Consider the following 70515-nt stretch of genomic DNA (forward strand, 5'->3'; position numbering starts at 1 on the left):
AATAAGTTTATTGGGGGTTAAAATGGACACCAGTATGTCTTGGCACAATCATGTCGCTGGAGTTGCAAAGGCTGCTTCTCAAAAGTTTGGAACTCTATTCCGAACCAGAAAACTGTATACACCTCAGCAACTTTTGATGCTTTATTAAAGTCAGATAAGACCTTCTTTGAAGTATTGTTTTTATGTAAGGAGCTCCGTCCCTTAGCAAAACCTGAAGCTGCTGGATTTCATCCAGAAAAGAGCCATTCACCTGATTGGAGACGTGAACATGACTAGCAACCTTGATAGTTTGGAACATCGAAGAAAGGTTGGAGATTTGTCTCTCTTCTATAGACACTTTCACTGGAAGTGCTCAAGTTCCACCAAGAGCGGTACATATCAGAAATACGCGACGGACTGTGGCTGGTCATCGTTTTGATGTTCATCTAAGTACACCTCGAACTTAACTGTTAAAGAAAAAATCTTTCATTTTGGAGAACTGTGAAAAAAAACATGTTTTCACAATATTTTTAAATACATGATTTGCTGCTTACAAGTTTTGATCCACTTTACGTCCTATTTACGATATTTAAGCAAGACTTAAATGACAGACACAGCAATGTGTGTTTCTATAGCAACGCATACAAGTTTAATCAATCCATTCTTGATGAAATGTCGGAATTTGGTGATATTCAGAAACTGGTTGAATTATTCAACCCAACTGTCAATGATAATTCTGATGATTCTGACGACGAAGGCGAAAAACCAAGTAGAATACCAACAAAGTCAGTGAATGGTGAGGCATATAACTAATAATTTGAATTGAAGGGGTTATATTTTTAGGAGTGATTAATTGTTGGGAAAGAAAGTTTTTGGCTTTCTACTACTCCATCTTGATACAAAAAAAAGGATGAGGGGATCTTCTAAAGAAAGGAAGGGAGTAATCAATTTGAAAATAAGTAACTCTATACAGGGATGTGTAGATCATGCAAAGAAGTAACAAACTGAAAGAAAGTCCTCCTGAAACAGCTGCTTTCATATAAACGTTGAATTAAACGAAAGAAAATAAAAATTCTTTCGAAACAAATACTTCTATATGAACACTGAATTATACAGAAGATACTTTTCTCTACTCAGTTTGTTTATATGAAAGTAACTGTTTCAGGAGAACTTTCTTTCAGTTTATATCTGAAAGTTACATCTTTGCATGATCTACACTTCCATGTATAGAGTTAGTTATTTTCAAATTGATTACTTCCTTCCTTTCTTTGGAAGATTCCCTCATCCTTTTTTTTGTATCAAGATAGAGTAGTAAAAAGCCAAAAACTTTCTTTCCCAATAACTACTGTAACTTTTTCGAGATACAATTAGGTAGTGTACTTTGAGGAATTACTAACGAATCCAAATAGATATGAGATATGGGTCTACAGAAAATCGAGAAAGCCAAAGCCAAAAAAACATTTTCATTGGTAATAATGAATACATTTATAAAATTCATTTCAGCAAAAGCTACAGAAAATTCTGAATCATCGGGTCCAAAGAAAGTTAATCCTTACAGTAAAATAACAACAGATGAAAATAAACGAAGGGAAGTGTTAGATCCAGAGGCAGAAGATTTTATCTATGACGAGTTAGAGCATGGAACGGAGTCGGATTGGAAAAAATCTCCGAACTGGGATATAACATATAAGCAGCATGTTACAGCATCTGATGTGTTCCTGAGGGTAAGTAAAAAATCACTGAATGTGCAAGATGAATTCACATTATTCTACACCAATCAGATAACAATTTTTCTATGAAGGTGCATGTGAACAGTTTTTATCAGAGTTACTATACAGGCCGTTTTTTGGCTGATTCCACTATTGCTATCTCAAAAACGCTAAGATCTACAAGGTCGGTAGCATTGGAAAATTTTTACTATTTTGGAGACCTAGAATAATATCTTCTCTGCTGGACAATATCAGTGATTGTTTTTGAAATATCCGCCAAAAACTATAATTGTTGGATTTCGTTTATACCTCCATTTCGAATGATATAAAAAAGGCACATGAACTTTCAATAGATACTCTTCATATTTGTTATAATCTGATATAAAAAAAATTGTAATGCGACGTTTCGTTCATTAGATTTCATCAATATCTTTATTTTTTCAAATACGGACGTCTAGTTTTCTCATCAATTTTTGTAGCCACTATACAATCTTTAAATGAACTCGACAATTGAATACATAATTTATCAATAATCCATGTGTAGACGATAGTAGCCGTCCTATTCAAAACAACTGTTACAGAAATAACTATCAATATACAGGGTGTTCAATAGACGTGTGACATATCAAAGTCATCTTTTCTAAATGAAACTTCCTATTCATTTTCAACAAATTGATTCCAAAATGAAGTTGCCAAAAATATAGTATCGTTTGGATTGGTTCAGAAATTATGTTGTGATTTATACATTTGATACATCGGATTTCAGAAGCTAATTGTTTATGAAAAAGACACTATATTTTTTAGTGATTTGATTCATAGGTGAAGTAAAAAAAAATATTGTTTCGTTTTTCAGATGGGATTCAAGAACCCCACGACTGCAAGTTGCGAAGATATGATAATTGCAATCCTTCTTCCAGGAGAAAGTTATCAAAATATAGATTTGAAAATTTACAAGAAAAATCTCACACTGGTTTCACCTAGTTTTTATTTGGACTTACCTCTGCCTCATCCTGTAGATCCACAGAAAGGCAGTGCCAAATGGGACAGTGCTGCAGAAAAGTTGATTGTTACACTGACCATGGATAGAGAATTGGATCTGGTTAATTTCTGATATAAACGTTTTTAATTTGAATTTTGAAGGTTGTAAACAAGAATTATTGACGAATATTCCTCATTTCTCTCTGTTTGCTATCAGAAATCAATACTTTCGAATATTATTTTTTATAGTTTTCGATTAAGTATTGTAGTTACACAAAGCGCATTAAAAACGTAGAAAACTTGAGGTTTTTAATAAAAAAACTCGACAATTCGAATCAATGCAGTTTTTTTATATCTCAAATATTTCACGTCCTCAATTTGAATAATGTGAGACTTTGGATGAGCTGGGATTTACATTGATTCGAGGCATACATTTCAAAAATATATAATTTCAATCAAACCCAGCTTTCAAAAATGCACCATAAACATTAATATAAAAAGGAAAAATACATAGTTGAAAAATATCGTTTTGATTAGTCTCTGGCTTTTTTAATAAGTGGTACACTTGATATACCAATGAATTTTTTAAGTACCCAAAAGTATAACATGAAAGAATTATGTCACTAGTTCATTGCGTTTTCTACCGCTTCCTTGTCTTCACCCAAACTGATTGATCTTCACAAAACTTCGTATCTCCTTCTTGAGGCGTTTCCATCGATACTTCAAGTTGTTGGCAAAAATTTATGAATACAAGTTAGGGACTTCGGTTCTTATTCCGTTAGAAAGGAATGTCGTAGGTATTTTTTTTAGGTATCTTGATCCGCCACTGGTCATAATAGTCCACTGAATACGATAATAGTTCATTGTTATATTTTTGTATCATCAACTGTCGTGATAAATTTCAGCCATCAATTAATTTCATCAACTATCGTTAAAGTGAATACGGAACATCAGTTTTCTATTTATTCAAATATCAGCGAGTGTTGATTAATTAACCATCTCATGAAACAGTTAGGGGGGCTTGAGTTAAATGAAGCAAGTTCATGACTTCAGTGTCTGAAATCCATAATTTTATTCAATCTTGAAGGCTGGATGTAGGCATATACATGTGTAGTTCAGAGAAAATTTCTGTTCTAGTGTAGAAGTGTAGAAGTATTTGCAACTTGTGTAAAGTGAGTAGTACTGATTTTCACTTTTTTTGTTGTATTTTGAATCCTCATTTGTTTACATTATAGACCGTAGATGAGTTCATTGTCAACTTTTAGGTGATAGATAAGACTTTTGAAATCCACTTCATAGTACACCCAATTAATGAGGATATTTTTTATGAATCATAACAGATTTTTCCTTTTTCTAAATTTTCATTACCTGGGAATCATCAAATACAATTGCCAACGATAATTACTAGGTTTATTGAATATTGAAACACAGAGAGTATATTTCAATGTATATAAGAATCTACATCTCAAGTTTGGTTTCGAGGGAAACAAACTATTACAAGCAACATCAGATTTGACCGAAATTCCTTTCTCAACTGTACGTAAAATAGTCAAAAACCTACCTTATGAACGCAAGACGCGATGTGATACAGGATTACCAAAACATTTAGATGTTCATCTAATAAAATCATTGAAAAAAACAATGTACCACTGTTACAAAAACAATGAGATTCCTACAACTGAAATCGTAAGGAAGAAATTGAATACTTCCGGCCATAACGTGAGCTACTGTGACAAAACTCTTCAGAATTGCATAAAGAAACTAGGATTTAGGTTTAAAATGATAAACAAACGTCAAGCATGTAAGGGTTCAATCTCAGGGTTTTTGGAAAGGGGTTGCTGCTGATCCAATGAGACACAGGATAAGGTGCGAAACAATCTATTTTCAGTTCAAGGGGGAGACAGAGTACCTATTTGGTTGTTGACTTAGTTTTAAAATAATTACAAATGTTTTAATAAAATAGTTAAAAGTAGTTAATAAAAACTTCACACACGTGTTACATCGTTTATAGTAATAAAAATCATTACCCTCCTAAAATAATTACAGGCACGGGACTCGACGGTGAATCTTGTCCTTAAGGACCACAGTAAGGTAATTTAGAACGAAGTTCACTTTAAAGAGCAAACAAGAAGAATCTTCGAACAATCGAGCAAATATGGCGCAACAAAAACCGTTCTCACTCAGGTCTCTAGAGACGAAAAACAATCTCGACAGTCGTTCATTAAAAACCTGACCCTGGAAATACTTTGCCAATGCAAAAAACCCGTCAAAATGAAATATCGGTTGCCTATCCCGGAGGGCATGAGGGCCATCGCTACTTATGATTAAGGACGGTAGAAAACTGTAAACAACTGGAATCGGCCTTCACTGCGGCGGATAAGTTACCGAGAAAATTCACCAGATGGCGAAACGATACTAGTTGAAATGGAAATAAATGAAATAGATGTGATTTATCACAAGCGTAAAAAATACTTAGAACAAATAACCAAATATAGACAAGAACAATGGCAAATTTTCTATTTGAACGAAACTTGGTATGACATTCACGACACAGTTACGAAAGGGTGGACTGGGTTCGAGAATGTGTACACCTAACATGCCTGCAAACAAAGGATCGCGACTAATTATTGTGCATTGCAGATGAAGTGGAGGATGGGTTCCGAATTCTTCGAAATTATGTGGAAAAAAACTTAGGGACTGCAATGTTGACTATCATAAGAACATGGAAGCTCATATTTTCGAGGAGTGGTTTGAGAACACATTAATCCCAAATTTGGATGCGAATAGTGTAATAGTTCTTGACAATACTTCCTATCATTCGCGACAGCTCATCAAAGTACCGAATAAAAATTCGAAGAAAGATGAAATACAAAGTTTTTTAATGAATAACAATTTGTATTTTGAAAATTACTATACCAAAAACCATCTACTTGAAGTTAGCTTGAAATAAGTTAGCTCCCTAATATTATTAAAGGGAGCTGTTGGAAGGTAGGTTGCACTATATCGTTTACTAGAACTATACATGTTCATCTAGTCTATAACTTCCACATAAATGTGCCTATCATAATCTATGTTTTTTTCAAATTCGACTGAGTTAAAATCTGTCAAAATATGTTTTTCCGTTAACATGCAGTCGCCCCCTACCAACGACAACTCTCAAATGTCGAAACTTGTGCGAGCTGAAAAGTAACGAGGTCTTACCTTTTAACGTGTGACTCCTAACCCAAGATAAATACGTTGAAACAAACAAACAAAAGAGCTCAGCAGGTTCATTATATAGTATAGACGACCATGAAGAAGTTGGAATTAATGAAAACTTGAATCGTATGAACTTTTCGATGTATTCAAGAAAAACTCTTCAAAGTGAGATTTCCACTTTTTTCTTTCTTGAAAAAAAATTTGAAAGATAATAACATAATTGCGGGATACTTAATAAGTATTAAAACTTTTTTTCTCATTGAAATATGTTCTTTATTTTTTTCTCATTGAAATAATTTGTTCACCTTTTCACATTCTACTTAAATTTTCTGAGTACGCTCGTGATAATCACCATATACCGTTTTGTTGGTAGTAATCTCACCAGCTGTACAACATTTTACAATTGAAATTATGCCCATCAGAAGTGATTTATGAATCATTGTGACTGAGTTATACGATGCATTTGTTTTTTGAAACATATGACAGACCGCTTAGCGTAGGTATTTCAATAAATTATGGGATGCCTCGAAATATATTAATATTACTGGAGTTTTATCCCAACACCAAACCGTTATTTCAACACCTCGACACGTGTTTCGATCACCAAGTGATCATCTTCAAGAGGAAGATTAATCTTCCTCTTGTTTTATAAAATGACATCAATGTTGACATAAAGGAACTGATATTATGAGGCGTCTCAAATATCTTTACATTTAATACCTACTTCAAAAACGTTTATATTTTGCCATACTGAAAATGTTTCATTGTATAACGAAATCATTAAAAAAAGTAATATTTCACTACGAGAGTATAATATGTGTATTATAAATCTGTATCAACTGATCCCATCTGCTGAATATTTTCGTTCCAGGATTACCATGACTTTGAGAAAATTCTCAACCGCATTCGTCATATTAGTTGCAGTAAATACAACATCAGAATACGGAAACTGGAATCCACAGAGAAGTGAGTAAGTTATTTAATTCTCTTTACTATTCACATGGTAACGAAGTGTGCTTCAAGACGAAAGTTCCTCACTTTTTTCAACCCAACTTCAAAATTGAATGAAGCATCAGCAAAACATCTGAAAAGCATCTCATTAGCATCAGGAACAATAGCATTAGCAAAACATCTGCCAGAAAAACATCTCAACTATAATATTGTCTTTAGTAACAGAAGAAAGGAGTTGAACAAAATAGTTTCAACCTAAACCTATATTCGGTTGAAGGGCCCCAGATTCGTTCCGGAAATCATATGAGAAATCATTTGATGAAACTGCTCAATCATTAGTCCCGGACTGTATGTGACCTGGGAGTATGCATGTAATCGGTGTTTTGATTCAATTCACTTTTGCGTTCAGTTTGCTTTTTCGTGTGTTTGAAACTCAAAGCTTCATTTATCGTTGACTTTCGTGTCTTTGAATCTTCTGTCGATTCCTAAGATGTCCATACTCATTTACTTCGTGTATAGTAGCCTGTCCTACATATAGACTTTGCTGGCATGAGAATTTCAACCTCAGAGTCGGGTGTTTGTGGCCCACATTGGGCGCCAATACCTTTGAAATTAAATAGATATTGGCTGTATTCAAGCATTACGAGTCTGGTGGCATTAGGCAGTGGTATTCACCATACCTTGCTTATTGGCTGATTTCTCACCGTACAAGGTTATTTGTATACAAAAATAATAGTTACGTGATATACATTATATAACGAAGATGAAATAACCTTAAATCGACAAGTCAGTCTCAAGTCTTCCTCACATTGACTTGCAATTTATCAAAACCCAACAGAATATCACCAACCAACAAGTGCAATTTCCCATTCAAATAAATATCTCAAGTATTTCAATTTTAACAGTATTATCTGTTATCAGAAAGTAAAAACAACAAAATAGAAATAAGTCTATTAAAAGTGCTCATTTTCACCATTTTATTCGAATGTATTTACATTTTCAGGACCTAAATTGATGGGAGACCGGATACCAATGATTTCTATCAATCCAGTGCAAGCGAGAGTTCAACGTAACATTGTTCTTTACCACAATTTTTTCAGATCCAACGTCCGACCGAGTGCTAGAAATATGCTGAGAATGGTTTGTCAAATTCTGTATATCTGCCTATAGAAATTTAACATGCATCTAGACTTCAAAGGTATCACAATTCGGTTTTTCTAGAAATGGCATAAAGGAGCAGCTGCTGCCGCGCAAAGATGGGCAGATGCTTGTGTACTCCTAACACATGACAATGTTACCGGAAGACATATAGATTTTTACGGACCATGTGGCCAGAATATTTTTATTGCATCTCATAAAGTTCCCTGGTGAGTACAGTAGACTAATTGTTGAGTTAGAATGTCATCCCGCTATTGTGTAAAAAATCATATTTTTCTGCCTTCTGCAATATAAAATATAACTTGAAGCAACAGTTACTGTTACCAAAGATGCTCGAATTACAAATATGAATGAAACAAAGATCAACAGGCGACCTTCTATCGTATATCACCCATTTTTGGAATATCGCAATCAAGAAACATGAAGAGTCAAGAGCTGTTACGCTTGATATTTCTAATGTGTGGCATGAGGGTTTGCTGGCCAAACTTCGACGCCATGGCTTGAAGCATCATTTTTGTGCATGACTCTCCAGCTTCCTGAAAGAACATTCCCTGCAAGTGGCCGCCAATGGATATATCTCGAATACTTTACCACCAACGCTGGTGTTCCTCAGGGATACATATTGTCTCTAACCCTTTTTTTTAATGTATACCAACGAATTATTGGAAGATACCAAGAATCCAAAATATTGCTTTGCTGACGACAGCACACTTGTCTCGACATTCCAGTTGGATTCTAGGACATCGGCTGCGGATGCACATCTTCGCCAGCTGCAGGAGGTTGCATATCTTAATGAGAATCTAGAAGTGATTTCGAATTGAGGTGAAAATAACCAGGTTCAATTCAATGCCACAGAAACCCAGACGTCGGTTTTCTCCAAAAAGATAAATGTCTTCGAATCGGATGTCAGAACAGACAATTCCGCTTTCTGCTTTAATAAGTTTATTGGGGGTTAAAATGGTCACCAATATGTCTTGGCACAATCATGTTGCTGGAATTGCAAAAGCTGCTTCTCAATTGCTTGGAACATCTGTTCCGAACCGAGAAATTGTACACACCTCAGCAACTTTTGACGCTTCTATGGAGTTTCGCCCCTAACCATACCCTGAAGCTGCTGGATTCCATCCAGAAAGAGCCATCCGCCTGATTGGAGACACGAACATCACTTGCAACTTTGATAATCTGGAACATCGAATAAAGGTTGGAGATTTATTTCTCTTTTATAAATACTTTCACGGAAGGTGTTCAAGTGGCTTGGCATACTTGACTCCACCAAGAGCGGTACATATCAGAAATACGCGACGGAGTGTGGCTGCTCATCGTTTCAAGATTCAACTCAGTACACATCGAACTTCACTGTTTAAGAACTGCGTTTATGTGGAATGAACTTTTCCTAAGAACGTTTTTCCAAATGAATTTAATCTCCAGCGATTCAAATCCAACGTGAGTCCCTACTTTCGCACAGGCACCGCTCTTATAACGCCTCAAAGATTATCTCGTGGTGCTTGTGTTCTTTTCTGTTATTGGTTCATTTCAGTTGAAATGTTTACAATCTCAGACAAAGGTTTCGATTATGCGGTGAAGCAATGAGTAATACTCCGAAACCGTTCTGTAGATGATAACTGGATTGATATATAATTAATTGCCCGTCCCGGTATTAGCCGTATAAGTAGTTATATTCTGGCAAACGTTCGTCAAATCTTATCGTATAGACTGATTTGATTCCTGTTAGAGTTGTGGTACCCGGCATGATTTTTCCTCGCTTGTCAATTTGTTCACAAAAGGTATCCACAGGTAGGTACTACTTCACTGTAGTTAAAATGGCTGCAATCTCAGAAAAAAAAACGTTGTAATGTCCTGCAATGATAGGAGGAAAGACTTTCCGATTGGTTTCAGACAGTTCCTGCTGCCGGACAAACAAGAAGCATCTGCAAGAATGTTTTCTGTTTGATAACTTACAAATGTCTGTCGTATATGATTCCATGTCCGTTGTGGTATTAGCTAGGGAAGTTGTTATTTTCTGTCAATTTGCAAGATCCTATCGTGTTACCGTGTCTAGGGTCTTAATTTTCACGTTGAAGATCAGGGGACAATTGATCGGTCCCTTCAGAGGATATTCCTAGAATTTTCTCTGAATCTTCCATCATATCACCATTCAAAAAATTCAATTTGCCACTGCTTCATCCTACTAAGTCTCAAGATTGTATGATACGTGATGACCATCATGTGGGATGATGATGGATTATTAAAATGGATTTTACCGTTATCCAGCTATCATCTTCATATAAACGGCAACCCTTTGAAGTCAAAATTTGTTCAAGCTAAGGATTAACGAAGTCTTACCTTTCAAGATGCGATTCCATGCACAGCTCAATAGCGGTGGTTTCCTGAGTAGGACTCATTAACCAATCGGCTATCGCCTGTTCGGGAGTGACGATGCATACAGTGGTTCGAAAATGAACGAAGGACCAAAAAATTCTGGAGGCAATGATGAATCATTTTTTCATGAAACTCTTCGAGGTCGTTGCAAAGAGAGTTTAGTTTGATTCGAGCCGAAGCAGAGGGGGCAAGAGCGATATAAACTAAACAGGTCAAAAAAGTGATATTGAAGTTTTTAATGTTGTATTCTGGAGACTTTCGAGTTATTATTATACAAGTGTGCCACTTATTAAAGAACCAAGCGATGTACAAAATGTAATGCTGCTGATTTTTCTGACCGAGGCAACAATTTCTCATGTGTTCAAAGAGCCAGGTACTTACACAAAATTCCAAATATTAACATGTTTGAGCATTCACCGCAATCCTCACAATAATAAGAATTGTTTCAGGTTCTTTGCTGTACAGACGTGGTGGTTGGAAAAAAAATCAGTTTACCTACGGCCGACCAAATAATATAACTATTATCGGCCACTACACGCAAATGGTTTGGGCCGCCAGCCATGAAGTTGGGTGTGGAATCGCTAAGTGTTATCACTATGGGAACTACAAGCACACAAAAGCCAAGTTGTATTACAACTACGTTTGTAACTATTGTCCAATGTAAGTTATACCATACCTCAAGAGTAAAAAGTCAGTTTCAAGTGATTCTATAGGCATTATTTCCACTCATATCATACACCAGTTATTGAAATAGTTTTAAAAAAAAGCATAGGTAATTTGGCTACTCACTAGGCTGTTCGCCAAGTTTTTTTCAAGTTGCTCCCAAGTTTGCATGTAAGAGTATTCCATCATCAATATGTTCGACTAAAACACATAATGAAAGTGTATCTACTTGCTGTCAAATATTCCAGTTGAAAAATGTTAAGGTGTTTCAAGAATATTGTGAGTCTACTTTGAACTGTAATATCTCAGTGAATATTTATTCAATTCAATCGAAATAAACGCCATTTGAATCAGTGCATTTTTCCAACTTAACAAAAGTCGATTAGTTCAGTCAACATAAAATTTGTGTGCTCGAGATTCGAAGAAGTCGACAAAGTCGGTTTTTGCCTGGGCCTGATCAGCGGAGGTAATACTGGTGAGAAACTTATCGAAGTGCTTGAAAAGATGGAAGTCGATTGGCGAGAGGTCTGAGAAGTATCGTGGATGAGGCAGAACTGCGACGCTCAATTCGTTTTATTTTCGGACGGTGATTTGTGAAACGTGCGGACGGGTGTTAGGTTAGGTCCAAAGGGAGTGGGTCTATTCGACCCTCCGTAACCCGCAAGGGTTTATTGTGGCTCAAACCTATTCTCACTCGGCCAAACAAACCCAGCTTCTTAATGAAACCAATTAGTTTGTATGGTGAGTGGTCTTTCAGATCAGATGGTAAGAGTACGGCTCTGCCGTACAAGACCTGATTCGGTCCCCAGCGGGGAAGGCACAAAGTATATGCTCTGTTAATGAGGTAGTCGGAGAGTCAAGTTGCAAGATTCCCATCTTGATACCCACCACAACCTTCCCATATGAGGGTTTTTGCACGTCAGCTACACCTGACGATGCCTTAGATTCAGCCGTGCAGGGCTTTTTATCCTGTGGTTTTGGTGAAACCTCACTTGAGCGCAAGCGTTTGCTAACCTGCTAAGAGGGGGTTAGTTACCCCACCTGAGACAGATTTTGCGTACGCCGCAGCTCTCGCTCACGAACTAAATTTACAAAGAGGTCAGTTGGAGTCGTAAATCCAACAATCATCTCCTCTGTAGACTCGCTCCTGAACTAAATTTACATTGAGGTCCTTATGCGTCGTAAACTCGACATCCATCTCCTCTGTAGACTCGCTCCTGAACTAAATTTACAGAGAATCACCCTAGGCGACCCTGGGAAGCTGGCACCGAAGAAATATCTGGTGATGATCAGGAAAAACCTACGCCTAACAGTAGGATTTCTGACTGGCCACTGTCAACTAAGGAAACACCTCCATGTGGGGCTAGTAGACACACCTCTATGCAGGATGTGTGAACAGGAAGATGAAACTCAGGCAAGTCCTATGCGAGTGTCCGGAGTTATCGTCAATAAGGGTGTGTGTGTTCGATAAGTCTTGGCCTACATCTGCCGATATAAAGGAGATATAATTAAACTTGCAGGCCTAGGTTTCCCAAATAATCTATTGAACTGGGTGAAATCATATGTGGAAAACCGTAGTCTAATAGTTAGCTGCAATGGAATTTTATCAAGTCCCAAAGATGTAAAACTAGGAGTGCCTCAAGGTTCTGTCCTGGGACCATTGTTGTTCCTTAATTTCATAAATGACCTGTCTGAATTCTTTTCTGAGTGTCACATAACCATGTTTGCGGATGACACTGCAATTACTGTGGCCGACAAAAACGAAGTTGAGTTGTCAGACAAAATAAATAAAATAATAGATAAATTCAGTGCTTGGTGTCAACGTAACAAACTTATTCTGAATAAATCTAAATCTGTTTCAATGAAATCATTTATTAGGAAAAATTTCAGCAGTGACTCTTCCACAATAAATGGTATTCGATCTTCCGGCGAAGTCTTGTTTTTAGAAACGTCTTTAGACGAAAATTTGACCTGAAGCGGTCATATTCAGAAGGTCTGCAACAAACTCAATTCCGCATATTACTCAATCAAACAATTGAAAAACACTCTAGATAATTTTGGATTGATGAATATCTATGTTTCTATGGCTTATTCTCCCATCAGCTTTAATATCATTTCTTGGGGATGTGCAAGGGAATTTCCACGAGTTTTTGTTGCTCAGAAAAGATTGCTGAGACTAATTTTTAATATAGATTTTCAAGATAGTTGTAGACCAATTTTCTTAAGAGAGGGCCTATTGACGGCACCTTCTTTATTTATTTTGAAGTGTGTCACTTTTGCCCGTAACAATATAACTGAATTTGTCACAAATGCGGATATACATGGTAGAGACACCCGTCATGGGAAACTGTTAAGAACCCCCTCACACAAAAAGGCTCACTTTAGATGCTCCCCACTATTTAATACAACAAACTGTTATAATAACTTGCCGGCATCTATTAGGAAAATCGAGTCAGATAAACTTTTGAAAATTGAGGTGAAGAAACTTCTCTTACAGAAGTGTTACTACAGTCTTGAGGAATTCTTGCACGACACTTTTTCATGACATTTTGAGAGTATTTACTAGAGCTTCTCCGATTTTTATATAATACTTCTATGTTGTGAAAGTTTGTGGACGTGAACCATATTTATTTTTTTTGTTTTGTTCAACTTCTGTAGTTTTATTTTTGTTTCTTAATTATGACTTAGCACATGTACTCAATGTACCAAAGTGTCAAATAAATAAATAAATAAATAAATATCTCGTAGTGACCTGTCCACCTTCCTGCAAAGGATAGGATGGACGATGACCTTGGAGGACAACTCCTTGGGAAGATGTACAATGGGTCACATGTGGCAAGTACTGTGGGCCTACACTCACTCTCCCTACTCTACAGACAGACAGACAGGAGCGGACCTCTTATGTTGACGAGTGCCGGCTGCTGCTGACGCAATTTTCGGTACGTTTCCTCGATATCCTCACAACAGAACTCTGTTATGATGGTTTGGTTCGGTTGCAGAAAGTTATAGTGAATCACACTATCACGCTGTCCATCACAGAGTAACTATGGTAATTTTTTGGTTTGTTTTCACCTTTGGGAAGTGCCTGGGTGTATCATTGGTGTTCAACCACTAGCCTTCATTTATGTTTGAAGGTTTGAAGGCCTTCACGTCTCCTGTTATCATAGAGGATTCAAAAATTGGACGGAAATGGCTTAACGACATCATATAGTAATGGGCTGAAAAGTGGCAAACAATTAAAATTTGGAAAAAAAATTAACAGCATCAATGTACCTATAGAGTAAAAAATTCTCTTCCAGTCAGTATACATCACGACCCTGTAGAGTAAATATTTATTGAGATATGGAACTACAAAAACACATGAAATTGAAACGGGTAAAACTTTCAAAAAATCCTGATATATTCATAGTAAAAAAAAAATTCTCATGAATCGATGATAGGCAAATACATGAGAACTTTTTGCTGTTATAAAATTGCACTCCATGCGTTGGAAGACCTGGGCTACAGCTAGTATTGAATAAAACTGTTTCAAAATACTGATACTTTTACAACCAATTATTCCAACATGAAATTGTTTTTGTTTCAAGTGGAAACCGACCAGGTCACTTGGGAAGGCCTTACAAAAAAGGAAAATCATGTGGCGCATGCAAGAAACACTGTAAAGGAAGGCTCTGTTTGAATTCCTGCAAATCAGCTGACCAGTGGTCAAACTGTAAGCAGCTCTACAAAATACACCCACTGTGGCTGTGCCACACCAGGACACCTCAAGGAAGAGAAAGATCGCTGAACTGTATGGCAACTTGTACTTGTAAGCATAAAATTCATGACAGATAAAACATGTTTCATTTAATCGAATCAAAGCAGACCGTCGAAATATAACCCAATGTGATTGTGATTAGAAATGAATTTGGGGTTGCTTGTCTTCATGACTCGATAGTTTTTTTTCTTAATCGTCTCTGGATATCACATGTGGAAGACTCTTGCCCTCCTTGTCTCTTTAAACTTTCACGGAGGCTTCTGAGAGATGTTCATAGAGAAACTGATTAGTAGTAATGAAATCCATTTGTTAATTTATTCTGTTGTAACAAAAAAAAGGCAACTACACACATCGGAAAAGTCTAGGGATATTTTTAAAAATGGCAATATTTTTTTTTTAGATCGCTTTAGGAAAAAAAAAGTTGACGGGTGATTATTAAACGAATGTAACTTACAACAAAATTTATTAAATGGTCAAAAATACTGAGTGCGCATATAAGCAAAACTAAAAAAAAGATGGCTCTTCTTTGGCACCCTGAAAAAAAATCATAATACAAAAAAAATTGGAATCAGTACAAAGTATGGCCTCCACGCTGGTTTATTACGGCCCTACATCTATCGTGCATCGACAAAATGAGATTGTCAATGTCTTGTTGAGGTACATTTGCCCATTCAGCGATTAAAAACTCTCTCAATTGAAACGTTGTGTGAATGTTTCCCATATGCGGAGTAATTCTTCGTTGAAGCATGTCCCACACATGCTCGATGGGATTCAAGTCCGGTGATTGTGCTAGCCATGGCAATACATCAACTCCTTCGTTGGTGAGCCAGTCAGTCACTAGACGCGCGACATGTGGACGAGCATTATCGTGCATTAGGTGGAAGTTTTCACCAACACCACCAGCAAACGGACGGACGATAGGTAGAAGAATGGTGTCGAGGTACTGTCGAGCTGTGAGGGAACGATTTGGAAAAACGAGATCGGTTCTGCCGCCGATCATGATTCCGCCCCATAGCATTACTGTACCACCTCTGTATGTGTGGACATCCTGGACGTGTCTCAAACGTTCATTATTTCCAGGTCGTCTCCACAGTCTTACTCGACGAGAATCTGGATGAAATCCAAATCTGGATTCGTCTGTAAACAAAACTGTGGCCCAATCATTTACATCCCACTTTTGATGTTCTTGACACCACTCTAATCTTCTACCGCGATTGCCTCTCGACAAAGGTGGACATCTAAGTGGCCTTCTGTTGTGGAGATCTGCTTCATGCAGTCGATTTCTGACAGTATCACGACCAATGGTTACCTGGTGCGTCTGCTGCAACACGTTAACCAACTCAGGTGCTGTGATTGTCGGTTGTCTTCTTGCGGTTAAGACCAAAAATCGGTCTTGAACTGCAGTTGTAACGCGTCCTCGCCCTGGATCTTGTTCGGCTGGACTGCCAGTTTCACGGAAACGCCGCCACAATCGACTGATAACACTTTGGGAGACCCCCAAACGAAGAGCTACATCATTTTGTCGCATGCCACCTTGAAGAAGCCCTACAGCTCTATTCATTTCAGGCAATGGTAAGTGATGGCGTTCCATGTTAAAGCACAATATTTCCAGTTTAATTGCTGAGCAAGAACTGCATAGAATATACAAACTCGACACTTTCAGATTATTCATTTTAGCCGAAAACCTACAGTTTGTAAAAAACTTGATAAAAGATTAGTTACCGTTTTTGCAGGCTTTGTTCCACCCATAGAAATCTACAGGGTGGTCGAGTGTACCAATTTAATCGAAATTAAACGACCTCATGCATTTATTTTATGATATTTAGTATGTTATAAAAATATCCCTAGACTTTTCCGATGTGTGTATATTTTAATAGGAATATAGGCTGATTGAATTACTCCAAAGTAATAAAAATATATTTCATTGGTCATTCATCATCACAATATATAAAAAAATATTTTGAATAAAAAACTATCACAATAACAAATTTGCCAAGTGAGACTTAACAATTCATAAATGTTCGTCAATTTCAATACTATTTTCATAGACTTAATCATTAATCTAAACATTAATTTTTGGTTTCCATACTTTTATCACACGATCTTGACTTCCACTAACAATAAATTCCCTCTGAGGCGATATGTCTATGGTTTTGACAGAACCTGAAAAGTAAAGAAGTTGGTAATCTGTAACATCTTAATCTCAAGTAGAGGCTGGAGGAAGAAAGAAGAAGAAGTGTGGAAAAAGTGCTTTCATTAAATTGGTATTTTAATTTAATAAGTGAAACGCTTCGAAATTTGAAAATTCGTGACAAAAAATGATTGTTAAAGATCTATTCATTTGAAATTATTTCAATTTAGCCTCAGTTGCCAATTTTTTTCATATCAGACGGATCACCCTGTTAATTTTTTAGTTACTTCTTCAATTCTGACAAGTTTATCCAGGCCGTTTTGTGTCTATTATGCACTATTTCAAAATGAAAAGTTACTACTGATCTGTTCAATGACAATAAGCAACTTGTGAATATTAATAGCTATGTTCAAAAATTAAATCACTACGACGGTAGCCAGGGTCCCGTTTCTTAATCACCTCCTGATGATGATAGCTTGGTAAAAGGGTTTCCGATAGACTGCAAAGGACGTTATATGTTCATGTGAAAAATGAGCTATAAAAAAAATCTCTATAGAATATGTTTTAAACAATATCATGTATTTAACAATTTCTAAAGTGGAAACATTTTTTTGTTGACGTCAATACCTACAATATGGCGTCAAACTTTGAAGGCTTATTGAAAACCGTTCATGTATTGGGTGTGTCTCAATAAAAAGAAATTGTTCAAGAAATAGAAAAATAGTTTTAATCAACTTTTGTTTATATGTGGACTATAATCAAAAACAAAGAGTAAACAAAATCATTACCTGAGTGAGCTTTTATTTCCAATAGCAGCCGAACTTCAAAAATATCCCATACTTGTAGCGTGCCGTCATCACAACCAATCACTAATAGGAAGTCGTTCCATTTCAAAGAAGAAACATTGGAAAGTAATACTGTATTGAATACTGTCATTCCTGAATTAACATCTAATATTTGAAAAACTTTATCCCTACTTCCTATACCTAACTTGGTTCCATCAGGACTATAGCTAATAGTGTTAATAGCTGATGACTGGAGAGTCAACTTTTTTATGAGGGTAAAACTGTTCATCTCCCATATGTAAACATCACCATCTTCTGTGCCAACAGCCAAATGGTCATTTTCACTGAAATAACACAAATATTCACAATTATTTCCTAAAAGTGTCCACTGGAAAATTAAATGATTAATATTCACACAGAACAAATGCTCACAAATACTTTTATCTAATTATTAGAGAGGGTGTAAAATATTGCATTCCACAATTGGACACAAGTCATCGAACCAATAGGAACTAATGATACATAAAAGAAGAATAAAAAGAAGAAGAAGAATAAAAAGAAGACAACAGAGAAGGAGAATAAAAAGAAGTAGAATAAAAAGAAGAATAATAGGAATAAAAAATATATATTTATTCATCTGTTGAAGCAGTACAAAATATGCTATATTTATCTACTTTTTTAGACCACTCGTACATACAAATCCAAATGAGTAATAGATACATTTTCAAACGAATACTTTTACAAATGAATATTTGTTTGAAAATGTCCCTTATAAGACGAAACTGCAGTATCGTTAGTTACTGGTAAAAAACAGGAAGTTTATTTCTCAATTTTTATCCATTTTAAATATTTGCTCTCTCTCTCTCTCTCTATTTATGAAAATCACGCAAAAGGACATTAAAATTCTCATCGCAAGAAATACAGTCCACTTCAGGAGCTACTAAAGGCTGCAATAGGTATGATCCTGCTTAAAAAGTCATCTGTTACACTGTGTGATGGTTCTGAATACAGTTTACTGTTTACTATGGTCTTATTGTATATCAAATATATGCATATTAAAATGAGTACATTCTTATTAAACAAACTTACACATTAAAAGTCAAGCAGTTGACCTGGGAATTATGGTCAATTTGTTTATGGAGACATTGTATTGGTTTAATCACCCCATCGCTATTCAAACCTTTCCAAATTTTCACAGTACAATCCCCACTACCAGAAACAAGAAGATTATTTTTGTAACCGAAGGACATACAGGTGATTGCGTCTTCATGGGCTAACACATTCTCAGTTACTCTACCATAATCCAAATCATACAAGGATCTGTAAAAGATAAAAGCAACATTATCTATAATCCGAGAGGCTACTGATTTTATTATAAGTTAGCTGTAATACAAGATGAAAGTTTTGGAGAGAAAAATTCTTCACCGAATTTCAAATTATTAATCGTAATACTTCATTTTTTGTTTGACATCATTTATGTGTTGAAAAGATGCAGATTTTTTTTGCTTCTTGGGATTCGTCTCATACTTTAGCTTCACAGGTCTCATTGTTTTTCCTTATTTAATTCAGTAAATTTCTTCAAATAAATATACTTCTTATAAACTAGCCCCTGACAAAAATAACGCCGGCCGCCGCTGGTGTTAGTCAATCGATTATGACTTGGCCGAGGTCGCGCTTTACTCTCATGCACTTCCTATCGGCTTCCGAGACTTCCATTGAGATATATAAGCTTTACCAACAGACAAATGATGAAATACTAGTTGAAAGTGCGGTAAGAAGTGAACTAATAAGGCAATATACATTTGAGTATCAGTCTGAAGTTTTTGTGTTGTACTGGCAGTGTAGTAGTGGAATAAAGTTGAATTCAATTGTACAGTGTGGTCAATTTTTGTCGAACGCACAATTATAATGTTACGTTATTGTATAGTAATAGATCAAAAAACTTTCATTGGTTCATCTTTGAATTTTAATCGGACACGAACACTCACATTTCATTATCCCAGCTGGCAACCACAAGTTTGTTGATATTTGGCAGCTGAATGCAACTAGAGAGTGGCATATTTCCAATACTGGCACTTCTTATTTGTTTGTTCTGAGACAAAGAAAAGATTTTAAGTTTAGAATCGTGTCCTACTGATGTAATTTGAGTACCATTTTCATTTATGAATAAATGGCTCACGGTGTTTTTATGAGATTTGAAGCTGGTATGTAAATCCAAACTCTCCGCATTCTTCCACTGATCTGAAATGTCACGTTATTATATACGTCGTGAAAGACAAATGTACCGACTGACCGTCTAAAATGATTTTGTTCTGATGAATCTGGTAGGGTTCAACTGGAATGGAGTCTCCTAATTTTCGTCTAGGGTGTGGAACTTTGAAGACTTGCTTCGGTATCTGTCCAAACTCCATGATTTGAACTTCCAAGGCGTGCCTTTCATTCAGATCCGGAATTGAATCCAAATCAACAGCTCCTTCATAACAAAGGTGATAAAATACTAAAAGCAAAAATTAATAAAATGTTTATTAAGTTGAATACGCTTATAGGTTGTTTCAAAATGTCATGTGTTTGTAGCTCCATATCTCAGTAAATAATTATTTAACTGCGTCGTGATATATACTAATTGATAAAGGCCTTTGTACTCTACAAATTGATGCTTTTCATTTCTTCCAAATTTCCATCTTTTGCCTTTTTTCAGCCTATAACGTCGTTGAACGATTTTCGGAAAATTTACTCTATGAATTCAAATCAAACCAAAACGCTGCTGAAACAGCCCAAAAAATAAACCGGGCAGTTGGCATTGACAGTGTTATGAACGCACTGTTCGACGTTGGTTTGCAAAATTTCGTTCCAGGGATTTTAGCTTCGAAGATGAGCCGCGAAGTGGCATTCACTGAGAAATTACAGTTAAAGTAGACTCATAAGAAGGGACAAAACTTTTGAAACAACCTAATACTTTGTCAACTCACAATTGTTTGCTTTGACGGCCTCCTCTCCTTTCTGTTTATATCCAAAAATCAGATCAATCCAGTTGTGCAAATTTTTCGATACAATGTCACTTTCCAGAGCCTCCCGCAAAATGTTTACGAAGTCCGAAGGACTTTGTGCCCAAGGAGGTAATTGAACGTCGCCAACTTTAACATTATTATGTCGATATCCAAAATTGATGCCCATATTATTCAGTAAAAATTTGCCGCCTTCTGCGACATCATAAAACTCCGGTATCAATTCCTTGAAATCGGACATATTACTTAAGCAGTTTTTATATGCATCTGCAACAGCATTGAACATTCTGTCGGGATGATCAAACCTGCCACTTTGTAAACATAAAACATAGTGCGGGTAGAGTCTGGCTAAATAATAAAGAACAAATCCCGGTGTTGAATAATGTGAACCGTACAAAAACTTCGGATCAGGCATCTCGTTATATCTTTCTAATAAACGTAATAAACGGGTACTGTTCAAGGCTCCTACTGGTTTTGATAGATCACGATAGTTTGCACAATCATCTAAATCCAATTCTCTCGAAGTATAATTTGAAATGATCCATGGAAAAACAGGGTACTGTGTCAAATCATTGACAGTTCGATCACCTAAACTGAAAGAAAATAATACATTCAAGATATTTACATACATCTAGTGTAATGTGTCACATTACTCTATAACATGTGTTCGCTATAAAATAGATTCTTCAAGTGTATCTATACTAATGTGCCTATACTTCACACGTGTATTCATATGCCTGAAGAAGGTCTTGTATAGCAAAACATGTGTTGCGTTTTAATAAAACTCAATATGTATGTCTTTATGGCGCGTGTGTCTGTGTGGCGTGTGTGTCTGTGGCGTATGTCTGTGTGGCGTGTGTGGCCTGAGTGTCGTGTGTGGCCTGAGTGTCATGTGTGTCTGTTTATCCTGTGTGTCTGTGTGTCTTTGTGGCGTGTGTGTCTGTATGACATGCCTGTGTAGCCTCTTTGTATATGTGTCGCCTCTTTGTGTCTGTGTAGTATGTGTGGCCTGTGTTTCTGTCTGTGGCGAGTGTGTCTGTGGCATGTGCCTGTATGTCAAAGGCCACGTTACTGTGTGGCCTTTGTGTCTGTGTGGCCTTTGTATATGTGAAGTATGTGTCTGTGTACCCTGTGTGTCTGTGTGGCGTGTGTGTCTGTGTGTTATTGTGGCGTGTGTGTCTGTGTGTTATTGTGGCGTGTGTTGCGTTTGTGTGTGTGTTATTGTGGCGTGTGTGTGTTATTGTGGAGTTATTGTGTATATCTATGTGGCATATGTGTCTGTGACTGTATGGAGTGTATATCTGTGTGTGTGTGTGTTTCATCATTGCTTAATAGACATGGCAGAACCTGACCAAAAAGAAACATGAAATATCTCACCTGTTAATATACAAAAGGTAGTCATAGTTTGATATCACACCGTTCTGCCACTGTAAAGTCATCACATCTTGCTGTATGTCATTAAGTTTCAATTCTGGATGTTGTAATAATTGTTCGTACAATGTATCTCTCAAACTTTGATTTCGAAGGGAAAAGTATGTATGGTTTGTGGAGTTAGCGTTGGAATATATTTCTAAACCCTAAAAATATATCTTATTATGGCAATATTGTAGGAAGTGTATCTACTCACAATGTGTCTTAATAGGAACCTTCTTTTCACAATTTGTTTGATGCTTCTGAGATCAATTTTCAATGGATACTGAAACAATAATAATGATAATAATAAATCTTTATTTTTCATTATTAGAGCATAAATGTATAAATACATCCAAGCAGTCTGACAAAAACGTGATGAAGAGTACTAAATGGGCTGAAAAGTTCATAGGCTAACAACAAATGGCGCTACTAGTAGTAAATCCACATAATTTTCAACTATAACCTACAAAAACAAAAGACAGGTGTACAAATTTCACAAATACTTCAGATGGTAAAAGCTCCTGTCCTAAATAATTCAAAACAAGTACTGTTCCCAAACACATCTCAGGGGGGATACTCTGAAGGGAACAACATAGAAGTTGATGAATAAATCAAAATTTTTTGAGAAAAAAAGAGTTGAAATTTTTTGTTGTGAAAAATATTACCTCTCCCATTTGGTTATAAGGTTGAAAGTACAATTTAGTGCTTGTTAGCACTATTCTTCCTGGATTCACAACAAGTGGGGTGATTTTATCAGCTTGAAAATCCATTATTATTTTTTCATACAAATCCATCCACCTTGGGTCAAAATTGTCTCTACATTGTCTTGAGTGCACAATAGTTGCTATCTGAAAAAATATTTTGTCACAACCTGTTGAACAGAAAATGTATTTGATATCCTTTCAAAGATCAAAGTGGCTAGTGAAAAATACAAATACCTCACAAAAGATCATATATGGAAATAATGTCTAACTAACCATATCTGATTGTTCGGCAGCCGGAAGACTACTAGCTCTATGTAACTGTGAAATCTGTGGTAAACAGTTCGTTATATTTGCATAGTTCAATAGAAATAGAAAATTTGCAGATCCTTTGAACTGATAGGGTGCAATAACATTTTTCTCCAATAATTCTACGTACTCCCTGCAATTGACACTGAGCACGTTGTTACTATTTAGAAATTTGGCACTTCCCTTCCACTGCTCAATAACCACACAGTCTTTGAAAGGTATTTTGACAATAGGCTTATTAATGTCCTTGGGATCAAATATCAGAGACTTGGAACACATTTTTAGTCTTCCGTCTTGTTTTTTAGTTTCATATGTTTTTGGAGTTGTATCAGGTGGAATGAAAATTGCACTGAAATCTTCAAAATAAATTTCTCCTGGATCCAATTGCAGAAGTGAGAACCTGAAAATATAGTGAAGTAAAAAAACAACTACACATGATTTTCTCGAAGTCAAGTAATCTAATCCACAAATTTTGAATAAATGCAATGTTCCCATTTTATAATCTATTTTCTTGGGCAGCAGTAGTAATTTTAAAAATTCAATTTGTATGATTTGATATAACAAAGACTTTTTGTAACAATACTATGGAACACTCCCATTGATGAATATAAGATTTTTTTAAATTAAACACCAAAATTGTTTTTACTTTTGGTTTGGTTAGGTTTACATTTAGCAGATTGTTTTCAATGGTATCCAAAGAACTTTTATATAGGTCGATTTTTTTATGATGGCATATGATTTGCTGAAGTTCTTTGGGAATACTCAAGTACTCCGATGGGGTAAGCACTTTTTTTCCATTATTAAATATTTCTAGATATGATTTGTACATATGGGTTTTACCAAACAACTTCAAAAAGTAAACTGAAATAATTTTTATCCGAATATCTCAGACATTTCTAGAACAAAACTGTGAATTTTCTAAGTCAGCCTACCTTTCCTTTTCCATCTTTTTATCTATTTTTACTAGAGGAAATCAAATTATATTCTATGTAGCAAAATATAAATACAGCAAAATTTTCATTTGATATGTCAGTTGTCAGTATTGTAAGTGTCACAGTTGTCAGTGTCAATATGGCAGTTATGCCATTAGGTTAAAAAATTCCCCTAAGCCTATTTCAAATTCCCTAAATTCAAACTAAGGTACCCTAAATTTTTGTGATATTTTTTGCTTAATTTTATTACGGCAGTTGATGAAAAATATGACAAAATATTTTCAATCATAATGAAATTCATAAAATTTCAAATAATGAGGTTCAATTAAATTATTACAGAAGATTTATAGATATGCTTCAATAGGGCTTTTGAGTCTCATAACACTTCATTGCGAGATTTTCACTACACCGTTTTTTTAAAACGCAACACGTGTTTCGCTTTAAAATAGCTTTTTCAGGCGTGTCTTTATAGGCCTGAACACGCCTTTACTGTGTTTCGGGTCGTTCAATACCTGCGATGGGTACATTTGAATATTTAATCAAACACAATGGTAACTATTCAAGAAACACTTTATTGTGAGATTATCATTATAATTTTACAAAAAAGCAACTTGTGTTCTGCTATAAAATAGATTCTTCATCTGTGTCCTTAATAACCAAAACCTTCATATTCATTGCTTCATATGTTTTTACAATTTTAAAAAGCCGAATTTCAAGTATCTGAATTTGAGAATAAATTGATCAACATCATCATAAGAAAATATTAAAAAGTGTACAAATTCATTTGAATAAACATGTAATGAATGAAAATCCATGAGCCTATTTATCAGTTATTAACCAGTTTCCACATTTGAAAAAAATTCAGTAACTTTGAGTTATTCAATTCTATTTGGTCATTCAGTAGATAAGTTTCAAACTTTTCTTTCTAAATGTAACACGTCATAGTCATGATTGAACTCATGTCCTGATAAAGGATGGTTGATCTATCCGACACTGAAGTTTTGTCTTTATTGTTTTCAATAAATCTTCTTTCATCGAGGCCAAGTCAATGATTAGTACTTCATTTTCTGCTAGAATATTAACTTTGAAACCTTTACAACCAAACCAAACTTTCCAACATCAAGTATCTAAAACAACTGTAATTTGATGCAGTAACTCTAATGGTTTAACATCAGTATCAATAAAATATTTCAAACTATTGACTTCTTCCAAATTAATAAATAGTTCCAAAACAGTTTTAACAGATTTCAAATCGAATAAAATGTGATTAGGACCTATCTTGTGCCCAATGAATGAAGTTTTGGGTGATGTTCCTTTCTTCATATCAATTCGTGAAGAGGCAATGAATTTCAAAAATTCATAGAATTTATGAAAGTCCATTCCAAACGATGAATTTAACATCAGTTGGCAATGTTCTTCAAAATCTTCCATTTCCCTGCAGTCTTCAATTTCTTTCTGAACAGCAATGAAGTTTGTTATCAATGAATCGTACATCATTTTTATGTTACACCCATTAATCCAGTTGTGATTGATTGAGATGGTATCTTCAATATTCCAGACTTGGTGATGCCATCCAGATGGCACAAAAATTGCATCTCCTTTTTCTTGGATAACTTCAAAAAATTTCTGGGAATGATTTTCATTCTCGATGTCATACGGTAGATTTCCAAATACATCTCTCAAGTAAATTTCCTCGCCTGGTGGAAAAATGAGCCATCTCTTTCTTCCACAAACATTGGCGGACCAACTATAAGACATGAAGACATCTGCGTGGAATGGTGTCCTAAACAAATCCATTTCAATTTGGAATGTGGGATACGAGCCTTGTACTTACCAAGTGCCCTTCGGGCCCATATATACAAATCGATAGTCATCGTCTGAACAGTGTGTGTAATACTCATTCAACCAATCTGATGCGAAGAAAATTGGAACTTCGTAAAAATCATCTTCTTGATATTTCAGTTTTAGATGCCAATTTTTCAAATATTCCAATTTCGAGGGATTGGAATCTTGGGATGTGCATTCTTGGAAATATTCTAAATAATCAGTCAAAGTAGTTTTATATGATTTTTGACAATTGTAATATCTTTCAGAACATTTGTGAACAGTTACATTGTTGTTTCCATACTTTTCACTTAAATATTGGAAATTCGGTGCATCATCTTTTACCCAAAGTTGTGACGACTTCCACTTACTTGTAACTCCTTTGATTACACAAGGAATGTTTGGTAACATGTAATTTTCAAAAAAGTTGTCATACATCAGTTTGCTGCCTTCCAATACCTCTATACCATTTAAAGAATTGTAATTATAGTATCCTTCAAAATCTGGATGGCTGGATTCGATTTCAAACATTTCTTGTTCGATCCCGAATAGGCATATTACCAGAGAACACCTATTGCTTTATGCATATTTCATAATTAAAATTAAAAATGTTATTTAATAACAGAAAACCATATAAGCAATATATGCATGTGTTACAATCACTGTTGCCAACCCAATAAAATTATTTTCCGCGAAATTAAGGCCTGTTCTGTGTCAGGTGTGTTCCTAACGGTCACGGTCACCAAATTGAATACTGAACATGTCGCGCTTTTCAGTCCACAACTGATTCACTGATTGTGGATTGTGGACGATTGGGAACCTCAGAGTAATGATATAAATATATTTTATTACTCTGAGTTGGGAACAGTACGAACTAAGAACAGGAACAAATCTAATACACAGCATCTGATCGAAAAGACTGAAATATAAAAATTCATAGAAAAATAAAGGAATTTTTGAATCCCAACCTCAAAAAAGCTTCCTGTATCCGAAATTTAAAAAAATTTTGATCATGAAAAATGAAAAGAATAACAAATATATGTCTTATATCTTTGTCACTTTCCTATGAAGGCGTGAAAATATCAAATTTTATTAGAAAAATATATAGCATAGAACAGTCGGTAATTGATATAGTTACACAAAAAATGAAAGCAGAAGAGGTGATTGAGTTGTTTTTGACCGTTCGTTTCTTCGAAAGTTAAATACTGAAAAGTGATGGGTCTGAGGCACTCTGAGACAAAATGATCTACTTAGATAAAATGGCATTGTATAAAATGCGAAAAAAATACGTGGGGGTCGGCAAGCCTAACAAATGCTAGGAGACATTGAAAAACACAGACCTCGCATTGGTATTTCATTTTCTGCTCATGTCATTTTTTTTCTTATTGTAGCTTCTCTGTCAAATGTCAGAGCGAATGAGCATAGATCAATCTATGACCTTTGATTGATGCACAGAACATTTATAACAGAAGAGATGGTTTTGGTCAATCCACTTTTATTATTTTCCACAAAAAAGTATCAAGTGAAAAATCGAATCATGAAAGTCTCTGATACAGTTTAGAATGTATCAGCTTCTTTTCAGGACACCCATGTCTTCTTCAAAAAACTGATCCTTTCTATCATTCAATGACTCCGTTAAAATATAATCCATCATTTAGGAAGTTGGAAGATTGTTGCTTCCCCATGAATAAAAACATCTCCAGTATAAAAACGTCTATCTTAGATACGAACTCCACAATCAGCGTCAGGAAAACCAATGAGCTCCTTTACCATTTTTCAAATGTCAATGCACAGTCAAAAGTACCTTTCAAATATCTGAGCACTCACTCAACCGATTCCTCCAACATCATCTTGGGTCCATAATCCATCTGGTTAAGGTGAGGAAGACAAACGATGTCCCAACATCTGAACAAATTGAGAATCAACTGGTTTATACTTTTTCGGTAGGAAATAGTTAACTACATGTACAGTGGGAGAGAAACAAGTACAATATTGTAAATTTCGCATTACAGACTTGATTGGCTTCAAGCTACCCCAGACTAAATCACGAGAGTTACGAATTTTGTTAAAAATTTTACATTGGCCTGATTGGTGATTTCATAAAGACATTGGTTCTTGATAATGCTTATCAAGATTTGGACATTACTAGTTTATTCTGCCATATAGGTCTACTAAAATGAATGGATAACGTCATTTTATTTCATGTGTCGTGAAGTTTGTATTCTTTAGAAAAAAAGGGCTTATATACTACTATATATTTGAAACAAATTTACAAATGGTAGAACTATGACTGATAAAAATAATTTCTACCTACGTAATGTTATCTATTTGGATTCCCAAACGGATTCTTTTCACAAAATTCAAAACTCACTGGTAGTGGCAACACTGCCAAATAGATTACACAGCAAATATTAGTCTGATATTTGACAGTTTTTGTGTAGAATTGTTAATCATTCTTTAATAGTTTCTGAATTCTTTAAGTTGTATATTATATATACAAAAAAATATGGGTCTGGTTGAAACAGACGTCGAAATGAAGAACGCTGATAGCCCTCCAGGTTTGGAAGCTGGGGACAGCAAACGTGATACAGACCTACAAAGTGTTTTGGAGATTCGTGAGCATGCCAGGCAAATAGAGAAGTCCGTCACTAGTAAAGAAAACCGTTTTATTCTAAGAGTTCTACGGTGTTTACCCAATACAAGAAGAAAACTGAACGGTGTCGTTCTGAGAAGTCTTATCAATCAAATCTATCCAGTCTCCGAACGTGAAGCTCTGCTGAATTTCACTGAAGAAGCTGTTGGAGATTTAGACACCACCCAGGCAAGGGCCAGATCTGCCACCAAATCGCCATTACCAGAGGTTGATACATATATAAATTTATTGATTTTGGTTCGTCTCATCGATACCAATAAACTACAAGAAGCAGAAAGGTGTTCTCAGGCACTAATGAACAAAATAACAACTCAAAATCGACGTACCATAGATCACATAGCTGCCAAGTGTTACTTTTATCACTCTAGAGTTGCTGAACTTTCAAATAAACTTGATACGATCAGAGCTTTCTTGCACTCACGTCTTCGTACTGCTACGCTTCGAAATGATTTTGAAGGTCAAGCAGTTCTTGTCAATTGTTTACTAAGAAATTACCTGCATTACTCGTTATATGATCAAGCAGATAAACTGGTGAGCAAATGTGTATTTCCAGAGACGGCCAGCAACAATGAATGGGCAAGATTTTTATACTATTTAGGTCGTATCAAAGCGGCTCGATTAGAGTATAGTGTTGCTCAGAAACATCTTGTACAAGCTATGAGGAAAGCGCCTCAGAACGCTGCTATTGGATTCCGCCAAACAGTGCAAAAACTCACCGTCGTAGTTGAGCTCCTTCTGGGAGATATACCGGAAAGGCAGATATTCAGACAGTCCAGTATGAGGCATTCTTTGGCTCCATATTTTCAGTTGACTCAAGCTGTCCGTATGGGAAATTTACAACGATTTGGCGAGGTGTTGGAGAATTTTGGACCGCAGTTCAGGCAAGACCATACATTCACGCTGATTTTACGTTTACGTCACAATGTCATTAAAACGGCAATAAGATCCATCGGATTATCTTACTCAAGAATTTCTCCTCAAGATATTGCCAAGAAACTGGGACTTGATTCAGCGGAAGATGCTGAATTCATTGTTGCGAAAGCAATTAGAGATGGAGTTATAGAAGCAACCCTTGACCCTCAGGCTGGGTATATGAGAAGCAAGGAAAGTACAGATATTTATTGCACAAAGGAACCTCAGATGGCTTTTCATCAGCGAATATCGTTTTGTTTGGATTTACACAACCAGAGTGTGAAAGCGATGAGATACCCTCCAAAGGCTTATGGAAAGGAGCTGGAATCTGCTGAAGAAAGGAGAGAAAGGGAACAGCAGGACTTGGAACTAGCGAAGGAAATGGCCGAGGAAGATGATGACGGTTTTCCATGAGTTTTTAACATTATTTGTGTATTTAATGAATTTTGATATTGCTTTTGTTCTGTATACTTTATTACTGAGTAGATGTTTGCAATAATCTGTAGTTGATATTTATTTACATGCAAATAGTATTCAATACTGAAGGTTTTCTGTGGAAATATATTGATTGCTTTGTATACTCGAGGAAGTTTCTTTCTAATATTAGTTTAATCAAATGAAGGTCTACGGAATCCAATCTTCTTGTTATCACCCAACATCTCTCCAATACTCTTGACTCGGGGTAACAGATGTAAACTGTCAATTTCTAAAAGGTTCATGGAATTTTCATGGAAAAGCTGCCTGGTGTTGAATCATAAATGCATTGTGTTTTTGATATTCAAGAATTGATTTATCTGTCAACCGCATACATGGTGTCTTTGTTAGGGTCATATATAAATGAGTATTCAATATTTCTACAACCAGCAATACCTACTGATGTGATAAATATAAGAACTGAAATTAAAAAAGCACTTTAGGTAGACAATCTAACAGTTAAAACATGTAACTTAGTATCAAAATATGTTGCTGAACCTATGGTTTATAAATTCAATCAGGCTATTGAGACAGGTTACTTTGCATCATGTTTGAAGTTGTCCATAGTTACACCAATTTATAAGAACGGTTTCAGAACTGAGATAATCAATTATTGACAGGTGTCTAATCACAATTTTCTCCAAAATTAATTTTTTTACTGAATTTTATTCATCTGGAAAAATGTTAGTAGTTCTGCATTATATCAACACCTTAAAGTAATATGCTAGTATAATGCTAATTCTTGTGGATTATATCAACACCTTAAAGTAATATGAGAAAATACCACAAAAAGTATCTTGTTCAATATCACACACTGTTCAAGAACAGCAAAAAACTTTACAATTGGTAACTGAGCAAGACTTGAGAGAAATAGTGCTAACTGCACCGGAAGTAAAATAAGTGAAACTTTAGAAAGCTTAAATATTTATTAAAGTCAGTATGAGTTAAATCAAAACTTGTTAACTGAATTTTAAGGAACTGGAAAAATGCTAGTTCTTGTGGATTATATCAACACCTTAACGTAATTTGAAGAAATACCACAGATAGTATTTTGTTGAAGAGGCAAAAAACTTTACTATGGTAACTGGGCAAGACTTTGGAGGGACAGTTTTAACTGCAGAGAAAGAAAAATAACTGAAACTTTAAAAAACTTCAATCTTTATTAAACTCAAATTAAGTTAAACTTTCAGTCAAACTGATTGTATTTAATATAAATATATCAATATTCAATAACTATTATATATCTACTCTATATACAGTAAAACCATGATAATTTACAGAACAAGATATAGACAGACAATATTGGCATTATAAAAAGACAACAAGAATCACAATAAAAATATCTCGTCATATAAATTAAAGGGTCTTTTAAAAAATAAATAAAAATGGCAAACCCGAGTTAATTTAAACAAAAAAAAACAACTAAAAAATTTTGGTATAATCACTGGATAGACTTTTCAGTTCAATTCAAACTGGTGAACACTTAAACCTAAAAGCATACATTTTGAAATTTCTAGAAGAAAGTATTTTTACATTTCCACTGAATAAAATGTATATTACCTGGATTTATTCCCTATTAATCGAATCGTGTTCATGAAAGATGAAAGAAATTAACTGAGTAAGCAACTAGATCATTGCCGCTCGAAAGTGCTTTACTCCTACATAGTGAACACGAAAATACATACTAAATATTGAAAAGAAATGCTTCCAACGACATTTTTGATGTTTTAAAAAAATTATTCTTCCCACAAGTATATATTATGTTTTTATTGACCAGTTTTACTGACAGTTACTGTGTAAACTCAAAGTATTTTCCACAATGTTCTACTTATCAGTAACTTGTCGTATTTAATAATTGTGCCTTCAAAAAAAGTGCCAGGAATTTATACAGATACTTATCTCAACGTTTCGGAGGCTGAAGTCTGTCTCCATCTTCAGAATTGAAAAAATCTAACGAACCTTGCAGTTTTTTCTTTGGTTTGCTTTATTTTTGAACGTCCTCCATATATGTAAAAGAAAACTCCTTTGACATCTATGTCAATGTTTGAAAATAAAAGTAATCGAATAAAAAACTAGATTTTTTCTAACTCTGAAGATGGAGGCAAACTTTAGCCTTCGAAACGTCGAAATGAGCATTTGTTTAATTTGTTAGATCTTTTTTTGATAGGCACAATTATTATACACAAAAAGTTAATGATTAATAGAACATTTGTCTTTGTGGAAAATACCATATATATGTATATATATATATATATATATATATATATATATATATATATATATATATATATATATGAAACTCATGATTTTAATTAAGATATAACAATTCATGAAATAATTGATGAAGAAGCTGGAAATGATGAAATTGAAAAATAACATTCGATTTGTAAGTGACAGGCTAAATGGACTGAACAGAAATAGATTTTTGATACAATCACCCGAATATTTTTTTTCAAATATAATGTTAATTGGTACTGATCACCTGAAAATTCCATTTGAAAAAATATGTTACTCAATCCGAAAAAAATACAATTTCAAGTTCAGGGCTGGTATGCTTCCTTAAACAGAACAAAAATACTGTTTTCTGTGCCCGTTTTGCTAAACTAAGTTGTATCATGGGGATTTGACTAAAACTGTTTTGTTGTCATCTCCTGATGACGATAACGTAATTATCGAAACGGGCGTATAGAAACATTATTTTTATTGTGGTATGGAAAATGTGATGTTTTCAATAAATTCATTTTACACCAGAGGTTCCACCAAGAAGGTGCCTTACTCTCTCCCCCTATGACACTTTGATTCCATTCTGAAATAAATTTCTTGCTAATACTACCAGTAGAGAAAAAAGTTAGAAAAGGATCTGACATTCATTCAAATATATATTATACATTGACAGTTGAAATATTTGCCTTTTTTGTTTTGAAATACTTCCAATTCGTTGAAATCACAACAGTTTTTAAGCAAATATATGACTTCTGTCAAACAATCATTCAAGATTCATGTAGAGATGATTTCTGTAATATATAACTTTCTTATTAAATTTATTGTATTTTTGAAGATGAAGTCAAAAATGAATGGAGGTGCTGCAAAAAAAGTAATGTTTGACAGTGAAGATCAAACTGAGAAAAATGCCCACTGCGATAAAAAATAATTCATAAAACAATATCAATTTATAAACAGGGAAATATTGATAAAAAACTCTAATCCTCCCTTCTTAGATGATCTGAAGAGTGCTGATTAACCATCTCTGAGACAAAATTTTACTGAAAAAAAAATCAATATTATTGTATTAAATGGAGATTAGCACTTTTTGAACCATTTAAAGATTACCAGATAGGAAATGTTTATTGAAAATCCATATCAAAACTCACTGATGAAATTAGTTTTGATTATCACTACAAAAGGTTTACAAAACTGCTGTATTGTAAACCTTTATAGTCAAAATTAAAATAAATATAAGGAAATTTTATAAAAGATTTATAAAACCTCAGTATTGTAAACCTTTTATAGTGAAAATCAAAATATATTTTATAGTATAATTTTATAAAAGGTTTAGAAAGTCACGATATTGTAAACTGCAGGAAACCTTTTACAGTGAAAATCAAAATAAATTTTATAAAGTTTACAAAACCGCGGTAAACCTTCAACAATGAATATAAAAATAAATTTTATGAAAAGTTTAGAAAACCGCGGTATTGTAAATCACGATAATCCTTTTACAGTGAAAATGAAAATAAATTCTATAAAATTTTATAAAAGATTCAACCAAACTTTGGTATTGTAAACCTTTTACATTGAAAATCGAAGTAAATTCTATAATGAAATTTTATAAAAGGTTTTACAACATCACGGTATTGCAAACCTTTTATAGTAAAAATCAAAATAAATTTAATAATGAAATTTTATAAAAGGTTCTCCAAACAGTAGTGAAAATCATAATAAATTTTATTAGTAAGTTAACTAATAGCATGTATTGAATCTGAAATTTGAAGAATCTTCTGAGAATGTATTATGTGGTACTTAATGGCTGTAACAAAAAAACCTTTGATCTAAGCTAGAGTAAGTATCCACTTTGAATATGACACTGACTACCATAAGTACTGCATCCTGCTGAAAATCAACTGAAATAGATATCACTAAAGCACCAAGAAATATTTGAAGTTATAAAAAATCCTTGAACAGAGCTGAATGTCAACAAATATTAAAAATATTTGCTACAAAATTAGTAGACTGACAAAGTTGCTGAAAAAAAGCAATAGAAATATTGATAGAAACTGTAATTCTCTACAGTTTGGTGACTAAATTCGGTTCTCCGAAATATCTACTTGTGGCTGGGAAAAATTTTTACCCGACTACAAAAAAATTACGAAATGTCGGAAGAACCTTTCAACCTATTCGCGAAAGTTTACCAAATGGTGCTAGACGACCGCCCAATTAAAGTGAGAGAGATAGCAGAGGTTATGAACATGTCAAAATAATGTGTTTTTGAATTGAAGGGGTTATATTTTTAGGAGTGATTAATTTTTGGGAAAGAAAGTTTTTGGCTTTCTACTACTCCATCTGATACAAAAAAAAAGGGATGAGAGAATCTTCCAAAGAAAGAAAGGAAGTAATCAATTTGAAAATGAGTAACTCTATACATGGATGTGTAGATCATGCAAAGAAGTAACTTTCAGACACAAACTGAAAGAAAGTCCTCCTGAAACAGCTACTTTCATATACACATTGAATTACACGAATGATATGTGAATGATATCTGATTCTTATTCCACAACAAATGTTTGAAATACAAACTGAGTAGAGAAAAGTATCTTCTGTATAATTCAGAGTTCATATAGAAGTATTTGTTTCGAAAGAATTTTTTTCTTTCGTGTAATTCAATGTTTATATGAAAGTAGCTGTTTCAGGAGGACTTCCTTTCAGTTTGTGTCTGAAAGTTACTTCTTTGCATGATCTACACATCCATGTATAGAGTTACTCATTTTCAAATTAATTACTTCCTTCCTTTCTTTGGAAGATTCTCTCATCCTTTTTTTTGTATCAGATGGAGTAGTAGAAAGCCAAAAACTTTCTTTCCCAAAAATGTGTTTGTCACATATCAAATCAACGTTAAGGCATGAGAAAGCTGTCCACGCGTCGGGTGCCGCGTTTGCTCACGTTAGACTAAAAACGTGTTTGAATCAACATTTCCAACGCTCTGTTGGCGCAATAAATCCGAGTTTTATCGTTGAACAATTACTGTAGATGAAACTTGGATACACCATTACGCCCGAAACAAAAATACAGTCCAAACAGTGGACTGCAAAGGGAGAACCGGCTCCAGAAAAAGCAGAAACTGTTTTTCTGGCTGGGAAAGTGATGGCGACTGTTTATTCGGATAGTCATGAAGGAGTTATTTTAATCGATTATTTTTAAAATGGAAAAACCATTACAGGAGTATACTAAGATTACTTGACAAGCTGAAGGCAGAACTTGCGGAAAATCGGCCAAGTTTGCGGAAAATCCGCCAAGTTTGCGGAAAAAGAAAATCCTGTTTCACCGAGACAACAAACCGTCTCACACCTCGGCGCTTTCCATGGCGAAAATCCACGAATTACGGTTTGAACGGCATGATCATCCGCCTTACTCACCAAATCTAGCCCCAACTAACTTCTTTTTGGTCCCTCATCTAAAACCTGCGCTCGGAAAACCGATATTTTCGTCAAATGGGAGATGGGAGCATCGCTGGGAGAAGCGTGTAGAGTTAAAAAAAGACTAAAGAATCTGAAAAAATATCTTGTATCTCTGTTAGGTTAGAAACTTTTTAGATTACCCCCGTATTACATACAAATCAATTCACTGAATTTATTTTATTAAAATAAAAACTTCAAAGGTGCGACTTTGTTCTCTCAATATTTCTAATACTCATTTCATTTTTTAAAATCAATTACTCATGAGAGGAGATAAAACGATCTTGTTTTGGAGATACATTCGAATAAAATAGAGCAGGTTTCAAACTATGTTCAACCAATGCTGCAAAGGAATTATAAAAAATAATGCATCATAAATTAGATAAACTTACGGTTAATAAAAACTTTTCATCCTATATTACACTTTTAAAACAGTACGGTAACTGTTCAAATCACATAAAAAACTGTGCACCATCATTTCTCCGGATCCGGCAATGGCGCGGTATACTCCAGCTGATAGGTCTTCTTCTGGGTGATGTCCTCTATGTTCTGACTCGTACACTCACTACCTACATGACCCAGGGCGCCGCAGTTGAAACACCCCGGCGGAGTCGCTCTCGGTTGAAAGGGGCTGGAATACACAAGAGGAAAGTAAGGAAAGGTGAACGTAGGAAAATTGGTGTCAGACTGATAGGTGGGATATTGAGCTGTGAAGGTTGGTCTGTAGGCTGGGTTATAATGGAACATTGACCTGTTGGGGGGTACAGTTGCGAATGGCTGCGGTAAACTGTAAGGCACAGAGCTGTTGTTAAACGGCGGAGGTGGAGAAGTTCTATCTGGAATTATAGCTCCCGGACCAGTCACTACTGATATCACATTACTTCCTGGATTCGGCTCTTCTCTGCTGAGACCCTGGATGGCAACGGGAATCATCGAAGGGGTGCCAGGTGGTGTACTGTTAGGACTACTGGCATCGGACGAATTTGAACGATGTAACGAATTTTCTCCTTCTAAATTCAAAGCTTGCATTTGTTCAACCAAGAATGGCTGGGCTTTTGATAGACATGTAGGAAAACGGATACCGTTTGGTTGACCAGGCAAAGACCACAATCTATCAGCCAGATGATTATGTCCTCCTGGGACTATCTGTAAAGTAATAACAATAATTATAATAGCATTCATTGTCCAAAAGGTAAAACCTGAATGATCACATTTATACGGCATATTGAAGGCAGAATTCTATTAACTGATGCTACTAAATCCCATGTTAATAACTGTGTAAACACTCTAATGATATCAAATGATTACTACCTGGGCTGAGAAGTCTCTGTCCCAACACATAGATGGCGCGATGTGTTAGGTCTGTTTTTCAGTTAGTAGTAACCTTCAAAAAGAAGCTGTTGGAATTTCATAATATTCTACAGTTGCCGTAGTGAGTCATAGCCGGTGAGAAGCCCCTCCCTCCCGAATTTGCCTATACATAAACTGCTTTTTATATATCTACAAGAAACCAAATGGTATTTTGATATCCATTTATTGTTTACCCCTTAATCCGTACTATGCAAACAAAAGTTTCTATTCCTTTTTTCCCAAACTTTACGCAGATATGATTTATCCCACTGGCAAAGACTCAGTCCGGTAGCTGTACTACAGTACAGTGGGCAGTAACACCAAAAAACATAAAAAAACAAAAATTCGTTTTGAATGATCGAAAAGTGGAGTTGCGTGAATTAGCCGACATTGTAAATATATACAAAAGAACGTGTTGGCTTTTTATTGAAGAGTATTTGACTATGAGAAAGCTCTGTTAAAAGTGAGTGCCGCGCGAGCTTATTGTTGACCAGAAACAAGAATGTCTTTGTAATTCTGAGTAGTGTTTGACCATCTTGAAACATAACAAACCGGAATTTTTGCGTCGATATGTGAAACTTCACTCCGGAATCAAAACAATCGTCATCTGAGTGGAGAGCAACTGGTTAACCTCGTCCAAAGCGCCCGAAAGCACAACAATCGGCTTGAAAGGTTATGGCCTCGGTATTTTGGGATGTTATTGGGTGTTATTGGAACGTTTGAAGGACAAAATTGCAGAAAAACGACAGCATTATGGCAAAGAAAAAAATTCTGTTTCATCAAAACAACGCACCGTGTCACAAGACAATCAAAACAATAGCAAAACTACTAAAAAAATGCTCACCGGTAAGAAATTTCGCTCGAAATCTAGAAATATTCATCTCTCCCAACTACCTACACCGTAGGTACTGGTAAATGCCTACCGGAAAAAACTACTTCCCCGGCTACCACCACACTGGATATTGAATTATATCCGTCAGACAGTTATGCAAGATACCTAACAGAGATTAGTTGTTTTTCGGCGTAAGTAGTTGTTTTCTTCTTCCTTATTCTTTGTATATCATAATGTCCCGTTTTGCCAAATAGGCTAACGCAAATAATTCTTGAGAAAAAAAATGTAATGACAGCTCGATAATAGTTATAGAGGAAAGAAAATACTGTCCTCATTACGGGCAAAATTTCCAAGTTATAGCAGGTGAAAATCGGTGAATGTTGTAGGTGGAATATGGTTTTTCATGATTTTCTCCGAAAAAAGTCGTATACCAACACCATTTTTTTGTTGCTTACATTTTTTCTCCTACAAAAATAATTTATTTCACACGATGTTTGTTGGCAACTTTCCTTTTTGTGTTCTTAAAATGCTGTCATCATTTTGATTCGAAATATTCAGTGTAATGAAACTTCTTAATAAATATATTATAGAACATACAAATCAATTAACAGAATTTAAGAGGAAAGACAGAAAAAAAAAACACCTCATAAATGCTGCTTCATTCTCTCCTGTTCATAAAAGAGGAAATATGCCTCCTCACTCACAAGCGAATTAGGTGAAATCGTTGTATTCATGCCATGTGCCACTATATGGGTGTCTGTAATATGCTGTGTAATGCCCGTTGTAAGTAGTCCCACTGTGATTCGAAAGTGCATATAGATTATAACGACAAGGGGTCACATTGTCTGCTGCATAATTGCTCATATCTAATCCTTCTGAAGAAAAGTCGATGACAACATTCAATTTGTCTCTGAATCTTTCTGTTGGAGAGAATCTTTTTAAATGAATTACTAAAATATGGGGAAATTTATGGATTGATAGGGACTTTGTGCATTTTCTTCTTTCCTTGTACCTCGAACACGTTGGTTTTTCATATCCATCCAGAGTTTCCTCTCTTGTGAAGAAATCCAAGCATTGTGACAAACTCAATTGGTCAGTTCTTTGTGGTATGGGGAGAGACAAATCCCAGAAAGGATCGAAGGTTACTGAAGAGTGTCCACAGTGTATGCACTTCATAGTGGATTTTAATTGACCAACGAAATTGTCTACAATTTTAGAGTTGTTCTTGTTTAAATATCTCAGCCAGGACTCTTGCGCTTTTCCCCTGTCACTAAAATTTTCATCAATCTCCGTTAAGATCGGTTTAGGTTTCTCAGTAATTCTATTGAGGTCCTCATGTAAACCTTCTAAAAGATATCGAAGGAATTCCTAGGCGTCTTGATGGCCAGATTCCATGAATCGAGGGGCAAATTTTTGAATCTGCCTTTTCAAGTAAGCAGTGTTTATTACTTTATCAGATGAATCTTCTGACCACAATTCGTTGATAACTTCTGCGAACGCTTTGATTAAAGCACCTTTCATAGTAGAAATACTAGTATTGATATCTTCCATGTATCATTTTTTAAATATTCCACAAACCATCTCGTGTTTGATAAACATTGGATTACACTGTTCATGAAACAGGTGTTTCCAATATTTTTCAACCCATTAAACCCAAGAGTTCTGACTGAAAAATGTATCACTGAACTAGTGTTGTAACTGTTGATTCTACGTTTGCCACTGCTATCTTCTTCTGAGTAATTACATATTGGATGGTTCGTCCTTTCACTGGATCAGTGTGATAAGGGATTCGAAGCTGAACTGTTCAAAACTGAATTGGAAATGGCAGACTTATTGAATTTGGTAGAAGAAGATAATTCTAGAACTTGATCACATTTCTCAGTGTCTTCAGGTTTTATGAAGAAACAATATCTCGTCGTGACTAGGATATGAATATGATTTGGAAACAACGGGATGAAGAAAATTTCATCAAGTGAATGTGACGATGGAATGGTGCCAAAAACAGAGACTGAATTACCACGCTGTATAGCTAAACTAATTTTTTGGATCAGAAAGGTGATACATATTGTATTTTGATGTTGAACTTGAAAAACAAATAGCTAGTAGTTAAACACCCATGTGCTGAAAAGACTTTTAAAATTATTGTTTCAAGAAATTTGTTCGTTTCAATAAATATTTAATCCACTGTGTCTTGGTATATAGTGATCCATAGATACATTGATGCTGTTGATTTTTGTCCAAATTTAAATTTTTTGCCTCTTTTCAGCTCATTACTAAAGCTTTTGGTCAATTTTTCTCTACGAATTCAAATTGATCCAAAGCGCTGCAAAAACAAGCCTAAAAATTTACCAGGCATTCGGCAATGATGATGTTAATGATGGCACTTGTTCGCCCCGAAGTGGTCGACCAACAGTAATCCAGGCCGAGGATTTGAGAACCCTGGTGGAGTCTGACCAATCACGAACAGTAACGAAAGAACTGGGCGTCGCTTCCATGCGGTTTTTGAAGGTTTGAAACGTATTGGAGAGGTCAAAAAGCTGTAAAAGTAGGCGCCCCACGATTTCAACAATCGACAAAAATTGTCACGTTCCGAGGTTTGTTTTTCTTTGCTTTTGAGCAACCAAAACGAAAATTTTTTAGATCGGATCGTCACATGCGATGAAAAGTAAATTCTCTACGACAACAGATGTTCAGGACAGTGGTTGGATGAGCCACCCAGGCAGGGCCTTCATGTGGTTTGTAGGAGCCCAAGGCAAAACCCGTATTTTTGTCCGTTCCAGTTTTGGTTCGGGGGGGAGGGGGAATAATACCCTAGCTCTTTAGAGTCATTCCACTATCCACCGCCGATGGACATGCCGTATTCCGAACTGGAAAAAACGGCAGCTTTTATAAATAACAGCATCACGGCCCTGGCCCAAGGCGACCGCCTCGGCCGCCACACCCACGCCATTGCCGTGCACCCAGGCACTTTCCAAAGGCGAATACAGACAAAAAACAAGACCATGGTTACTGTATGGTGGTCGGCGGCTGATATGATTCACTATAATTTTCTGCAACCGAGCAACAGCAGAGTCCTATTGTGATGAAATCGACGAAATGTACCGAAAATTGCATCAGCAGCAGCCGGCAATGGTCAACAGAAGAGGTCCGATCCTGTTCCACGACAATGCCCATCCGCACGTTTCACAAATCACCGCCCGAAAATTAAACGAATTGAGCTTCGAAGTTCTGCCTCAGCCACCATACTTCCCAGACCTCTCGCCAACCGACTCCCATCTTTTCAAACCCTTCGATAACTTTCTCACGGTAGAACCTTCGCCAATCAGGACCAAACAAAAACGGTTCTCGTCTACTACAGTTTAAAGGCCCTCACAGACGTCGTTCTTTTTCGACAGGATTACCCGACGTGCAAAACTGTTCGGACAATCACGGTTTTAGCAATAAAAGTTAAATATGCTAAGAGAACGCGCTCTAAATGGGCAAAAGAGTGGTTTCTAAAAAGGAAACAATTCTTTCACGTTAACTTATTGGAGGAATTGCAGTTAGAAACAGGTGATTGGTTTAATTATCTGAGAATGGATGAAGACACGTACCTAGAACTATTTAGGTTAGTAACGCCTATAATCAAGAAAGAGGACACTCTCATGAGACAAAGTATAACCCCCCATGAACGAATGTCAGCCACTTTGAGACTTATCGCTACAGGAAGAAGCTACGAAGATTTGAAATTTTCAGCGATAATATCTCAAGCTTTGGGACATATCATACCCGAAACCTGTAGAGCTATATACCATGTTTAAAAAAAAAGATGTTCTTCGAATCGTGTCAATTCTCATTTTCACCATGTCTATTGTAGCCAATGAATCAATTTCCGTTAGCTTGGTTAACATACCTTTGTACGCCTTATTCTTTTTATCTCTGTCAGCATACTCGCTCGATTTGACTTTACAGGGACATGGAAAGTTTCTTTACATTTCAATAAATTCCGTCATAAATTGTTTACTGCATTGCCTCAAATCACTCATTTTATATACACTGAATATGCACATTACTGCAATCTACTTCGTGACTAACGGTCTGCCTGCCACATACGGGCCGACTTGAACGATCCCGTTCAAAACCGTCATGAAAAATCAGATCAAAACAGATGATTTGGAACGCTGGTAATCACGACGGTTTTCTGCCACACACCGACCGTTATCCCCGATCAGTTTTGAACGTCGGGTAATCCTGTCGAAAAAGAACGTCTGTGGGGGCCTTAAAGTAGACTTAGAGAAGGTTGTCGCGGGTATCAAGGTAGGAATCTTCCACCTTGACTATCCGACTACCTCATTGACGATGAAACAGCAGAGCATTTACTTTGTCCCTGCCCCGCTGGGGACCGAATCAGGTTTTTATAGTTCGGCAGAGCCGTACCATCTGACTTGAAAGACCACTAATCATACAAACTAATCGGCTTCGTTAGGAAACTGGGTTTATTTGGTCGAGTGTGAATAGGTGTAAGCCACAATAATCGTTGAGGTGGAGGGTTGAATAGACCCACTCACTTTGGACCTAACCTAACCTAACCTTCCAAACACTATGTATATTTGCTTAAAACGTATACTCATTGAAAGTTAGTAGAAGGCTTGGCAAAAATGGTTTGTCAAATTATCGTAAAAATGGCAAAAGCTAAATGTCACAAATGTGCGGAAAAATGTGGCAAAGGAAAAGTACCACACGACGTTCTACTGAAATTAGATCGAGCATTCAAGGACTTCCAGAAAACCGACTCGAAATCTCTTCTGAAGAAATATTTGACCCAGGAAATATTCGATAAAATCAAAACGAAGAAAACCTCTTTCGGATCTACCCTTCTAGATTGTGTTCAATCAGGTTTCGAGAACCCAGACTCGGGAATTGGTATATACGCAGCGGATCCTGAAACTTACACCATTTTCGAAGATATCTTCAACCCTATAATCGAAGACTATCATGTCGGATTCAAAAAATTCAGCAAACATCCCACCACGGACTGGGGTTCCATTAAAGACGTCGGCAACGTAGACCCGAAAGGCGAATTCGTCGTGTCGACAAGAGTGAGGTGCTGCAGATCGCTGGAAGGGTTTCCCTTCAACCCTTGCCTTACCCAAAACCAGTACACGGAAATCGAATCAAAGATGACCAACGCCTTATCAAGCTTGAAGGGAAACCTGAAAGGAAACTATTACCCCCTAACAGGAATGACGAAAGACATCCAACAAAAACTCATCGACGACCACTTTCTGTTTAAGGAAGGGGACAGATTTCTGCAGTCTGCCAACGCTTGCAGGTTCTGGCCGACCGGGAGAGGTATTTTCCACAACGAAGATAAGACGTTTCTGGTTTGGATAAACGAGGAGGATCACGTGCGTATTATATCCTTGCAAAAGGGCGGCGATTTGGGACAGGTGTACCAGAGATTTGTATCGGCCGTTACCGAAATCGAAAATAAAGTTACTTTCATGAAAAACGACCGTCTCGGATATTTGACGTTTTGTCCCACCAACCTCGGAACAACTATAAGAGCCTCTGTGCATATCAAGGTACCGAAGCTAGCAAAGGACATGGCAAAGTTGAACGAACTTGCAGAGAAATATCATCTACAGGTTCGTGGAACGAGGGGAGAACATAGTGAGGCGGAAGATGGAATTTATGATATATCAAATAAAAGACGGTTGGGACTCACCGAATATGAAGTTATCAAAGAAATGTATGACGGAATTGTGGAAATTATCAAACTCGAAAAAGGGAAAACCTGAAATTAATGCATCGCAACCACAAATTGATTTCATTATAACTTTCGCAAAGTAATAAATATTTCTGTACAAATACTTTTTGTTGTTTCTTGTTAAGGAAAACCTACACCTAAGAAGCCCTCTTACAAAAGTAACACATGGGCTGAAAAGTCCCGGGCCTAAGAAAGACAACGCGTTTTTTTTTGTTCACAATTGGCACTTTTGTAAAACTTTTATGTAGATTTTTTATGTTTCCTGGTGTTACTGCCTAATATGGACGTCCACTGCGTTCTGCATTATCGGTGTCTCTACAACCGCGTTTGAAGTCAGCAAACTAACGTTCAATTGTTGTTTCTACTGGAGCGGAGTACTTATAACACTTTTCAAGCTATTGCTTCGCTTGAACGGTATTTTTTCCCATCAAGAAGCAGTGTAAAATTCAAACACAAAATTGTTTTTGATCCATTGTTTTGAAAATAACAAAAGTAGTGTCACTCTTAGCACAACTCACAAATTTATGGGTAGAATATCATGAAATGTCAACATCTTTCTTTTGAAGGTTAGCACTAACTAAAAAAGCGGCGAATGCAATGACACTAACGCCATCTATGTGTTAGGCCGGATACTTTTCAGCCCATGTAGTAAATAGCCTCAGCCCGTAGAGATCCTGGTACAGTCTGGATATTATGTTCTATGACAGACTCTTTCCTCAAGGCCCTAGACAATCAAGAAGTAGTCTCACCCTTTTGGATAAGTCGAAGTCTCTTGATACTGTAAACCTTGACTGTCTAATCGCCAAACTCCATTACAATGGGTTTAATGGATGAATTTTAGACTGGCTTGAAGCCAATCACAATTCATCAGTGTATATGACCTACTAAAGCTTCGGACAACCGAATTGTCAATAATGGCGTACCCCAGGGTTCGATACTCGCTCCACTCTGCTATTTTTACATCTGACTCGCAGAAGGTACTGGAATACTGAAATATGCATATGTTTGCCGACGACTTCTCCCTCTACTTAAACCTTCAGTCTTGTCAAAAACAGCCCGAAAAATTCATCAGGCATTTGGCAATGATAATGTTAATGAACGCTGTCCACGAATTTCTTTCTTTTTATTACATTTTGTAAGTCCGGCAACAACGCCAACGACAGTGTGTTGGTATGTAGTGATGCTAGAGCGACGAGACAGAATTCATTTGAATGTCGAGTGTAATACAGTGTATTTTAGTTATGCATTCGTTTTATTCAATCAAAATTATCAATTAAATTAGCTCAGATTATACAGTCCACTTTATTGAAGAGTACAACACAAGTACAGAATCCTTCAAACGCACTGTTCGACGCTGGTTTGCGGATTATCGTTCTGGAGTTGAGCCCCGAAGTGGTCGACCTACAGTAATCCAGGACGAGGATTCGAGGACCCTGACCCATCAGAAACGGTGGAATGTGGAATGGCTGAAGAACTGGGCGTTAGCTCCCATGCGGTTTTTGATGGTTTGAAACATATTGGAAAGGTCTCAAAGCTCACAAAGAGTGTGTCCGACGATTTGAACGATCGACAGAAAAATTGTTACGTTTTAAGGTCTGTTCTTCTTTGCTTTAACGCCAAGTTTCGTCAAATGAACACCTTCATGAACAATTATTTTGCAGAGAAAAACGCCGTGTATTATTTGAAAAAAGACTATGTTGAGAAATTAAAAAAGAATCTGAAAAAATATCTTGTATCTTTGTTAGGTCGGAAACTTTTCATACCACCCTTGTAGCTCTAATCTTTATTAATGTAGGGTTACCAAATAAATAGAGGAATATGTTGTATTTTATACCAAATAGGTACTACCTCTGACCTTTAATAATGAATCTATCTATTGAACAGAACAACACGAAACACTGAGTGAAAATGATACATACCCTTACCGGATCATCTTCTGGAGTTGAATTGAAGGCCCCTAGAGCAGCAGCAGCACCCTGAGGGAGCTGGTCTATTGGAGGAGGAGGAGGGGGAGCCACCGGAATTGGTAAAATATCTACATTAGATGGTGGAGCCCCACTCAAGGGAGGAGGAGGTATGCTGGGCGGAGGGGCGTTTAGGGGATGCTGAAATAAAATTAAGAGTTAGGTAGTATTAATACATTCAAAATACATCTACAAACATCTGAAACTTTTTCAACGCATAAGCATCTGCCTCCCTAGGACCAAATATCAAAATATTCCGTATTGTGAGTAATTGAAATACATGATTATTGATTTGAATTCATAATGTTATAAATACCTGCAGGAGGTTCTGACTTGGAGGAGGAGGTCTTGACGTATTTGTTCTGTGCGGTGAGGTGCTCCTACTTTGACAGGGCGATGCTGTCTGACTGACTAGGGGCGAAATGCTGGGAGCAGGAAAAGGGATCACCTGAAAAGTAATTGTCTTTGCACTCAGCTTTTATTCATTTATTTACCAATATAGGGGGGTTACAAACATATTAATTAATCTAATAGAGAACCCACTTCACAAATTAACCAAAAGAAAAAACATTTATTTAAGAAGAAAAAATAATAACAAAAATATATAGAAATGAAAATGCAAAAAAATAAAATAAAAAAAAAAAACGAAATGAATAGAAATGAAAATGCAAAAAGGGAAAAAAGAGAAAATTTCAATGGCTGAGCTACTAATAATCAATGTTACTTTCAAATAGATTTTCATTAAAATAGTCTGGCTAATTAGTTCTTCCAAAGCCAAAACATTCAAGCCACACACGCACAATTTACCAATATGGGGGTTACAAACAGATTAACAAATCCAATAGAGAACTGACTTGACAAATTAACAAAAAGAAAAAGCACTTATTTAAAAAGAAAAAAGGAAAATAAATAGAAATGAAAATGCAAAACGAAAAACAACAAAAATAAACAGAAATCAAAATGCAAAAAGAAAAAAAAGGGGGGAAAAGATAAAATAGTCAATGTTTGAGCAACTAATCAACGTTACCCTCAAATAGATTTTTAAACCACACACACACACACACTTCATAATTTCAGTTTGAATGGGCTTTGAGAAAAAAGAATAGGAAAAAAAAATCACATTGTACAAAGGATAACATAATTATATAAGAGTGACAATGACTACACAAATGATCACAACTTGTCAGTGAAGATTTTTTCATCCTGCATTTGAAACAGTCTAAAGAGATTTGAAAATATTGAATATTGTTGAAGGTTTTGAGCATTCTATAAACTGGTGAATTTTGGACAGCAATTGTCCATAAATATATGCTATATATATATATATATATATATATATATATATATATATAGCAGTTGTCGGTTGATTGGTCAAACCACCAACACTAACATAAAAACTTGGCAAGTTGACTTGGGTGTCACACCAATAGGTGGTTCCACTTATGTTTCGCTTGCGTTTACGCAGCTATTTTTATCAAGTACTTTCTTGGTTTTTTCTCATTTTGTCTTCAATCGAGGACCGCCTGCCCGGTACTAACGATGCCCAATAGGCTGAAACAGCTGTATACCGGTGGCTCGTAAATTGAAATCAATATGGGAATAATCAAAGAGTACTTATCTATTTATTTTATATATATATATACATATATATATATATATATATATATATATATATATATATGTATGTATGTATTACCAAGAGTCAAAGAGATTATTGATGGATTTACGCCATAGTGTGAACGCAATCATTTATTATTAAATACCACTACCTAAATCTGTTTCAATGAAATTTTATAACAGAAAATATAACATTCCAGATGGAGTTGATATTACTGATGGAATAGCAATGTCACATGATGTAAAATTTTTAGGTACCATGTTAGATGAACCTTTAAATTGGGATCTGCATATTAATGGGGTTTGCAAGAAACTTAATGCAGCATTGTTCACGATTAAGCAAATGAAATTGCTTGTAGTTGAAAAAATATCTTAAGTATATATTTTGCAATGGCATATCCGCATATTTCCTTAAATATAATGTCATGGGGTTGCGGTAGATATTTCAATGGAATATTTGTTGCCCAAAAATACATTATAAGACTGATTTTTGATATGGATCATCATGATAATTGCAATTCTATTGTTGTAAGGGAAAATATATTATCAGTCCTATGCATATTATTCAAATATGTGACTTATGTAAGAAATGATCTTGCATCTTTTGAAATGAATGCTTCTACTCATAATTATCGTACACGTTATGGTGGTATGTTAACGATACCCTCCCACAAATCAAATAAATGAATAAAAATCTCCAAAGTACAATGACACCTCACTTTACAGTAATTGCCAGATTCATGTAAACCCCTTTTTCGAGAACATAAATCCTTACGGTTATTTCAATATTTATATTGGAAAAATAGGGAGAACTATAAATCTACAGCTACAGCCACATACCACACAAGGCAGTCAAATGAACTGAATCTACCCATTCCAAAAACATGTTTGGTTCAAAACTAGTTGATATATAATGGAATCAGGATATACAATAAACATCCCAATGAAATCAAAGACACTCCTTTTATCATATTCAGAAAGAAATGTACAAAAGTATTAAGTGATAAAGCATATCATGACCTACAAGAATATTTTGACGATGCCCTGTAATTTAGAATGTGTGGAAATTGCGATTGTACTGTGTGTGAAAAACATATTTTATTCGTTGTCCTAGTTCTTAGCATGTAACCTTTGCATATGTATGTATATATAGTTTATATTTTATTTTAATCATTTACATTTTATACATTTATACTTCATATCTTATACTTATGTTTATATTAATATTTATTTATGACATTGTGTTTGTAACAAGAATTTTATTTTTAAACAATAAACATATTATCAATTAATCAGGGAGTACAAATCATATAAAATCTTTAAGAATAATACAAAATATTCTTAATGAAAATTTGTTTCAATAGTTTAAAGAACTATTGGAGTGATAATTCCTGAGAATAATTCTCAATGCAATATAATAGTATGCATTTGTTTTTAAATTGTATCATTTATATATTAGGTGACGTGATTTATGTTTTCATATTTATATTTCACCTTTATTCTTTAATTTTTTATTCAAGTATGACTATTGTTTCCATTCTTTGTATGTATTACAATTATTGACTTACCATATGTACATTAAGTACTGAAAATGATTAATAAAATTATTATTATTATTGAAATGAGTTGACTCAACGGTTGAGGGGGCGAGAGATCAATCCCTTGTTATATCCAAAATTTGTGATTTAAATAAAATGTGTTTATAGCTGAATAGCGGTCAATCTTCGACGAATATTACCTCTGGGGCGCCGCAAGGAATTCCTGGTCTGTTCAATAAGGGCATCATCAAATCAAATGGTGGCTGAAAAGGTAAGTGAAGAAGGCCCGGTGGTTGGTGAAATAGCGCAGGTGCATCACCACATGAGGCTGCCACTTTAACAGGAATCGTTTGTCCCTCTAGAGGCTGTGAAAAAAAAATCAAAAATAAGCAACAGAGTAATATTAACTTGTAAATAATGGTGACAGTGGGTGGATTATGTAGTTAAACTTTCAACAGCAGGTAATTGATATTACTTCTTCAACTGTTCATTAATGATGGTGAATGAAATTGTTTGGAAAGATGGAGATAGAAAAACTAATATTTCTTGTTGGTTATTCAAAGTCTTGTGAGCTTGAAATGGGAGCAGTTTAGGGTGAGGCCCACTGAAGACTTTCACACACAAGAAATGCAGGATTTATACATAGAAAACCTTATCGGATTAGCCAAGATAAGAGGTTTGAAATTATACAGTATTATGTATATACAGTATGTATATATGTATATACATATATAAGATTAGTATAATATATTCATGACAAGTCACGAATACAAAAAAGAGTATTGGTGAATCAAAAGCTTTAATATAAATTCAATAAACTGAGGTATTTCACGAGTTGAAGAACCTGCCACGTCAATATATTCCTCAATGTAATAAAAACAGGGTCGAAGAAGCAACTTTTTATTTATATTTTGGAAGCCTTAGTGCCTTCAGGTTAAAGAAATGCAAGTTTAGTGAATTTATCTCACTAATTGTTAATTTATGCCTGGGATGGTTCAATAAATTTGCAGAAACTAATTCAAAATTATCAATGTGTGTTTTATCCATTCCATCCAAGCCACTGTTCAGATAAGCAAAATATGTCCACATTCTGCTCCACCGTAATAACGACATATATTTTAATGAATTTTCTCAACCTCGTCTTTTGATTTCAAACGCTTACCTTTTCAAATTGTTTTGACTTGTCCCAAAACAAAATCTTTAGAGAAAATTTATTAATGTAAAAGTTTGGTGTATAAATCAGCATCAGATATTTCAGTTTGTTAACCTTCACTTAAGTTTTCAGTCAAATGATATTTTTTCAATGGCCCTTGAGAGACAATCAGTTCATCAGTATTTACCTTTTGAGTGGGGTATCCAAATCCAGGGGGGTATCCAAGGGCAGTATGTTTAGAAGAAATTCGATTTTCCCTAATGTTGATTAAACTCACGAGCACTCTACTAAAAAATAACTTGTGTTCCAAACTAAATGCAGGATGGTGCAACGCCATTGTAAACAACAATAAAAATTCACTATTCAGTTGCTCATCTACTCCCTTATCTTTCACTAAGTATTCCTCTACGTGGTCTGTCCTTAGCAACTTTCGATAAAACCAGGCAGCAACATTATAGTTTCTAGATGAGAGTAGAGGTAAGTAAATTAGCACTCTGCTTCGCACTGTTTCATTGAATATTCCTTGATTGAACGACGTATCTTTGGTGAGTTTTTCCACATCGTTTGCGATGATGGTAGCAGCCCGAAAATCTTGGTATGTATGTTTACCTAGTTCTTCTATGCGCAAGCCCATGAAACGTATTTCAAATGGTAAACACATATTCAACAGCTCATATAGCACATCTATTCTTTTATGACCATCCAAGTCCTTGAACCATAATAAAACCTCGTCCTTACACACCATTTCCAGACTACATTGAAATTAATGAGAAAAGTGCTAGAAAATAGTGAATTTAAGGTTTGTTCAACATAACCTATATTCACTTACATCAAGTGCATTCAAAATCATTTCTTATTTTCATTTAGAATGAACTTTATCTTCATTCGAGGAAAACCTCCATGGGAAATCCACACTACTGCAGAAATTGAAAAAATTATAAAGCTCCAATTTCACACTGACAGAGTAATTGGACAGATGAATGCTTGATCAAGAAATTCCTTTTTTTAAATTATTATCCGATTCCATTTGTCCTATTTTTTTATTGTAAATGTTTGTTGAAAATTTAATGTTCCAATATTGTGGTAACTTGGACAGCGGACAGCGGGGGATTTTGCACGGTCTAAAAAACTTCGTGATGGCGGTAAAATATTATCAATTTAAATTATTTCTGAAATTTCTTTGAATTATTTGATTCAAAGATAAATCCATGAAATCATTTCTGAGTATTATATCGCACCCAACAAATTGTATATGAGTACAATCATTCAAATATCAACAATAATTTAGAATTTAATAGGCCTCATTCCTATATAGGAATTCGGGAAATGGATTTCATTTGGAGCACATGTATGGTTTCAGAGTTGGCTACTCTGTTTATTTCTCATCAGCGTCAGCTGTCATATTAATTGGTCCGCCTTCATTATATTCCAAAAGTAATTAGAAATGTGGGTTAGTGTTTCTGAAATCACCGCTATTGTGGTTTTATTGTGCAAAAAAAAAACAATTAGAAATGTAATACTATTTCCTGAAAACTTGTGAACCTACGTCAAAACACCAATCTATGTTTTTTGTGGTGTGAATGACAATTGACAGAAGAGGAGTTTGGATTTGCAATATTTGTAATATTTGTGAACTTCGAAACTAACAATGATAAAAGTCAACTTCTTTCTGTTCACTTCATCGAATTATTCCGTTTTCTTCAGCTGAAGTTCCATTTGTCGTGAAGTCAATGGACCAAGATCACTTCTTCAACAAAACAAAACAAATAAATGATGGATGGAAAACACTGACTTATGATGAGAAATTGAGCATTCTTTTAATCGATAATTCAATAAGTTTTTCGTTATTAAGGGTCCTCTGTGATTTACTTCTTCCTGTGACGTCATCAATCCCCAAAAGTCACTCCTGAAAAAAGCGGCCAACTTTAATAACTGTAAGATCAATTAGTTGAAAAATATATGTTCATAGTGAATAATTTTCAGTGAACGTTGAAAATAATTCAGATATTGATTAATAATACATTTTTCGTTTTATTTCAAAAGTAATCGATAATAATAATGATAAATATTACTGGAGTTATTTCCAACACAAAATCATTATTTTTAACACTTCGGCACGTGTTTCGATCACTAAGTGATCATCTTCAAGAGGAAGATGATCACTTGGTGATCGAAACACGTGACGAGGTGTTGAAAATAACGATTTGATGTTGGGAAATAACTCCAGTAATATGCATTACTACACCAAACGTTCCAAACAGTACATCATGAGTAAATAATAATACATAAATGGCGAACATTACACAGGGCAGAGTCACATCAGAAGTTCAGCAACTCTGTTAGTAAGAGCTGGTGCAGATATTCTAGCTTTAAAATATCACGGTGGCAGGAAATCAACTAATGTCGCAGAAGATTATACAGAACTATTTTACCAAAAAAAGAAGAAAAGATGTTTGATAAAATTATGTGAAATGAAGAATAGAAATCAGATTCTCTATGGAAGCGTAGGCTCGTATTGTAGCGACTGCGCCATGTTTTACACTCGTTTACTCAAGAAACATTGGTTTTCAATTGATCAACTGTTTTTAAATGATCTCAAAACAATTACATTCATATGACATAACTATTTTTGACATATCTGTGGTTATACAGTGGTTCTATTCATATAATATAATTAGCCTAGTACTACTAGACGTTACACTAGAATTACAATGTGATGAGTGGAAATATTTCAAATACAGAAGATTGTTCAAAATTCAAACACTTGTTCTACTGGTATTCATATAAGTGCTGCCCAAAACTGCATATTCAGTATTAATATAAATGATTTCAAATTATAGTTAAACGATACTTCGTATTCAATTATAGAGCGTATATTGATAAATTCGTTATTTAATAAATTGTTATTGTTATTTAATAAATTGTTATTTAATGTCATTGTCATGATTATTAGCGGTGAAATTGTAGATTTGGTGAAATTCAGTGTATATTACCTGCTACCTGATATTTTATACTAGATGACTTTTGTGTTTTGAAATGATGGAAGAAATGAGTCTATCTGAAAATCATAAAATTGAAGAAATCATTTAGCAACGATTCTCTTGTGAAAGTAACTTTGGAACGTTGTATCAACAGAGTTGAAACTTGAGAATATGAAGAAGAAATTGATAACCCTATGTGTAGTAAGTTAGGTTATATTTTGATTAAAATTTTAAATGTTATGGATCCTTCAAATGTAATTTTCATATACTTTTGAAGAGATATTGGAAATGGAAGAGTATAAGTCAGAAGATGTCAATGTAGGTGAAGTCGGTGGTCAAGCAAGTAGTGCTGGCTCCAGTAGTTACCATAATAACGGGGAGAATGTGTCATATGATCCAAAAAATGATAGAGGCCAAAACGAAAAGGTGATTAATACGTGTGAGTGAGGGGTGCCTAATTTCAGAGATGATGATTTTATTATTCCTTTCATCTTCACATGTCACAGATAAAATGACATTTTCTGCTCCATTGCTTCAGAAAATTTAGACATTTGAGACTCCGAAAAAATTACATGGCATGAGCCACCTGATGTGTCAACATCCTCAGCTACTTCTCTAATAGTGATTTGACGATTCTCCACTTTCTCAACATTTCTATCGATCGTTGTCATAGTGGTTAAGAGGGTGTTACATAATTTTGTATTGCATTAGTTTGAAACCACTTAATGGCTAAGAATGTGAGGGCGATGATGTCTTCCCTTACGAATACGCCATCTATGGGGTCGACAGAGAACCAAATCCTTGAATAACAAGAATAAACGAGATTGCAGTGAGAGACATAAGACGAATCACGGTTGAAGCTTAGCTTGAAGGATTGAGGTCACTGTCGATCCTATTGATGGCTCCTTAGTGAAGGGAGATGTTATTGCCTTGTTGTGGAATTGGCCGCGGTGGTAGTGCGCCCGACTCACGATCGGAAGACCGTGGATTCGATTCCTACCTCGACCAGATATTTTTCTCAAGAGAATTTATCTGGTTGAAGCTGGGATGATTCTGAAACTCTGTTAGGAATCACACGTTAAAAGGTAATACCTCGTTAGTCCTTAGCTCACACAAGTTTCTCAACTTCTGAGAGTTGTCGTTCATATGGGGGCGACAGCTGATTAACGGAAAAACAGATTTTAAACAGATTTTAAACTCAGGCTTGTTCTCTAAAGGCACTCGAGTCCAGCAATGCATTTGTGTTAAAATAATTAGATATGAGGGAGTGAAAGCACTAGAGGCTGACTTCCGACTAAAAGAGATCATATATCATAAGAGATCAGATTTTAATCTTGATAATATGTCAAGCATCAGGTTGAGAACCACTCAACTAGGATAGAAATAGCTGCCACTGAATTAGTGACAGAATATCTGCGTCTAGTAGTAATTATTTTATTTTTATCTGTAGTTCCTTGGACATAATTCTCACTTTACATTTACAGGATGTGGAAGTGGATCTATCAACTTTCAGAGAAAAATGGCAAAGTGAATTATCTTCTAGATCCTCAGAGGTAAAAAAATCAAGTTCTAGATCAAATAAAAATGATGGATTGACAAAAGTTGATGAAGGTGACAACATTGAAACTAGAGCTAGAAACTTATACCTCAAAGGCATTGAAATGGAAAAGTTGGGTGAAATATATGAAGCTTTACGGTACTATCGAGGAGCTGTTCAACTTGTTCCTGATATAGAATTCAAGTTGTATAATAAGTCCAAGCACAAATCTGATGATGACCTTGTCGATGTAGAAGTAAACGAAGGTGATTATTGAAATTGTTGATAGATAAGGTGGTACAAGGCTTGGCACTTGCCGCTTTTTTGATTGCTGATATTATTTTTTAACTTACTACCTTCAAAACGCAGCAAATGAAAAAAGAAATAGTTTTATAACTATTCTAACTCAAGGGGGTAAAGTGAAACCTGTTTTTCCGTCCATATGAACAATTTCATATGTGAAGGTCACCCTTATTGGAAGTAATGCAAACTTTTATAGAATCCTCTTTTTCAAAAAAATAATTGTGCTCATGAAATCACATATAAATAAAACGTGTTCATGTGTTGTACCATTCATTATATAAAATCTATTTTTCCAGAAGAACAAGCAGAGGAAGATGGTAGTGATAGCAGTAATACTGGTGATGATGATGATGATCCAATTGAAGATGGAGAATTACTACCACGGATACAAAAAAAATTCAGTCGTAAACCCACATTATGTACTCCGAAATTTGAAAGAGATGTAAGGTGCTAAGGGGTTCAATTTTGGTATCTCAATTTTTCTCTTTGTTTTCAAGACAACGCACATTAGTCAACTTCCTGTTGAAATCATTCTCTTGATTTTGAAGTGGGTTATATCTGAACATTTGGATCTGAGGTCATTAGAAAACTTTTCATCCGTCTGTAGGGGGTTCTATTTATGTGCCAGAGATCCAGAATTATGGAGATTAGCGTGTCTACGGTAAGTTTCTAAGGAATATGAGTGTGGAATTATTTCCCTTCAATTTCAAAAGACACATTTCAACAGATGATCATCTGTAACTCTTTGAAATTATCGTTCTGAGTTAATTAAGAGTTAATTGGTGTAGTTATGAAAGTGGACTGTATTTTTGTTAGGATACTTCAGGATACCCCATAAAATAGAAAATCCTTTGCAAAACGTTTACCTTTTGATGAACAATAGCTACATAGATTGATTATGATGAAAGCCAATGTGACAGTTTTCTCTCATATAACACAATAGCTCCAGAATGGCATGAAATCTAAACAGATTGATATTTAATATTATCTTATTCCAACAAGTAAAGTTATTCATTGAATTAGTTTGTTATTCATGTTAACACCAATGAACCGTATTTCAACATTCATTTGAAAAATCTTCTGTTATCTTCATGAGCTATCAATAATTTTCAGAATATGGAAATTTAATTGTGGTTCATCTCCCGATAATTATAAATCATGGCGAACTATGTTCATTGAAAGACCAAGAGTACTATTTGATGGTTGTTACATAAGCAAGACCACCTATATTCGAAATGGGGAAAATGTATTCCAGGATCAGTTTTATCGTCCTTGGTATTTGGTTGCTTACTACAGATATTTAAGGTAAGATAGTCAATTTGATTAAACAAATCCAGTACAGAAAAGAACTATTAGTTTCTGTGGTTGTTATTATTATTTCAGATTCTTTATAACTAAAATTCGAAACTGGCATACTAACCATGACTGTAGTCAACCCCACAAATTCTTCAAAAGGGTTTGTTTTTTTTCATTTTTGGATTTTCATTTCAATTGTTCATGATATGTTTTCTGTTTATTTTATAGATGCAAAAAGCTAATAGGGTACTCAAAAGTTTATTATATATTGGAAAATTATTGAATTGTTGTTTTGGCGCTGCCAACGTGTCGGGCCCCACGTTGGGCGCCGAATTTTTGTGCCGTTTTCTTACTCTTTTCTTGATTCAGAGCAAGAAAGTTGTATTTGTGCCCAGTTGCAATGACTATCTCTTGATTTGCGGAGGCAAGAGCGCAGGACAGTTCTTGATTTTTGTATAGAAATTCAATTATAAGTGCTGAAAAGAGTTATCAAGTTAAAAGCTCTTATTCGGACGTCATCTGCAGAAGTTTCCAGAAGTATAGTTCCCCTTTCAAATACTTGTCACTGTAGACCAACTGAGGTACACAGGGATAGGAGACACTTCAAGCACGCCAATAAAACAAGGAATACGGTTTACTTGAGTTTGCTTCCCTAAGATTGAAATGAATAAATGAACAAAAATAATCAATATTTGAATTTGAACTGTCACTATAAAAAGAAATTAGGCTGACAAAGTTATGAAATTTTCTATACTTTCCAATGATTGCTTCAATAGGAAAAGTAACAAAATGCGGAATCTTACCCTAAAATTTAATGCACCAAACCTTGCAACTTCTGATTGATATCCAGTTTTCCACAAACCATCAAGGAAACTCCAGTCTTTGGTTGGCATTTCTCTAATTATACTTTTGATTCTTAAGATCCGGGATTCTGGCAGTCTCTAGCAGTAGCCATCTTGGATCTATGTGTTATAGTGCAGCTAGGCACCTCAGAGAGATCTCCCCCCCTGCGTACAATAAAACCTCTGAATATTCACCGTATTCCACGTTAGACAAGTTTTCAACTTGCAGTAGTAACCTTGGACCCATGAGTTATAGTGCAGCTACACTCGTCAGAGACGATTCCCCCCCCTCCCGCGTACAATGAAACCTCTGAATATTCACCGTATTCCACGTTCGTCGATTTTCCAACTTTTTAATGTCCTCGTTTTGTCCATTTTTGTTTATACAGTTTTTCTCATTCTCCATTCTCCCTTCGGCGCAGTAAACCAGAAAAGATTTTATACTTGTATGCTTCTATCTGGCAGAAGTATAATACCAAAAAAAATTAACATAGAATCGGTATTGATTCAAAGTTCAGGCAATGCTACCACGAGAGTCATCCGCCACTTCAAGCATATACACAGGACAGTCCATAGATTCTAATTATGACATTACTAAAAGTAGATATCTGTCTGTACCTCATTTCTCACTCTACGTTATACTGCACCATGAAAATGAACTCTATGTACTTGTTGATGTTAATTTGTACACCTAACTGTGAAATGAATAAAAATAATTAATATAAACATGAATAGGTGTCAGTAGTATTCTGAGCAGCATTCTGATTATGATTTATTTGGAGTACTGCTGGCAGACTGCTCAGAAGAATCACAGATCTGTGAAAACAGAAATTTGAATAATTGGTTTGTTACAATCTAAAAATTAAAATTGGCAAGAAGAGTTTGTTTGTGTTCAGATTGCGTCGCAAATAGTGTAAAATGAAATGTTACAACATATTTAGTCATCCCTGATCAAAAATGTATATCCCTTATCTGAAAGTAGTATGTTCATTCATGATTTTTATTTTAGGTTCTTTCCTGATGGCACAGTGTTGATGCTAACATCATCAGATGAACCAGTGCAGTGTATTAATTTGATGAAATCGAAAATTGCTCGTCATCCTGTAATGACAGGGTTTTATAGACTCAAAAACGAAACTGTGACAATAGTAGTTCAGAAGCAGGATAATAAAATATCGCCTCAAGGGATGAAAAAAATGATGAAACTCAAATCAGAACAAACTCATCATCTGGTATGTATCGACATTTCTTAAGTCTTCAGTGAAAATTGCGGCAAGAGCCGCTTCGAGAATCACCACTATTTACTCAATTTTTGCAGGAATTTCAAATAAAGGCAAGAAGAAGGAAACATATTCAGTTGACTTGGAGTCGTCACTCTGTATTTACTAAATCGAAAAAAGGCGATGAGAGTACATGCAGCTTTGAACTTAATGATAACCGATATCCTCCGTTAATATTTTCCCGAGTGAAAAGTTTCACAGCAACCACTGAGAGTCCTCTCTCCTAAGGAGCATACGTAATGTTACAAGGAAGTAACTGAGCATATTAGTGAAATTGAAAATATTTCAATATTGTTGACTTTGACTTTTGCCGTGGTCTGTAGGTTTTTACGCCTGACGTTTCGTATACTACTGCGGCAGACATCAGAGGCGATGTTGTAGCTAGAGTTGGTGCTAGAGTTGTTGTTCCCGTTGGCTCCAACGCAGAACGAACGGAAACAACGCAGTTTTCACGGCCAAAAAACCCGAAAATAGCTACACACACTTATCACAGGGCATGAAAGTACACATTATTGGATTTCAAGAAACTGAAAAACTATGAATTTTCATTTCATTTTTTTGATACAGTGAACGATCATACATATTTTCGATTTTACTGATGTGTCTCAAAATATGTGATAGTGTATATATATATTTTATCGAAATGTCAAGGTTTGTTAAAACATTTTTGCAAATAATAATAAGTTTATATAATATGTTTTCAATTCACATGTAATATAGCATTATTTCATGAAATAGTAACAAATTTCTTTCTTCCCCCAAACGTTGAAACTAAAATAATCTCGATGTCTATTTATTAGGTTCTTTCAAAAGTTTGATTCATTTTTATGAGGCTACTTCAAACCGTACTCGGGATTCAATGAAGTCGTCGAAGGCCGTTTTTGCCTGGTCCTGATTGGCGAAGGTGAGAAATTTATTGAAGTGCTAGAAAAGATGATAGTTGGTTGGCGAGAGGTCTGGAAAGTATGGTGGGTGATGCAGAACTTCGACGCTCAATTCGTTTAATTTTCGTACGGTGATTTGTGAAACGTGCAGACGAGCGTTGTCGTGGAGCAGTATCAGACCTCTTCTGTGGACCAGTGCCGACTGCTGTTGACGCAATTTTTCGGTATAGAACTCTGCTGTGATGGTTTGGCCCGTTGACCATCATACAGTAACTATGGCCATTTTTTGGTGGGTTTTCACATTTGGGAAATGTCACTGTCCTGAACGTCTCAAGACACGTGACAATCCGTTTCAAAAAAGGTTCGTTTTGGTTGTGTAAAATCAAAGAACACCTCGAAACGTGATAGTTTTGAGGTCAACCGGCAGCTACCGACCCGGTAGCTGCCGGTCGGTCTATATTGGAACCACGAAACGAAGTATAAGGATCCGCCTCTCCGAACACAAGGGAAACTGTCGCCTCGAACAAACCGACAAGTTGGCTGTAGCCGACAACAAAGCTCTAATTATCATTCATTCGAAGATACAGTAATACTCGACAGTATCCAAAATTACTACCCAAGAATATATAGAGAAGCGATAGAGATTCAAAAGCATAGGGATAATTTCAATGAAAAATAAGAGACAATGAATATTAATAAAGCTGAATACCTGTCCTTGGAGGTACACAAACAGGTAATACGATTGACAGCGATATAAATGGAGCGCCCAGTACGGAAATACTAGTTAATGCAACAGGAACAAGAGCACCAGCTCGGGTATTGCGTTCGTTACAAACGTCAGGCATTAAAACCTGCAGACTACGGCAAGAAAACCCGAAAATAGCCTTCATACAGTGATAAATTCTGTCGATCGTTTAAATCGTGGGGCACCCACTTTTCGAGCTTGGTGACCATTCATTAAAAACCGCATGGTAATGGTGCTCAGCTCTTCCGCCATTCCACGCACCGTTTGTGATGGGACAGTCGACCACTTCGAGGGTCATCTCCTCGATAGGAAGACGTAACAGATTGTCTCTGGTCTGGATTCTTGGCCATACTGGCCTGGAAGGCAATGAGGCTGCTGGCTCCCTTGCAAAGGAGGGTGACGCAAGCAGCTTCATCGGACCAGAAACTGTCATTGGCATACCTTTAGGCTTTGCCAAACAAACATTGAATACCTGGATGACAAGAAGATTTATGGACTTCTGACAAAATCTTCCAGGATTGGCTCACTCCAAGGCTTGACACCAAACAGTTGTTGGACTACAGTAGGGATAAACTATGATGTCTAATAGGCCCCACAGGTCGCTGTCATTTGAATCATCATATGCAGATACTCGGACAGTCGAAAGACAGTGTGTGTTGCCTCTGTTTACAAAATGATGAAACAGCAGAGCTGGGGACTGAATCAGGCTTTCTGAGTTTGGCAGAGCCATCTGACCTCACTCACCATACAAACTATATGCCAACTCGATGAGTTCAATAGGATTGTACTTTCCACTGAGTTCGATTATATTTGATAGTTCTTCAATTTCTTTTGAGATTGCTCTGCATTTTTATCGAAATGGAGAAGATGACTTTTTTATTCTTTAGAAGTAAAATATCAGTGTTGTATGAAAATAAAGGTAAACTTTTCAGGTAATTTTAATAGTGATACAGCTTTTATAAATAAATAAAATTTCGAAGGAACTACACACTTGTATAAGAAGGGAGAGCAGTTCAAAGCCTCATTCTTCAGGCGATTCATTTTCCGATTCGGTGGGAAGTTCACTAGTAGTTGGTTCAGAAGTGGCAACTTCTGTGGTGGTAACTTCTGTTGTATGTTCGTTTGTTTCAGTCACAACCACCTGCTGGAATGTATCATTAGTAGCAGGTTCTTCAGGTTGGGGTTGTTCTTCAGTGGAATCCTCTATAGGTTTATCCGCAGTGCCGCCTTCTTCAGTTGCCACTGGTGATTCCTGCGGTGTGACCTCCTCGGTGATTTCACTCTCTTGCTGGTTTTCTAAAAAATATAGTTATTTGAATCAGCATTTATATAGGGTCTTCCAACAGGGACTTCCGGTCAGGAATAACAGACCTCTTGTTGAAGCTACATCTGTCAAATTAGTTGTCATTTATTCAGTCTGATGACGCCGCCAGTCCAAAGTCCATACTAAACAGAACGACGTTGGCCAGGCCATCACTGTCAACAGCGAGCAATATAAGTCAATGAGTACCAACTTCTTTTGGCCTGAAATTGGATGATCTGAACACCAACGACATGTGGTTTCAACAGGACGGCGCTACGTGCCACATAACTCATGCCACATGATGTGAATTGGCTACCGAGATCGTGCGATTTGACCCCGTTAGATTTTTTCTTGTGGGGTTTTCTTAAGTCGCAGGTATATGCGAATAAACTACAACGGTCCTCAAGGCCAACATAACCCATGCCATCGATATAATTTACCTTGGTTTCGGTTGCACTCCATCCAGCGAAGCCGTGGCGGATATTTGAACGATGTTATATATTCCACACATAATGACATCAATATGTCTTTTATACGAATACAAAAATTTGATGACATCTCACACACACATTGTTTCATTCAAATTCAAATATAGGAAGCGCCTAATGAAAGACTCATCTACATTATATGAAGACATGAATGAAGACAACACATCTGTATTTCAGTTCTATAAGTTTATACTTTATTCATTCGTCTACAGTCACAAAGATGACATGCGATCTCAAAGTCAAAGCCAAGTTGCTATTACCTGCCTTTTAGAGCACTTTTTCGATTAGTAAAATTATTAGTGTAAGTATAAACATTTATATGCGTACCTGCAGGGGCTTCCTCTTCATGATATACCTGCTGGTTATCACTTTCTGCTGGCACTTCTTCAGCTCCCTCCACACCTTCAGTTGTTTCACTCACTTGCAGTGGAGGAACTTCCTCTGCTTCTGAAGCATGTACTTGTTCTTCATCTGTTACATTTATTTCTTTTCCAGGAGAAATTTCTGCTGGTGATGGCGGTGGTGGAATTTCCTCCGTTGTTTTACTTTCCAGTGTCTTCGGAGTTACCAAGGGCGGTACTTGTTCTTTTCCTGAAACGTAATGAATGGGTATGTCTTCGGACTGGTACCACGGTCTGTCAATTTTTCAACACTTATGCTAACAAAATGTTAAATATACACATTTACGGTGCTGCCCAAAGTAGTTTTGAACCACTAAAATTATTTCAAAATGAGGTTATGAAATATATTTATGAAATATATTTATAATTTTTTAAATAATTTTTATTCTCTTCATGAAACGACATGTAAATTTATGAATTCATTCTACTACTTGCAAATTGTGAAATGGACTCAGGAATAATTGCTTGAGTAAATTTTGCAACTCTATCTCTAAACCTTCAATTCAATTGAGTCTTCAAATATTTGGAACTCCTCGGTATAGATCCTGACCAAGAAAAAGGACGGATTGAGCAGTGTCGTCAGAAATGAAAGAGTATAGTATTTCTACATTCTGTGAAATACAGAAATAGACAGGGGTGTTTCTTTATGAACATTGAGGAACATTGAGCGTGATGTACTGTCATCTTCAGCAACCTCCGATATAGGGAAGAATTTTTACCAATGATGACGCTACTCTAACAGCTGAAGAGACTAACTGAATGTTAAACATAGGTTATGTTTATTGCTTTGAGTTACTTAATTGTGAATTTGTGTGAGTAATGTTTTTTTAGACATGAGGAACTGATGAGTAGGTAAAATAAGATACTCACTCACGGAAAGCACAAGAAACTACAACAAATTATGTAAACAGCTGACAGGACTTTTTGTTCTACCATCTGGCTTAGTATCAATACGTCCGGTAGATGACGCATCTGGACGATGAACGTCCCAATAATAAAGAATTTTACTGATCGGAATAACTGAATGTGAAACATTGGTTATATTTATTGTTTTGGGGTTTGCTTTGTTTTGAGTCTTTCAGTTGTGAATTTGTAGGAGTGATGTTTTTTGAGTGTGACTATTATAAATATGAGAAAGTGATAAATAGGTAAAATAATTGACATTCGCTAACAAGAAGCATAAGAAACCATCACGATTCGTGGAAACAGCTGACAGGACTTTGTTTCTGTTCTACCGTTCGACTTAGTTCTATTATTGCCGATAGATGTCGTATCTGGACGATGAACTTTCCGTTGACGAAGCATCGGCGTTGTCTTGGACTACAGCTGATATTGAATTCGTTGACTGGAATTCAAGTGCCCAATTCCTTCAATGATCTGCCCCTTCCCCACAAACTGAATAGGTATATGTTTGCCATTAAATGAAATAATTATGGAACTATTCTGTTGAAATTATTATTTTGATCAGAGGTGTTTTTGATGCCTTCTTTAAATTTGAAAGGAAAGATTTTGTCAGTTCATCATTGACTTGAGAAATTTTGAACATTCGTAGACTCATCTAATCGAAATAGGTTATTGTATATTGAACAATATTGTATATTCCGTTAATATTCAACTGTCATAATTATAATCTACTTGACTTAATTGAATTTCCAATTCATCTAAATTCTTCCAAACGCTGCTGATATTTTGACACCGGTCAGACACCGATTTGGTATTTTTAGTGTCCATGAGAACAAAATTCACATCCCTGATATATTTGTTCACAATATTATAATAGCAAGTATAAAAAGTGAAGAGTAAGATGTTTTACGCTTATTTGAGTTTTTATTTTCTGTCAGATATATGATGGAATCGACCGATACTTGATGAAAATCCATAAGTAACGTATTCTAAAAACACTTTATTGTGAGATTTTCACTAAACAATTTTACAAGAACGCAACACGTGTTTCGCCATACAATGTCTTCTTCGGGTGTGTTTGGCGAAACACGTGTTGCGTTTTTGTAAAATTGTTTAGTGAAAATCTCACAATAAAGTGTTTTTAGAATACGTCATCTTTTCTGTCATTTCAATAATTTCTTTCCCACTTTACTGCAGTTGTTTCATATCAGCCCGTAATAGGCATATTACTTGGGCAAGTTCCGCGATGAACTATTCAAGTATTTATACAAGAAATCCTCACCTTGTTCCTTTGAAGGTTTCTGTTCAGTCTGTTTCTTTTTCTGTGTTACCGGACCAAACAGTTTGAATTCATTTGGCATATCCTCATCAGAATATAATGTATCAGTAAAATATAACCGACGAATCCTAACGTTAGCGTGAATCTGAACTCTCATGGTTTCTAAATAAGTTGAACCTGGAAAAAATCATTATTATAACACATTTTTGGCTGCACCCTCCACTTCCCCAACAGCAAGGGCACTTCCTGCGACGGGCGCCAAGAGCTCCGCCTTGAATAAAGATAAGGAACCGGCTGCCCCTGCAGGAAAGCGCCCTTACTTGAGCACCTCTACGGAGGGAACCCCAAGAAGGTTGAAGAAGCCGCGCAACGACAGTAATGTCGCTACACCTTCTAGAATCATCACGAAGCCCGCCGTGAGACATCTCAAGGTTGCCAAAAAGAGTGTGTGTTCAGCGAGTCTTGGCCTTCACCTGTTGATATAAAGGAGATGTCTCATAGTGACTTGTCCACCTTCCTGGAAAGGACAGAATGGACGATGACCTAGGAGGACAACTTCTCGAGAGAATGTACAATGGGTCATACGTGGCCTGAGTACTGTGAGTCTACACTCACCCTCCTTACTCTACAGATACAGAGAAACACATTTTTGTAAAGTTGAGAAGACTGAACGAAACTGAATTGTTCACTATTACAACTACTACAAACATTCTGAAAGAAGAGGAAAGAGCTGAAGGACCTCTGAGTATTTTTATTTTGTAATCGATAGTTCAAATAATCAACTTTGACCTTCTTCGTAACACCCGGTATATGCATTCCGATGTAGGTATACGATACAATGGTATAGTGGATTGTGTTGTTTTCTCTGAATGGAATGGGAACTAATAATGTCTATGAAGGCTACACGGAATCTTTAACTAATATTCCCATAGTAAAAATGGTTAGTGAAAAAGTAATCTGCACAGGTATTATTATTATTTTTTCTATTCCTTTATGTCGATCACAATGTTATAGAAATCGTAATTTTCTATTTGAATTTCTTACCGTATGCTCTCTTCGTGAAATCGGCAAGATTGAATTGAACTTGGTTCCAACCAGAGCTGAGGCCTATTGGCATTGTAGTACAAAATGGTCTCACTTTCGTTGTGGACTGGAAATTAGAGACTCTAAATCTGCGATGCATGTCTTTGTCATCTGAAAAATAACTTTCTGAGATGATTTAAATCTATTTTCAATTCTTAGTATCAGCAAAGTTTTTAGAAAGTTTTTTATACTTCTTTTTTATGAAGTGAGACAACTCATGACTCGAACGACCAATAAATAGTCATCTCTCGGAGGAATCAGTCCACTCATCACCCGAAGACGATTGTGGATACTAACAATCGAAACGTCGTGAACTAACTTGGCTTGATATTTCTTAACTTTTACATTTTTTATCTTTATTTTCATTTTGTATTTCTTCATTTTAATTTTTTGTTCAATTGTTCTGTTTTTACTTGTATTTTATTTCACTATTATTTTATTTCAGGTTTTTTTGCTTAATATAATTGTGATTTTAGCTATTTATTTTAATAAATTTCAAATCATTTCATATATTAGACAATGGAAGTCCGAACTAGTGAAATTCAGCTCTCGAGAGTCTAAACATGCGCGAGCTAAGGATTAACGAGGTCTCACCTTTTAACGTATATATTTTCAATGCTATCGCCGTAATGGCCTCGCTGGGCCACTCAAAACTAATGAATTGATTCACTCACCCAATATTTGAATTTCAAAAGTGAAATACTTCTTCATATTCTTGATTATCATGACGAGAAATGGTAGTTTGATTCCGAGAGAGGCTCTTGGCTTTATTGGACACGTAATATATGTGGTTGCAACGTTTGTCCCAGAAATTTCCAGCACAAGGGATTTGACCTCGTCGTCAATAACTCTACGAATGTGGCCATTCTTCACCTGAACAGAGAATGATTGGACGATATAATATGAATTCATTCGTGGCAAGCAGCAAAACAGAAGTAAACAGACTGATTGTGTACCACAAAACACTTTATATTTGTTACAAGATATCATTTGTTTCGAAGTGATGACATTTTGTGAAATAGCCCAGTAATAAATTTGCTGGGCTGATGTGTCCATTTCTGCTGAATATTCTTCGAAGGGATTATCAGAAACATATCCATTTTTAACGTATTCCAAAAACACTTTATTGTGAGATTTTCACTAAATTGTTTTACAAAAACGCAACACGTGTTTCGTCATATAATGGCTTCATCTGGCGTGTCTTTCAACTGTTGAAACTAGTTGAAAGACACGCCAGATGAAGCCATTGTATGGCGAAACACTTGTTGCGTTTTTGTAAAACAATTTAGTGAAAATCTCACAATAAAGTGTTTTTGGAATACGTTAGTTATGGATTTTCATCAAGTATCGGCCGATTCCATCATATATATCCATTTTTGATATTATCCCTGACAAAAAACCGATTGATTGACAATTTGAATATTGTCTGCAACCCTTTTTTTATTGTATATCAACGGCTTATTGCTTTGCTTGTCTCGTTATTTCATTTGGATTCCAGGAGATCGGCTACGGAGGCACCAGCAGAAGGAGCATATCTTGATGATGATCTAGAAGTGATTTCGATTTCGAGTTTGGGTGGAAGTACCCAGGTTCAACTCAATGCCACAAAAACCCTGACATCCGTTTTCTCCAAAAATATAAATGTCTCCGAACAGGATATAATAATGTCAGGGCAGATAATTCCGCTTTCAGCTTCAACAAGTTTGTTGGGGGTTGAAATGGACACCAATATGTCTTGGCACAACCAGAAAATTGTACACACCTCAGCAACTTTTGATGCTTTATAAAGCTCAGATCAGACCTTCTTTGGAGTGTTGTTCTTATGTAGGGAGCTCCGCCCCTAAGCATACCTTGATGCTGTTGGATTTCACCCAGAAAAGAGCCATCCGCCTGATTGGAGACGCGAACATCACGTGCAACCTTGATGATAGTCTGGAACACCGAAGAACGGTTGGAGATTTGTCTCTTTTCTATAGATACTTTCACGGGAAGTGTTCAAGTGACTTGGCATATTCGATTTCATCAAGAGTGGTACATATCAGAAATACGCGACGGACTGTGGTTGCTAATCGTTTTGAGGTTCAACTCAGTACACCTCGAACTTCAGTGGTCAAGAACTCTTCCATTTGGAGAACTGCGGTTAGCGTTTATGTGGAATAAACTTGCTGAGAAGGTTTTTCCAAATTAATTCAATCTCCAGCGATTCAAATCCAATATGAATCACTACTTTCGCACATGCATCGCTTTCCAAGAGCCTTAAGAATTTTCTTGTAGTGTTTGTGTTTTGTCCTTGAAACAGTTCTGATGCACTTTTTGGTATGTCGTTGAGCTCTCTCAGAGAATTGGTATTTATCTCCTCAATCATCGTAAAACGCCACCCTTTCATAAGTCTCTTCAATCTTGGGGACAGAAAAAGCCACAAAGTCACGGGGGACGAAATCTGGTGAATATGGTGGCCAAAAAATTATCACGGTGTTGTTTTTAGCCAAAAAACTTTGGTTTCGATGTCATAACCATATACTCATGATTCGTCACCAGTTATGACCGTTTTGAGCAAATCTGGATCGCCGTTGACGTTATTCAACAATTCCTGAGCGATGCTTATGCGACGGTTTCTCTGGGCAATTTTGGAACGAACTCTGCTGCCACATGCTTCATGCCCATAATTTTGGAAAAAATCGCATGGCGAGAGCCAACCGATATGCCGATATCGTCAGCAACTTCTCTAATAGTGATTCGAAGATTCTTTAAGACAATTTTCTTCACTTTCTCAACATCTTCATCGGTTCTTGATGTGCTGGGGCGTCCAAAGCGAGCGTCGGAATTCATATATTCTCGACCTTCTGTGAAAAGCCTGTACCATTCTGTCTCAGAGTACAATCACCGTATGCCACTGTCAACAAGTATTTTTGAGCTGTACCTACACAAACCCCCTGGACCTGTACGTTAAGAAGGTTGCGTTAATGGCCAAGTTACGATTACGCATGGCTGGTGTAAACCTCGAAGTAGGAATGGGTCAATTGAGGCTGAGCCTACGGCGAGAAACGCTTACTGCGCAACCTCTGCTGTAGGCAACCAGTGATGTAATTGAACCCAGGTTTGTGTTCAATAAATATTACAAAATACATATAAAACAGAACACTCAGTCAGATGCTACAAATGCAATACGCATATATACAGACGGCTCAAAAACAAAAGAAGACTTAGGATGTGGAGTGTACTCCAGATCACTAAGCCTAAGAATTAAGTGGGGAATGGGAAAAATACCAGCGAGGTCTGAACAGAACCGGCTGATATCTCAATCGCCACAAAAGAAATAACCAGGAATTTCTGGCAAAAACATAACAATCTGTACGGATAGCTGATGAGCCCTATTAGCCTTGAACAGACAACGTATTACCTTAGGGTTAGTACTGGAGTGCCACCAAGATTCAGCCAAAGCCTTGGTAGACAATAACATTATCCTGAGGTGGGTTTAAGGGCACGACAAGAGTTAAGGTGATCGCATTGCAGAATCTTTAGCCAAAGATGCGGCTGGACTAAGAATTTTAGGACCCAGTGGCACCTACGGCCTAATGACTTCGACAATTGCGGAACTAGTCAAACGTCACACCCATGCTCAATCCCTAAAGAGATGGGATGAAATCAAAGGACCTGTTTAAGAAGGTTGCGTATCTCCCTGGCCGGCCCTGGTAAGCTGGCGCCGAAGAAATATCTGGCGATGACCAGAAAAAATCTACGCTTAACAGTAGGATTTCTGACTGACCACCGTCAACAAAGGAAATGCCTCCATGATATGGGGCTAGTAGACACACCCCTATGCAGGATGTGTGAACAGTAAGATGAAACTGTCAGGAATGTCCTATGCGAATTTTCGGAGTTATCGTCAATAAAAGAGTATGTGTTCGGCGAGTCTTGGCCTACACCTGCCGATATGAAGGAGATGTCTCCCAAGAGACCTGTCCACCTTCCTGGAAAGGACAGAACGGACGATGACCTGGGAGGACAACTCTTTGGGAGGATGTACAATGGATCACATGTGGCTTAAGTGCTGTGGGCCTACACTCACCCTCCCTACTCTACAGATACAGATACCTACACAAAAAAATCGCTAATCGAATGTAAATAGTCCGCAAAATTTGAACATTCACCTTATTTTTTGAACATACCTCGAATTTAAACTGAAATTTTGAGAAATTTTTGTTGGGTGAAATTTTTCTTCCGGTGATTTTTTCAATGCACTTTCATCCATTGTGATGGTTTTTAATTCATAAGAAGTGATTGGATGCTCCCTTTCAGGAATTTTAAACGATAATTTGAACATTTCATGATTTCCATCTTATATTTCATCAAGTTTTCGATATAACAACTTATTTTCGAATCCATATGTCTACGCACACAATCAAAATTTACGAAGCTATTTGTCTAGAAAGTACTTACTTGTTTATCCCATAAAGACAAAGGATTACTTCCAACACTGTAGAATATGGAAATAAATCCACTCTGAAATGAGTTGGAAAACATATTTGACAGATACTAATATTTCAACTCCGTAAATGACATTTTATCAGAATTTAATATACAAAATATCAAAATATCTGACAATTTATACGAAGAGTTGACATTTCAACGAGGAATTGTGTATGTGGAGTTATGGGGGATTTGTATTGTAACAAATTAATGAATTAATTGTCATAAACACCCAGAAACTTCGAATAAATATGTTTCGGGATATTCTCCTGATTCAGTCAAAGTTATCCCTCCGTCTCTTCTGGAGTACTGATTTCTTTCCAGAACAATCCAGCTCCCTCTCCTCCAATTCTTGCTTCAATTCGGCGACTTTCAAGTCCACTTATTGTCTTATTGTCTATTTTCCAAAAAACTATGTATGTCCACTTATTTTAATCGAGTCCGAAAACACTTATTTACTTTCACAAGTCTATTTTTCGCGAAAAAGGTCTATCTATTTATGTTTCCGTAGTCCGGTACGCACAAAGGTGCGTATTCACCAAAAAAGCGAGCACGAGCGAGCATGAGCGAGCATTCGTGTATGTTTGTTCGTGTTCGCTTGTGTTTGCTCGACATATTGGTGTCTCGTCCACACCAGAGCGAATATCTTCAAGTTCGTAGTACCGCCTTCTTCTCGATCTTTTCTGAACGCGAACAAGCATAAGTTCGCTCGCTCGCTAGCCCGTACTCACCAGACGATTATTGATGCAGAATGCTCGTTCACTCTTGTTCGTTCGTGCTCGCTTTTTTGGTGAATACGCACCTTAAGACATATTTACTGCGCACGTACAGTTCGCACAAAGTAGACGGATCAACTACGACTACGAACTTGAATATATTCGCTTTGGTGTGGACGAGACATCAATATGTCGAGCAAACACGAGTGAACATGAGCGAA

At 36.0% G+C, this 70515-nt stretch overlaps 9 protein-coding genes across 13 annotated transcripts; 5 read left to right on the plus strand and 4 right to left on the minus strand.

Moving 5' to 3' along the window:
- Window positions 1-617: 617 nt before the first annotated feature.
- Dnaaf6 (Dynein axonemal assembly factor 6) lies at window positions 618-2887 on the plus strand. Its single transcript, XM_023162669.2, has 3 exons — window positions 618-775; window positions 1483-1703; window positions 2542-2887. The coding sequence occupies exons 1-3, from the start codon at window positions 652-654 to the stop codon at window positions 2797-2799; spliced, it is 603 nt and encodes a 200-aa protein (XP_023018437.2). The 5' UTR covers window positions 618-651; the 3' UTR covers window positions 2800-2887.
- Window positions 2888-3567: 680 nt separating this feature from the next.
- Window positions 3568-14854, plus strand: LOC111507380 (serotriflin). The gene is given in 7 exon segments (XM_074174953.1): window positions 3568-3838; window positions 6736-6830; window positions 7819-7955; window positions 8037-8182; window positions 10802-10832; window positions 10834-11012; window positions 14603-14854. Coding segments are annotated over 6 exon segments (828 nt in total). The 5' UTR covers window positions 3568-3838; window positions 6736-6742; the 3' UTR covers window positions 14850-14854.
- Window positions 14855-16675: 1821 nt separating this feature from the next.
- LOC111507369 (protein FAN) lies at window positions 16676-24179 on the minus strand. Its single transcript, XM_074174952.1, has 11 exons — window positions 24049-24179; window positions 23084-23516; window positions 22772-22954; window positions 22321-22389; window positions 22071-22270; window positions 20658-21286; window positions 19982-20185; window positions 19677-19929; window positions 18778-19008; window positions 17692-18032; window positions 16676-16935 (listed from the first exon to the last, which is right to left on the minus strand). The coding sequence occupies exons 1-11, from the start codon at window positions 24060-24062 to the stop codon at window positions 16835-16837; spliced, it is 2658 nt and encodes an 885-aa protein (XP_074031053.1). The 5' UTR covers window positions 24063-24179; the 3' UTR covers window positions 16676-16834.
- Window positions 24180-24600: 421 nt separating this feature from the next.
- On the minus strand, window positions 24601-26540 carry JMJD4 (Jumonji domain containing 4). The gene is made up of 2 exons (XM_023162677.2): window positions 25883-26540; window positions 24601-25831 (listed from the first exon to the last, which is right to left on the minus strand). The coding sequence occupies exons 1-2, from the start codon at window positions 26401-26403 to the stop codon at window positions 25168-25170; spliced, it is 1185 nt and encodes a 394-aa protein (XP_023018445.2). The 5' UTR covers window positions 26404-26540; the 3' UTR covers window positions 24601-25167.
- Window positions 26541-28271: 1731 nt separating this feature from the next.
- On the plus strand, window positions 28272-30017 carry Rpn3 (Regulatory particle non-ATPase 3). Its single transcript, XM_023162676.2, has one exon. The coding sequence runs from the start codon at window positions 28379-28381 to the stop codon at window positions 29849-29851; it is 1473 nt and encodes a 490-aa protein (XP_023018444.1). The 5' UTR covers window positions 28272-28378; the 3' UTR covers window positions 29852-30017.
- Window positions 30018-35848: 5831 nt separating this feature from the next.
- LOC111507375 (uncharacterized) lies at window positions 35849-50984 on the minus strand. 2 transcript variants are annotated; one of them, XM_023162675.2, is made up of 7 exons: window positions 50613-50984; window positions 49971-50561; window positions 48831-48995; window positions 45792-45923; window positions 45431-45616; window positions 36332-36726; window positions 35849-36211 (listed from the first exon to the last, which is right to left on the minus strand). In XM_023162675.2, the coding sequence occupies exons 2-7, from the start codon at window positions 50526-50528 to the stop codon at window positions 36055-36057; spliced, it is 1593 nt and encodes a 530-aa protein (XP_023018443.1). In that variant the 5' UTR covers window positions 50529-50561; window positions 50613-50984; the 3' UTR covers window positions 35849-36054. The 2 variants fall into 2 exon arrangements, with proteins under 2 accessions (XP_023018443.1, XP_023018442.1); XM_023162674.2 differs by having other exon boundaries at window positions 35849-36726; window positions 50613-50980.
- Window positions 42388-43614, plus strand: LOC111507376 (arginine kinase-like). Its single transcript, XM_074174954.1, has one exon. It carries the CDS (start codon window positions 42400-42402, stop codon window positions 43540-43542), a length of 1143 nt encoding a protein of 380 aa, XP_074031055.1. The 5' UTR covers window positions 42388-42399; the 3' UTR covers window positions 43543-43614.
- Window positions 50985-52760: 1776 nt separating the features above from the next.
- Window positions 52761-58767, plus strand: LOC111507374 (F-box only protein 9). Of its 3 annotated transcripts, none has more exons than XM_023162672.2 (7): window positions 52761-52965; window positions 54249-54567; window positions 54901-55046; window positions 55102-55265; window positions 55718-55909; window positions 57752-57974; window positions 58061-58767. In XM_023162672.2, exons 1-7 carry the CDS (start codon window positions 52936-52938, stop codon window positions 58247-58249), a joined length of 1263 nt encoding a protein of 420 aa, XP_023018440.2. In that variant the 5' UTR covers window positions 52761-52935; the 3' UTR covers window positions 58250-58767. The 3 variants fall into 3 exon arrangements, with proteins under 3 accessions (XP_023018440.2, XP_074031056.1, XP_074031057.1); XM_074174955.1 differs by lacking the exon at window positions 52761-52965 and adding an exon at window positions 52972-53190; XM_074174956.1 differs by lacking the exon at window positions 52761-52965 and adding an exon at window positions 52972-53190 and having other exon boundaries at window positions 54904-55046.
- Window positions 58768-60573: 1806 nt separating this feature from the next.
- LOC111507370 (cilia- and flagella-associated protein 20) lies at window positions 60574-69705 on the minus strand. 2 transcript variants are annotated; one of them, XM_074174957.1, is made up of 6 exons: window positions 69549-69705; window positions 65783-65981; window positions 65070-65219; window positions 64029-64202; window positions 61770-62033; window positions 60574-60947 (listed from the first exon to the last, which is right to left on the minus strand). In XM_074174957.1, the coding sequence occupies exons 1-6, from the start codon at window positions 69630-69632 to the stop codon at window positions 60673-60675; spliced, it is 1146 nt and encodes a 381-aa protein (XP_074031058.1). In that variant the 5' UTR covers window positions 69633-69705; the 3' UTR covers window positions 60574-60672. The 2 variants fall into 2 exon arrangements, with proteins under 2 accessions (XP_074031058.1, XP_074031059.1); XM_074174958.1 differs by lacking the exon at window positions 65070-65219.
- Between the last annotated feature and the right edge of the window lie 810 nt (window positions 69706-70515).

Source organism: Leptinotarsa decemlineata, unplaced genomic scaffold (genome assembly GCF_025532065.1).
Source record: "Leptinotarsa decemlineata unplaced genomic scaffold, Ldec_3_MD MMD2_tig00000882_RagTag_RagTag, whole genome shotgun sequence".
In the NCBI taxonomy this organism is placed as follows: Eukaryota; Metazoa; Arthropoda; class Insecta; order Coleoptera; family Chrysomelidae; genus Leptinotarsa; species Leptinotarsa decemlineata.

What these genes read in the sequence shown, in the direction of transcription:
- Dnaaf6 (XM_023162669.2), top strand. Translation starts at nt 652, where the DNA reads ATGTCGGAATTTGGTGATATTCAGAAACTGGTTGAATTATTCAACCCA. An exon ending in ACCAACAAAGTCAGTGAATG is followed by an intron (nt 776 to 1,482) that starts GTGAGGCATATA and finishes AATTCATTTCAG; the next exon opens with CAAAAGCTACAGAAAATTCT. An exon ending in CATCTGATGTGTTCCTGAGG is followed by an intron (nt 1,704 to 2,541) that starts GTAAGTAAAAAA and finishes TTCGTTTTTCAG; the next exon opens with ATGGGATTCAAGAACCCCAC.
- LOC111507369 (XM_074174952.1), bottom strand. An exon ending in TACCTTTTGTATATTAACAG is followed by an intron (nt 21,287 to 22,070) that starts GTGAGATATTTC and finishes ATTTTCTTTCAG; the next exon opens with TTTAGGTGATCGAACTGTCA. An exon ending in GGCCGTCAAAGCAAACAATT is followed by an intron (nt 20,186 to 20,657) that starts GTGAGTTGACAA and finishes TTTTGCTTTTAG; the next exon opens with TATTTTATCACCTTTGTTAT.
- JMJD4 (XM_023162677.2), bottom strand. Translation starts at nt 26,403, where the DNA reads ATGTTTGAAATCGAATCCAGCCATCCAGATTTTGAAGGATACTATAAT. An exon ending in ATGGGCCCGAAGGGCACTTG is followed by an intron (nt 25,832 to 25,882) that starts GTAAGTACAAGG and finishes GGATTTGTTTAG; the next exon opens with GACACCATTCCACGCAGATG.
- Rpn3 (XM_023162676.2), top strand. Translation starts at nt 28,379, where the DNA reads ATGGGTCTGGTTGAAACAGACGTCGAAATGAAGAACGCTGATAGCCCT.
- LOC111507376 (XM_074174954.1), top strand. Translation starts at nt 42,400, where the DNA reads ATGGTTTGTCAAATTATCGTAAAAATGGCAAAAGCTAAATGTCACAAA.
- LOC111507375 (XM_023162674.2), bottom strand. Translation starts at nt 50,528, where the DNA reads ATGGTGTGTAAGGACGAGGTTTTATTATGGTTCAAGGACTTGGATGGT. An exon ending in TTGGATACCCCACTCAAAAG is followed by an intron (nt 48,996 to 49,970) that starts GTAAATACTGAT and finishes TTTTTTTCACAG; the next exon opens with CCTCTAGAGGGACAAACGAT. An exon ending in CAGAAGATGATCCGGTAAGG is followed by an intron (nt 36,727 to 45,430) that starts GTATGTATCATT and finishes ATTACTTTACAG; the next exon opens with ATAGTCCCAGGAGGACATAA.
- LOC111507374 (XM_074174955.1), top strand. Translation starts at nt 53,053, where the DNA reads ATGGAAGAGTATAAGTCAGAAGATGTCAATGTAGGTGAAGTCGGTGGT. An exon ending in TGGAGATTAGCGTGTCTACG is followed by an intron (nt 55,266 to 55,717) that starts GTAAGTTTCTAA and finishes AATAATTTTCAG; the next exon opens with AATATGGAAATTTAATTGTG. An exon ending in GCTTACTACAGATATTTAAG is followed by an intron (nt 55,910 to 57,751) that starts GTAAGATAGTCA and finishes TTTTTATTTTAG; the next exon opens with GTTCTTTCCTGATGGCACAG.
- LOC111507370 (XM_074174957.1), bottom strand. Translation starts at nt 69,632, where the DNA reads ATGTTTTCCAACTCATTTCAGAGTGGATTTATTTCCATATTCTACAGT. An exon ending in TGTCTTTATGGGATAAACAA is followed by an intron (nt 65,982 to 69,548) that starts GTAAGTACTTTC and finishes TTCTCTGTTCAG; the next exon opens with GTGAAGAATGGCCACATTCG. An exon ending in TGAAGAGGAAGCCCCTGCAG is followed by an intron (nt 60,948 to 61,769) that starts GTACGCATATAA and finishes TATATTTTTTAG; the next exon opens with AAAACCAGCAAGAGAGTGAA.